Source organism: Eleutherodactylus coqui, unplaced genomic scaffold, assembly GCF_035609145.1.
Source record: "Eleutherodactylus coqui strain aEleCoq1 unplaced genomic scaffold, aEleCoq1.hap1 HAP1_SCAFFOLD_229, whole genome shotgun sequence".
NCBI classification, from domain to species: Eukaryota; Metazoa; Chordata; class Amphibia; order Anura; family Eleutherodactylidae; genus Eleutherodactylus; species Eleutherodactylus coqui.
The window spans coordinates 6115-77098 of record NW_027101702.1 but is presented as its reverse complement, the minus strand read 5'-3'; the positions used below and the strand labels follow the sequence as shown (position 1 = coordinate 77098).

General features: G+C 52.4%; 3 protein-coding genes across 5 annotated transcripts in view; 1 reads left to right on the top strand and 2 right to left on the bottom strand.

Annotated features, from left to right (window-relative positions):
- Nucleotides 1-11956: 11956 nt before the first annotated feature.
- On the bottom strand, nt 11957-49011 carry INTS13 (integrator complex subunit 13). 3 transcript variants are annotated; one of them, XM_066588409.1, is made up of 18 exons: nt 48838-49011; nt 44296-44527; nt 42432-42506; nt 33529-33731; nt 30717-30797; nt 30543-30633; nt 25153-25281; nt 24994-25017; nt 22552-22636; nt 22158-22244; nt 21850-21939; nt 21588-21766; nt 21339-21509; nt 18935-19089; nt 17419-17649; nt 17150-17283; nt 16917-17052; nt 11957-12235 (listed from the first exon to the last, which is right to left on the bottom strand). In XM_066588409.1, the coding sequence occupies exons 1-18, from the start codon at nt 48873-48875 to the stop codon at nt 12196-12198; spliced, it is 2181 nt and encodes a 726-aa protein (XP_066444506.1). In that variant the 5' UTR covers nt 48876-49011; the 3' UTR covers nt 11957-12195. The 3 variants fall into 3 exon arrangements, with proteins under 3 accessions (XP_066444506.1, XP_066444508.1, XP_066444507.1); XM_066588411.1 differs by having other exon boundaries at nt 48842-49008; XM_066588410.1 differs by lacking the exon at nt 24994-25017 and having other exon boundaries at nt 48838-49010.
- A 64-nt stretch (nt 49012-49075) lies between these two features.
- On the top strand, nt 49076-59090 carry FGFR1OP2 (FGFR1 oncogene partner 2). Its single transcript, XM_066588412.1, has 6 exons — nt 49076-49229; nt 51272-51410; nt 54768-54885; nt 55084-55226; nt 58502-58615; nt 58711-59090. The coding sequence occupies exons 2-6, from the start codon at nt 51276-51278 to the stop codon at nt 58846-58848; spliced, it is 648 nt and encodes a 215-aa protein (XP_066444509.1). The 5' UTR covers nt 49076-49229; nt 51272-51275; the 3' UTR covers nt 58849-59090.
- Nucleotides 59091-63666: 4576 nt separating this feature from the next.
- The window catches only part of TM7SF3 (transmembrane 7 superfamily member 3), an 11249-nt gene continuing 3931 nt past the window's right edge, over nt 63667-70984 (bottom strand). The window contains exons 3-11 of the mRNA XM_066588413.1: nt 70829-70949; nt 70581-70752; nt 69431-69608; nt 69265-69351; nt 69095-69175; nt 68746-68898; nt 67934-68031; nt 67130-67292; nt 63667-65634 (exon numbers count right to left, since the gene is read on the bottom strand). Of these exons, the coding sequence (XP_066444510.1) occupies nt 65381-65634; nt 67130-67292; nt 67934-68031; nt 68746-68898; nt 69095-69175; nt 69265-69351; nt 69431-69608; nt 70581-70752; nt 70829-70949 (1307 nt within the window). The 3' untranslated portion in view covers nt 63667-65380. The remainder of the gene's footprint in view (nt 65635-67129; nt 67293-67933; nt 68032-68745; nt 68899-69094; nt 69176-69264; nt 69352-69430; nt 69609-70580; nt 70753-70828; nt 70950-70984) is intronic.

Below are 70984 nucleotides of genomic sequence, written 5' to 3'. Positions count from 1 at the left end.
GATCGCCTGCCTCCTGCTCTCCTCCGACAGCCGCCGGTAGATCGCCTGCCTCCTGCTCTCCTCCGACAGCCGCCGGTAGATCGCCTGCCTCCTGCTCTCCTCCGACAGCCGCCGGTAGATCGCCTGCCTCCTGCTCTCCTCCGACAGCCGCCGGTAGATCGCCTGCCTCCTGCTCTCCTCCGACAGCCGCCGGTAGATCGCCTGCCTCCTGCTCTCCTCCGACAGCCGCCGGTAGATCGCCTGCCTCCTGCTCATCTCCGACAGCCGCCGGTAGATCGCCTGCCTCCTGCTCATCTCCGACAGCCGCCGGTAGATCGCCTACCTCCTGCTCTCCTCCGACAGCCGCCGGTAGATCGCCTGCCTCCTGCTCTCCTCCGACAGCCGCCGGTAGATCGCCTGCCTCCTGCTCTCCTCTGACAGCCGCCGGTAGATCACCTGCCTCCTGTTCTTAGTCTTGACACTGTTCACATTTATAGAGCAGACTCTCAAACTCATCTAAGTCACTGGTCTTTCTTGCTTTTCCTCCTCGGTCCGTTGCTGTCACCTGCAGAGCCCCATCTTTTGGTGGACACTGATGGTTGAGGTTCCTCTTCCTGAAGGTCGTCATCAAAGTTATGTAAAGAGATGCATTCTTTTTCCGACTTCTCTGATTCTTCTCCCAGCACTCCATACTGTCCGGAGGTTATGGCCGGCACCGGCTGATCATTGGTTCTTCTCCCAGCACTCCATACTGTCCGGAGGTTATGGCCGGCACCGGCTGATCATTGATTCTTCTCCCAGCACTCCATACTGTCCGGAGGTTATGGCCGGCACCGGCTGATCATTGGTTCTTCTCCCAGCACTCCATACTGTCCGGAGGTTATGGCCAGCACCGGCTGATCATTGGTTCTTCTCCCAGCACTCCATACTGTCCGGAGGTTATGGCCGGCACCGGCTGATCATTGATTCTTCTCCCAGCACTCCATACTGTCCGGAGGTTATGGCCGGCACCGGCTGATCATTGGTTCTTCTCCCAGCACTCCATACTGTCCAGAGGTTATGGCCGGCACCGGCTGATCATTGGTTCTTCTCCCAGCACTCCATACTGTCCGGAGGTTATGGCCAGCACCGGCTGATCATTGGTTCTTCTCCCAGCACTCCATACTGTCCGGAGGTTATGGCCGGCACCGGCTGATCATTGATTCTTCTCCCAGCACTCCATACTGTCCGGAGGTTATGGCCGGCACCGGCTGATCATTGGTTCTTCTCCCAGCACTCCATACTGTCCGGAGGTTATGGCCAGCACCGGCTGATCATTGGTTCTTCTCCCAGCACTCCATACTGTCCGGAGGTTATGGCCGGCACCGGCTGATCATTGGTTCTTCTCCCAGCACTCCATACTGTCCGGAGGTTATGGCCGGCACCGGCTGATCATTGGTTCTTCTCCCAGCACTCCATACTGCCCGGAGGTTATGGCCGGCACCGGCTGATCATTGGTTCTTCTCCCAGCACTCCATACTGCCCGGAGGTTATGGCCGGCACCGGCTGATCATTGGTTCTTCTCCCAGCACTCCATACTGTCCAGAGGTTATGGCCGGCACCGGCTGATCATTGGTTCTTCTCCCAGCACTCCATACTGTCCAGAGGTTATGGCCGGCACCGGCTGATCATTGGTTCTTCTCCCAGCACTCCATACTGTCCGGAGGTTATGGCCGGCACCGGCTGGTCATTGGTTCTTCTCCCAGCACTCCATACTGTCCGGAGGTTATGGCCAGCAGCGGCTGATCATTGGTTCTTCTCCCAGCACTCCATACTGTCCGGAGGTTATGGCCAGCACCGGCTGATCATTGGTTCTTCTCCCAGCACTCCATACTGTCCGGAGGTTATGGCCGGCACCGGCTGATCATTGGTTCTTCTCCCAGCACTCCATACTGTCCGGAGGTTATGGCCGGCACCGGCTGATCATTGGTTCTTCTCCCAGCACTCTATACTGTCCGGAGGTTATGGCCGGCACCGGCTGATCATTGGTTCTTCTCCCAGCACTCCATACTGTCTGGAGGTTATGGCCAGCACCGGATGATCCAGGGTTTTCTTTGCTGCGGTGACTTTTTTAGCAGGATCTGCAGTTTTATTCTTTCTTTTAACCGCCTGGAACCCCTCTTCATCCACAGAGGGGTGTCTGGGCCTTGCGGCTCGGTCGGAGGGTTCTGTAGCCATACATGGCTGCTGTTCAGGTGATTTAGCAACAGGCTTACTGGATATTTTCTTCTTTTCATGGGGTTTATCTTCAAATGCTGGTGCTTGTAGTACAACAGGGGATATTTCACTTCTTGCAGCAAGGATTTTTCTTTTTCCATCAGATGCCTTCTCGGTGGCTGGTACTTGTACTGTAGTGGGAGGACCATCCATCTCCCCCTCTGCTGGTACTTGTAGTGCAGTGGGAGGACCATCCATCTCTCCCTCTGCTGGTACTTGTACTGTAGTGGGAGGACCATCCATCTCTCCCTCTGCTGGTACTTGTACTGTAGTGGGAGGACCATCCATCTCTCCCTCTGCTGGTACTTGTACTGTAGTGGGAGGACCATCCATCTCTGCCTCTGCTGGTACTTGTACTGTAGTGGGAGGACCATCCATCTCTGCCTCTGCTGGTACTTGTACTATAGTGGGAGGACCATCCATCTCTGCCTCTGCTGGTACTTGTAGTGCAGCGGGTGAGTTATCAGTCTCTAAAGCAGGGTCACTGGTACTTTGCACTACATTAGTATTAGGACTGTTGGATTCTGGGGCTGTTTCTGCTCTTGCGGCGACGTCCTCTTTACCTTCCTCCATGGGCTCTATGCCGATATCATCACCTCCTTTATTATGCTCTGCATGTGGACACTCCCGGAATGTATGACCTGCTCCTAAACACAGGTTACAGATGACGGGTCCTCTACAATCGCTTTTTGAATGTCCAAACTCTCCACATAATGAACACTTGACTCGAGAGCAGTTAAAAGCGAGGTGTCTGCCCCCACACCTATGACATAGACGAGGCTGTCCAGGGTAATAGCATATTCCTCTCTCTGAGCCTAGATAGAAGGAGTGCGGTAGATGTCTGGTCACACCATTGGCTCGCTCTAATTGGATCTTTACAGTGTATCCACCATTCCAGATTCCCTCCTCATCATAGATTTTTTCTGGATAGTTCATGATCATACATTGCCTACTCAGCCAGTGCTCCAGATCTGCCAGCGCCACCACCTCAGACTGGAACAATATGGTGGCCCTCACCACCTGAGGCTTGGACAGCTGGATCACCTGGAGATACTCCCAGATTGACTGTCCCCTTGTGTCATTATATATACTCCAGAATGCATCCAAGTCATATTGCAGCTTAAAGCTGATGTCGTAGATCCTGCTGGAGGGGATATGGATCAGAGCATACACCTCAGAGGCTTTAAACTTCATAAAGTCTTTTAGGAGACTCTTCCCAATGTACAGTCTAGAGGGAATGTTCTCCTCTGGCCCTGTGTACTTAATCCTGACAGCGTTTCTCTTCTGTGGTGGAGGGGGAGCTGGTTTTGTGACATTGGAGTTGAATTGTGGACGGTCAGCAGAAGGATGAGTGCCAGACCTTTCCTCATCAGCAGGCTTACTGACTCCTGATTGATCTGCAGACACACCTGCGGTGGTATGAGACTGTCCTGCAGACACACCTGCTGTGGTATGAGACTGTCCTGCAGACACACCTGCAGTGGTATGAGACTGTCCTGCAGACACACCTGCGGTGGTATGAGACTGTCCTGCAGACACACCTGCAGTGGTATGAGACTGTCCTGCATACACACCTGCACTGGCATCACACTGTCCTGCAGACACACCTGCGGTGGTATGAGACTGTCCTGCAGACACACCTGCAGTGGTATGAGACTGTCCTGCAGACACACCTGCAGTGGTATGAGACTGTCCTGCAGACACACCTGCAGTGGTATGAGACTGTCCTGCAGACACACCTGCAGTGGTATGAGACTGTCCTGCATACACACCTGCACTGGCATCACACTGTCCTGCAGACACACCTGCGGTGGTATGAGACTGTCCTGCAGGCACACCTGCGGTGGTATGAGACTGTCCTGCATACACACCTGCACTGGCATCACACTGTCCTGCAGACACACCTGCGGTGGTATGAGACTGTCCTGCATACACACCTGCACTGGCATCACACTGTCCTGCAGACTCACCTGCTGTGGTATGAGACTGTCCTGCAGGCACACCTGCGGTGGTATGAGACTGTCCTGCAGGCACACCTGCGGTGGTATGAGACTGTCCTGCAGACACACCTGCACTGGCATCACACTGTCCTGCAGACTCACCTGCTGTGGTATGAGACTGTCCTGCAGGCACACCTGCGGTGGCATCACACTGTCCTGCAGACACACCTGCGGTGGCATCACACTGTCCTGCAGACACACCTGCGGTGGCATCACACTGTCCTGCAGACTCACCTGCGGTGGTATGAGACTGTCCTGCAGACACACCTGCACTGGCATCACACTGTCCTGCAGACACACCTGCGGTGGTATGAGACTGTCCTGCAGACACACCTGCGGTGGTATGAGACTGTCCTGCAGACACACCTGCGGTGGTATGAGACTGTCCTGCAGACACACCTGCGGTGGTATGAGACTGTCCTGCAGACACACCTGCGGTGGTATAAGACTGTCCTGCAGACACACCTGCGGTGGTATGAGACTGTCCTGCAGATTGCTGTACACACACCTCTGCGGATGGCTGAGAACCTTCACAAATCTCCACCATATCTGCTCCGGACAATGCAGTTGTCTCTTCACTCATTACACTGCACGGGGTTTCATTTACAATGTCAGTCCCTGAAGCATACACCAGATTACTACTTGCATTCATTTCATCAGCACCGCAGAGTCCTTTGCAATTAACCCCTTATTAGCTGTCACATTTTGCTCCTCAGTATTAGCAGCATTTTCAGAGTCTGATAGCTCAGCTCCCATACTCAGTGACCCTCCAGGCGCTGCACCCGCACATCTCAGAGGGGTTCCCTGCTCCACCATACTATACACAACATTATAATCAGTACCTTTTTCTCAATGACTTCTTTAATCTTCATGTTTTGCACTCTGGCCTCCCTCTTCATGTTTTGCACTCTGGCCTCCCTCTTCATGTTTTGCACTCTGGCCTCCCTCTTCATGTTTTGCACTCTGGCCTCCCTCTTCATGTTTTGCACTCTGGCCTCCCTCTTCATGTTTTGCACTCTGGCCTCCCTCTTCATGTTTTGCACTCTGGCCTCCCTCTTCATGTTTTGCACTCTGGCCTCCCTCTTTTTCTCCATTGCCCAGTTTTCTACTTTAGGTATTGCATTTGCTTCTTTGTCTAGTCGCTCCTTTAATATAGCGAGCTCACGTGTGCAATTATCCAGGCACTCACACTTCATCAGCTTTGTCTTTGCATCCGTCTCTATCTTAATCTCTTCTTTTAACTTCAAAATTTGTCTTTCCAGTTTAAATAAACTTTTCTTAGTCACTTTCATACTCAATCCAAATGCTTTACATGATTCAGTAATCTCACCAGCCACCATTTCCTGGTTACCACTTTCTTGATCTCCATGCTGCAAGCCACACTCCAGGCTCTGGGCTCTCCCAGGATCGTCAGCCCAGCTGCACTCACTTCCTCCTGGGTCAGAGGCCATGCCTCCTCCCTACTGGGAGCTCACAAGCACACGTCTATCCTCTCCTATGGACAAGAATAGAACTACTATAATACTGCCCCCTATGTAAAAGAATATAACTACTATAATACTGCCCCCTATGTACAAGAATATAACTACTATAATACTGCCCTCTATGTACAGGAATATAACTACTATAATACTGCCCCCTATGTAAAAGAATATAACTACTATAATACTGCCCCCTATGTACAAGAATATAACTACTATAATACTGCCCTCTATGTACAAGAATATAACTACTATAATACTGCCCCCTATGTACAAGAATATAACTACTATAATACTGCCCTCTATGTACAAGAATATAACTACTATAATACTGCTCCCTATGTATAAGAATATAACTACTATAATACTGCCCCCTATGTACAAGAATATAACTACTACCGTGTTTCCCCGATAGTAAGACACCCCCGATTGTAAGACGTATCGGGGGTGTCAGGGGGGTCGGCCAATGTAAGCCGTACCCCGAAAGTAAGACATACCGTAGAAAAAAAAAAATCATTACTCACCTCCCCCGGCGTTCTGTCGCGCTCCGGCAGGATGTCGCTCGCTCCTCGTCCCCGGCGCAGCATTGCTTTCTGAATGCGGGGGCTTGAAATCCCCGCCTCCAGAAAGCTAATACACACGCCGTCAGCCAGTTACAGAATGGCTGTGATTGGCTGAAGGCGCACGTGGCTTCAGCCAATCACACTATTCAATGACAGCATTGAATGGCTGTGATTGGCTGAAGGCGCACGTGGCTTCAGCCAATCACACCCATTCAATGATGTCATTGAATAGTGTGATTGGCTGAAGCCACGTGCGCCTTCAGCCAATCACAGCCATTCTGTAACTGGCTGACGGCGTGTGTATTAGCTTTCTGGAGGCAGGGATTTCAAGCCCCCGCATTCAGAAAGCAATGCTGCGCCGGGGACGAGGAGTGAGCGACATCCTGCCGGAGCGCGACAGAATGCCGGGGGAGGTGAGTAATGATTTTTTTTTATTATAAGACATACCCCGAAAGTAAGACATAGTCGGGCTTTTGGGGATAAAAAGAAAGTAAGACACTGTCTTACTTTCGGGGAAACACGGTATAATACTGCCCCTATGTACAAGAATATAACTATTATAATACTGCCCCCTATATACAAGAATATAACTACTATAATACTGCCCCCTATGTACAAGAATATAACTACTATAATACTGCCTCCTATGTACAAGAATATAACTACTATAATACTGCCCCCTATGTACAGTAAGTGTTATATCACTGACCTGAGGCACAGGTGATGATGTAACAGCAGGCTTAGTGCAGACAGAAACACGGAGACCATATATCAAGCAGGATGGAGTAAAGTCATAGCCGTCAGTGTCAGGACACTCGCGGAGGGACGACACTCCCGTTACATAAATAGATTGGCACGCCCGCAGTGCCCATTTACCAAATCCATCATCTTAAAGTTTAAGAGATTAAACCGCAGTCTGACAGTAATTAGACGGTATTATAAGGCAATAGAAGAGAATGGGGAGGGATTTCCTACAGTAAAGCACAATAATTCCAATCATCTGGCGATTATCTCTACAGCTGCTGGTGAAGCACACGAGGCCCGGAGGAGATGCCAGCTGAGGCCCTATGGACTGATTAGTGGTGTGAGGCATTGTTAAAGAGGACCTGTTCTATCAGCTGGCCTGGTGGCACAGCTCTGCATCTGTGGAGCAGCCCATCAAGTCTCATATCACCTAGTCACGGTGAGCGTGGGGACCGCCCACTTGACATATCTAAGAGGTCGTGTAGGCAAAGGGGGGCAAGTATCTAGACAACACAACCAGTGATAGGGTCAGCGTAGCACGGCGGCAGTGAAGGCGCAGCCCTGCTATGACACGTCGGGTCCGCTGTAACATAAGTTGTGCCCAGCGACGCATTATGTCCGTTTTCCAGGGTTCGTTACCCCTCTCCCCCCCAGGCATCCAGCGGTATTTCACAAACTTGCTTATTGCGTAGCGAGCTGTTGTTTTTTTAAATGATACCATTTTAGGGTACATAAGTGATCAAAACTGCCCGGTTGTATTTTTTTTTTAAGGAGTTAAAGAATGAAGCATTCTTTTTCCAATTTATTGAACGGCTCGTTACTGATTTCCCGACACCAAATCAGGCGGGTTTTTAATTATTTAGGTTTTCAAAAATTTTTTTTTTTTAAGCCATTAACCACCCTATCCTAATTCTTATTCAACTTTTTTTTATGGCATTGTAGGGTACTTGAACCTGCGATTCTATGATTGTAGTGATGATACACTGTAGTACTTACGTACTGCAATGCATTCTCTTCTCACAGATAACAGGACATAGCAGACTGTCTCCATTGTGTAGCATACGGTAGTTATGGCAACCCGTTGACACTCTGCGATTACGTGGAAATGACCCGCTAAAATCATAGAGCAATCATTGCATGTAAGGGGTTAACAGCGGGAATCGGTTGTCATACCCATCCTCGCTGTTACTGCAGGAAGCCGGCTGAAGATGGTTTGGGCGCAGTTCTATAGGATGGAAATCTAGGACCGCTCCAGAAAACGACTTTCCAGTCAACATATACATTTACATGCTGGGGTGGGAAGGGGTTAAAAGGGTTTACTGGAACTACAGTACTTATGATCCATCCGCAGTGGAGTGGTGAACTGCCTTTTAGGGTGCTTGCCAACCAGCTGATTGAGATGACAAGCGGGCGCCGCTACCACTTCAGTCCATGCGAGGCGCAGTACCATACATTGTCTGCCGGGTATTGCAGCTCATTCTCTTTAAAGGGGTTGTCCCGCGGCAGCAAGTGGGTCTATACACTTCTGTATGGCCATATTAATGCACTTTGTAATATACATTGTGCATTAATTATGAGCCATACAGAAGTTATTCACTTACCCCTCCGTTGCTGGCGTCCTCGTTCCCATGGAGCCGACTAATTTTCGCCCTCCGATGGCCAAATTAGCCGCGCTTGCGCAGTCCGGGTCTTCTGCAGTCTTCTATGGAGCCGCTCGTGCAGAATGCAGGCTCCGTGTAGCTCCGCCCCGTCACGTGCCGATTCCAGCCAATCAGGAGGCTGGAATCGGCAATGGACCGCACAGAAGAGCTGCGGTCCACGGAGGAAGAGGATTCCGGCGGCCATCTTCACCGGTAAGTATTGAAGTCACCGGAGCGCGGGGATTAAGGTAAGCGCTCCGGTAAACTTTCTTTACGTCCCTGCATCGGGGTTGTCTCGCGCCGAACGGGGGGGGGGGGGGGGGGTTGAAAACAAAAAAAAAAACCGTTTCGGCGCGGGACAACCCCTTTAATGAAACAGAGCTACTCTCAGACCATGCGATCGATGAACGTGACATGACAGGCCCGAGAGCTGCTCTCAGACCATGCGACCGGTGAACGTGACATGACAGGCCCGAGAGCTGCTCTCAGACCATGCAACCGGTGAACGTGACATGACAGGCCCGAGAGCTGCTCTCAGACCATGCGACCGGTGAACGTGACATGACAGGCCCGAGAGCGGCCCTCAGACCATGCGACATGACATGACAGGCCCGAGAGCGGCCCTCAGACCATGCGACGTGACATGACAGGCCCGAGAGCGGCCCTCAGACCATGCGACGTGACATGACAGGCCCGAGAGCGGCCCTCAGACCATGCGACGTGACATGACAGGCCCGAGAGCGGCCCTCAGACCATGCGACATGACATGACAGGCCCGAGAGCGGCCCTCAGACCATGCGACATGACAGGCCCGAGAGCGGCCCTCAGACCATGCGACGTGACATGACAGGCCCGAGAGCGGCCCTCAGACCATGCGACGTGACATGACAGGCCCGAGAGCGGCCCTCAGACCATGCGACGTGACATGACAGGCCCGAGAGCGGCCCTCAGACCATGCGACGTGACATGACAGGCCCGAGAGCGGCCCTCAGACCATGCGACGTGACATGACAGGCCCGAGAGCGGCCCTCAGACCATGCGACGTGACATGACAGGCCCGAGAGCGGCCCTCAGACCATGCGACATGACATGACAGGCCCGAGAGCGGCCCTCAGACCATGCGACATGACATGACAGGCCCGAGAGCGGCCCTCAGACCATGCGACATGACAGGCCCGAGAGCGGCCCTCAGACCATGCGACATGACAGGCCCGAGAGCGGCCCTCAGACCATGCGACATGACAGGCCCGAGAGCGGCCCTCAGACCATGCGACATGACAGGCCCGAGAGCGGCCCTCAGACCATGCGACATGACAGGCCCGAGAGCGGCCCTCAGACCATGCGACATGACAGGCCCGAGAGCGGCCCTCAGACCATGCGACATGACAGGCCCGAGAGCGGCCCTCAGACCATGCGACATGACAGGCCCGAGAGCGGCCCTCAGACCATGCGACATGACAGGCCCGAGAGCGGCCCTCAGACCATGCGACATGACAGGCCCGAGAGCGGCCCTCAGACCATGCGACATGACAGGCCCGAGAGCTGCCCTCAGACCATGCGACATGACAGGCCCGAGAGCTGCCCTCAGACCATGCGACATGACAGGCCCGAGAGCTGCCCTCAGACCATGCGACATGACAGGCCCGAGAGCTGCCCTTAGACCATGCGACATGTGAACGTGACATCACAGGCCGGAGAGCTACTCTCAGACCATGTGACCGATGAACGTGACATCACAGGCCCGAGTGCTGCTATCCGACCATGTGACCGATGAACGTGACATGACAGGCCCGAGAGCTGCCCTTAGACCATGCGACATGTGAACGTGACATCACAGGCCGGAGAGCTGCTCTCAGACCATGTGACCGTGACATCACAGGCCCGAGAGCTACTCTCAGACCATGTGACCGATGAACGTGACATCACAGGCCCGAGTGCTGCTATCCGACCATGTGACCGATGAACGTGACATCACAGGCCCGAGTGCCGCTATCAGACCATGTGACCGATGAACGTGACATCACAGGCCCGAGTGCCGCTATCAGACCATGTGACCGATGAACGTGACATCACAGGCCCGAGTGCCGCTATCAGACCATGTGACCGATGAACGTGACATCACAGGCTCGAGAGCTCCTCTCACCCAAGCGCTGTGGCCACTTTCTGAGCGGTGGAACTCGCAGATAAACTATTAGGCTGGGTTCACACAGGGCAAATTTGCCGCGGTTTTTCCGTTGCGGTTTTGCCACAGAAGAACTGCTTCTGCGGCAAAAGCGCTTCAAAGGTTAATCGGGGCTTGCGGACTTTTCTGTGGAAAAATCCGAAAGCATTTTTTTCCGCAGCGCTTTTTTACTTTTTGCCGCGTATTTTGGTGCAGATTTTGCTGCGTCTATAGAGGTCTATGGACAAAAAAAGCGCTGCGGAAAAGACTGCAGAATGGACATGCTGCATCTTTGAAAACCGCGCCGCAGTTGCATTTCTGCACTGCGGCTGTGCGGAAAAAATCCGTCCTGTGGGAACAGCTTTTTGGCAAAACTCATTTGTGCTGCATTGCACTGCAAACGCAGCGGTTTTGCCGCAGTGCGGATATGTAACGGCAATCCGCGGCAAAACCGCCCTGTGTGAACCCAGCCTTAAAGGGGTTGTCCCGCGGCAGCAAGTGGGGTTATATACTTCTGTATGGCCATATTAATGCACTTTGTAATATACATCGTGCATTAAATATATGAGCCATACAGAAGTTATTCACTTACCCCTCCGGTGTTGGCGTCCTCGTCCCCATGGCGCCGACTAAAGCTGCCTTCTCCTTCCATTAGACGCACTTGCGCTGTCTGGTCTTCTGTTCTGTTGAATGGGGTCGCTCCGGAGTGTTCGCACCGGAGAGCTGGTCTGCGCATGCGCAGAAGACCTGTGCGGCGCGAGCACCCCGGAGCCGTACAGAAGAGGGCAGACAGCGCAAGCGCGTCTAATCCAGGGAGAAGGCAGCGTCAGTCGGCGCCATGGAGACGTGACGCCAGCAACGGAGGGGTAAGTGAATAACTTCTGTATGGCTCATATTTAATGCACGATGTATATTACAAAGTGCATTAATATGGCCATACAGAAGTGTATAGACCCACTTGCTGCCGCGGGACAACCCCTTTAATGATTTTCCCCAGGATAGGTCATCAGCGGTTCATCCTCAAACACCCCTTTAAGTGTTGGATATAAGGAGCCTGAAAACATCCCTCAAGAAAAGCTAAATAAACACGGGAAAAAAAAAAAAAAAAAAAAAAAAAAAAAAAAATCAAAAATTCAAAAACAAATTTTATTATTTTTTGGAAATGTGGATTTTCCACCCAGTTTCATTCCTTGATATAAACAAGAGGCCGCTGGGTTTATGTGTGTAAAATATTGCGCAGTTTTCCAGGATCCTCAGTCAGAATTCTGGGGGAAAAGAAGAACTTCTGAAAAACAGGAGTAACTGGTAAAAATCAGTTCATAAAGTTCATAGAGTGAAGGGTCTGAAGAGCGCTGAACGTCGAGGGTCTCTTCACTGTCTGCCAGCCTTCCCGTTCTCATTGACGTCAGATCTACAGGAAATGACGAGAAACCAGCAGGTTAATCTTCACACGGTCCCTATCTGCTCCACCTCTCCCTCTTACATTGACCACTACTCCCCCAACCAGGTCAGAAGAATCAGCCAGCAATAGATGTATCTGCCAGCAGGCCAGATGTTTGCAGGACCACCTAACCAGAGAGGACGTGCCCGTAACAGTCATCAGCGGTCACACGGATCGCCATTGTTAACCCTTTAAATGACCCTGTCCATTCTGACAGCTGCATGTCAATGCCCTGACTGGTGTCCGGACCCTGCCATGATGACATTGTGAGGTACAGTTTGGGCACCCCGGGCTGCCATGACCGATAGCCTACCAAGGCATTATACGATACCGGAGTATTGAGATCCTTGTGTGTTCTTAGTTCTGTTTATCCAGAAGCATCTCTTCATTCCTTCGGCCTCCAGTGTTCAACACAAGACTGGATCGGAACGGAATGAACGGTTGTGGACAACCCTGACAAACCCACGAGAATCTCCCCAGGTATCATTAGGCTATATGAAATGATGGTCTGTTAGTGGACGGCTGCGATAGAAGCAGAGGCTGAAGACACAACGTCACCGGACCGCCCGACGGCATATACACTATGTATAAGCGACCTCGTTCCCCCGTCAGCGGACCCCCCACCACAACATCACCGGACCGCCCGACGGCATATACACTATGTATAAGCGACCTCGTTCACCCGCGGTCACCGGACCCCCCACCACAACATCACCGGACCGCCCGACGGCATATACACTATGTATAAGCGACCTCGTTCACCCGCCCCTGGACCCCCACCACAACATCACCGGACCGCCCGACGGCATATACACTATGTATAAGCGACCTCGTTCCCCCGTCAGCGGACCCCCCACCACAACGTCACCGGACCGCCCGACGGCATATACACTATGTATAAGCGACCTCGTTCCCCCGTCAGCGGACCCCCCACCACAACGTCACCAGACCGCCCGACGGCATATACACTATGTATAAGCGACCTCGTTCCCCCGTCAGCGGACCCCCACCACAACATCACCGGACCGCCCGACGGCATATACACTATGTATAAGCGACCTCGTTCACCCGCCCCTGGACCCCCACCACAACATCACCGGACCGCCCGACGGCATATACACTATGTATAAGCGACCTCGTTCACCCGCGGTCACCGGACCCCCCACCACAACGTCACCAGACCGCCCGACGGCATATACACTATGTATAAGCGACCTCGTTCCCCCGTCAGCGGACCCCCACCACAACATCACCGGACCGCCCGACGGCATATACACTATGTATAAGCGACCTCGTTCCCCCGTCAGCGGACCCCCACCACAACGTCACCGGACCGCCCGACGGCATATACACTATGTATAAGCGACCTCGTTCCCCCGTCAGCGGACCCCCACCACAACATCACCGGACCGCCCGACGGCATATACACTATGTATAAGCGACCTCGTTCCCCCGTCAGCGGACCCCCCACCACAACGTCACCAGACCGCCCGACGGCATATACACTATGTATAAGCGACCTCGTTCCCCCGTCAGCGGACCCCCACCACAACGTCACCGGACCGCCCGACGGCATATACACTATGTATAAGCGACCTCGTTCCCCCGTCAGCGGACCCCCACCACAACGTCACCGGACCGCCCGACGGCATATACACTATGTATAAGCGACCTCGTTCCCCCGTCAGCGGACCCCCCCACCACAACGTCACCAGACCGCCCGACGGCATATACACTATGTATAAGCGACCTCGTTCCCCCGTCAGCGGACCCCCCACCACAACGTCACCGGACCGCCCGACGGCATATACACTATGTATAAGCGACCTCGTTCCCCCGTCAGCGGACCCCCCACCACAACGTCACCAGACCGCCCGACGGCATATACACTATGTATAAGCGACCTCGTTCCCCCGTCAGCGGACCCCCACCACAACGTCACCGGACCGCCCGACGGCATATACACTATGTATAAGCGACCTCGTTCCCCCGTCAGCGGACCCCCCACCACAACATCACCGGACCGCCCGACGGCATATACACTATGTATAAGCGACCTCGTTCCCCCGTCAGCGGACCCCCCACCACAACGTCACCGGACCGCCCGACGGCATATACACTATGTATAAGCGACCTCGTTCCCCCGTCAGCGGACCCCCACCACAACGTCACCGGACCGCCCGACGGCATATACACTATGTATAAGCGACCTCGTTCCCCCGTCACCGGACCCCCACCACAACGTCACCAGACCGCCCGACGGCATATACACTATGTATAAGCGACCTCGTTCCCCCGTCAGCGGACCCCCCACCACAACGTCACCGGACCGCCCGACGGCATATACACTATGTATAAGCGACCTCGTTCCCCCGTCAGCGGACCCCCCACCACAACGTCACCAGACCGCCCGACGGCATATACACTATGTATAAGCGACCTCGTTCCCCCGTCAGCGGACCCCCCACCACAGCATCCCGGGGGCCACAAGTTGGTTACTTTCAGATAGAAAACCACTTGGAATATTTTGACAAAGCGGCGGCTGATTCCGTCGATCACAAACTATCCTCCCGTCTTTAGCGCATCAACTGCAGTCAGTTAACTTAACCCCTTAATGACCAAGCTTGTTTTTCCTCCCCCCTTTAAAAAACCCTTTACTTACCCATCGCCGTTGCTGTCTGAGGGTTTTTGTTGTTTGCAGGAGGAGTTGTATTTTCCAATGATACCATATAATGTACTGAAAAACTTTTTAAAAAATTCTAAAAATGGGGAAAAAAAAATGAAATTCCACCATTTTTCGGTGCGTCTTATTTGCACGGCGCACAAACTGCCACAAAACGAGCTGCTAACTGTATTCCCCGGGGCGGTGCGATCCCGACGATCCCAGACAGGTTGGTTTTTGCTGCACTACTTGCATTTCCTTTTTTCTGTTATTTATGTACGTTCCCCATGCCGCATTCTGACGGAGCGGGCGATACCAAACATCTAGATTGTTTTGTTATAAATTCTTCCTGAAAACTTTTATTACTTTAAAAAAAAAAAAAAATTAGTAAAAAAAAACAAAAAACACGTTCTTATTTTTACATTCTCTTTTAGTCCTCCTAGGGGACCACAACATGCGATGCTTTGATCGCTCCAGCAGTATGATGTGATGCTATGGCGTTACATCATACTGCGATTGGGCAGCCAGTCTATCAGGTCACCTCACAGCCATGGTTTGCCATGGGGCCTTATGGGTCCCCCAAATATCGGTCAAGGGATTTAAATGCCACTGTCAGAATTGAGAGTGGCATTTAAAGGGTTAACAGCCCCCGATCAAACACAGCTTGTTGGGACTGTTGCCCGCGGGTATCAGCTTTAGGAAACAGCTGACACCCGCAACGTGTAGAGGGAGAAAGCAGCGCGATCTCCCTCCATACACGTCCTGCCACAGCAGGACATGAAAACACTATAGGGTGGTCACTAAGGGGTTAAATACAGAAAACCTAACCTCTCAGTATTATGGGTGAAAAAAGCACCGATTTGACTATTAGAAAAAAAACTTGCATGACATTTCCAGGTTTTCCATGATCTGCATAAACCTGCGCACATTCTGGCCATCACTGCGCCCGTAATAGTCCGTCCATGTCGGCGTAAAAAGGTGATACAGCAAGAAAAAAAACACCAAAAATCAATAATAGTAATAATAATAATAGTCTGGTAGATCGCACCGACCCACGCAATGAAGCGATCATGTGATTTCTAGCCCCGCCCCCAGATGTTGTTACTCCGATGTTTTCCAGTACATTATAGCGGATATTAAATAGCACCACGAAGAAACAACTCCGAGACTCAAAAGCCAGACGGCCGACTGGAGACAGAAGAGGGGGGGGGGGGGAAAGGGCCGCACAGTTCCCAAGCCCAGGGGTCCCGGGGGGTCCGCAGCCAGCATGCGCACTCGCACTCCGGACCCAACGCAGTTCCCAAGCCCAGGACCCCCCGGGACCCCGCAGCCAGCATGCGCACTCGCACTCCGGACCCAACGCAGTTCCCAAGCCCAGGACCCCCCGGGACCCCGCAGCCAGCATGCGCACTCGCACTCCGGACCCAACGCAGTTCCCAAGCCCAGGACCCCCCGGGACCCCGCAGGCAGCATGCGCACTCGCACTCCGGACCCAACGCAGTTCCCAAGCCCAGGACCCCCCGGGACCCCGCAGCCAGCATGCGCACTCGCACTCCGGACCCAACGCAGTTCCCAAGCCCAGGACCCCCCGGGACCCCGCAGCCAGCATGCGCACACCACTCATTTGAATTCAAGTGTTGGTAGTTGCAGATTTCAGCGCTCAACAATCTCCAAAGCACCCAGAGAAATACATGGAGAAGTAGCAACACTGCCCGGGTCATGTGGGGCCCATCGGGACTCGCTGCCAACAGTCTGTGGGCACACAGCACCGCCCCTTTATATATATATATATATACATATATACATACACATACATACACACATACATACATACATACATACACACACACACCTCTATCTATCTATCCACATCCATCCATCCATCCCTCCCCACCCCCACCCCCTCCTACAAAAGGTGTGGTTTTCTGTGGTCCTTTAATGAGTCGGCGCCCACCGTTACCAGCACACCCGTCTCAGCGGCCCGCTCACCCGTTCTCCTCCTTGAGGTGCTGGTAGAGCTCCGCCTTGTTGTTGACGGAGTTCAGGCGTCCAATAAACTCTTGATGCTTCCGGGAATTTGCAGTGTTTATTCTATTACTCCACAGAGACAGCAGAGACATGGGGCCTGATGGGAGAGGACAGGAAGAGTTGTCATGTGTGTGGCAGGGCGAGTCACGTTCCACCACCCTACCCCTCTGCCACCTTGAATATTAAGGCCTGACCTTTAGACTTCTCTACCAGCGCCACATCTTCCACCGCGATGTGCGGTTTCTTATTGGGGGGCTCCGGAGAGTCGGGGGAGTCTTTGATCACCTCCGTCTCCATCAGCTCCTCCTTTTCTATCGACGATTTCATCCTAAAGCCAAGATAAGAATTAAACCTGACAATGAAGTGATGGCCGGTTTGTAGGATAGTGAAGACTAACCCGACAGATAAACGCCGTCTATTGCTCTCCGTTATCAGCCATTTCTCCAGGTTATAAAGCGCTTACCGCTCTGACTCGGACCACTTCTTATCGTGCTCGTAATCCTTCCCCCCTTTCTCAGACTTCTCCTCCTTGTCTTCCCTCTTCCTGCCGCGTTTCTTGCGCTCTTCCTCCTCGGGGGGCTTACTCCGGCAGGCCTGCAGGCACTCCATCACCCGCTGGTGCTTGTCGGAGCTGTTGATGTGCGCCCGCACCAGAGTCTCCAACTCATTCCACATGATCCGGTACTGCTCATCCCTGAGGGGAGACACCAAGAGTCACAGGGAGCCCGGCGGTCCTCTGACCCGCCAAGCCACAGCCCCGCTCCCCATGAGCGCAGTCACACGGGCCAATGCATTTTGACCTCCTTCCTTTTATTTTTTCACCCCCACCTTCTAAGCGCCGTAACGCTTCCCCTTCTCATTGGCGGTCGCACGATGGCCGGCGGTTCATGGGAAGAGCGAGTTGCTATTGCTAATTGTACATTTTAATGTAAAATATACGGTGGGAAACAAACTACGATTGCGCCATTTTTGATGGGTTCAGCCTCTTTTCCCCAGCGCAGTAATGACGTGCGCTCTGTCCGGGGGGTCCGCGCCGTCACCGCGAGACCCAATTTATAGCGTTTACTGAGATTCTATTTTTAAATTAGTAAGGTGAATTTTCTCTTAAAACAACAATGGCTTCCGGCCGCCGTATGCTGATTCCGCCGGTTGGGCTGGGTGAGCGGTGGGTTGTATTGGTACCATTTTGGGGTGCACACATCTTTCTGATAGGGAGCCAGGATTGTAATATAGACTGTAATACTTCAGTGTATTGCAGCATACAGTCATTTGTAATAATGTATCTCTGCATGGCGAGACCGCGAGCCTCCGGTTGTGCTCCGGGCTGCAGGGGGCGCCGATGGGCTGCAGGGAAGCCTCCTCCCCTCTCGGTGATTGTTTAGAAGGGCGGACAGCTTTGGCCACGGCACCTAAACCATTAACTGCCGCTAAGGTTTTTGTTCTCTCGGTCCCCCCCACTCACCCGCTGCGCCTCCTCCATCCTGACTGTACTCCATTATACCCTCCCGCCCGCTGCACTCCCCTCTCACTACCAGCTTTATCCGCTGGCCTGCCACCTCCTTGTCATTGGGAGTTCTCTCTCAAGTAGACCAATCACAGCGCAGGTGTAGACTATAGAATATGTGCGTGCGCTCTGAGCGCTTCAGACTGACGACCCGTATATGGGGGGGGGGGCCTAAGCGGGGGGTAATATGGGATGGCGTATAGCATGTGATCGATCATGTGACCTGTAGGGATGATTGTGGCTACATGAGCAGATGAGTAATAAGGTAGACTACAAAAAAGGGGTTCTCTGCCATTATGTGCCCGGAATACACTGACGGAGACCGTCTGCAACCTGTGGCCCCACCACTCCCAGAATGCCCCGGCACCACTGCTGCAGTGTAGTACAGTTGCCCAACCACATATGGGATAAGGGGCATTTCTCAACAGCCCCCGCACTGATCCCGATTGGTCGGTTACAGTGCATCTAACGATACCTCTTTGGCCCCTTCCCCCTGGTCCCGGCAGTGGATATAGGAAGGGGGTCGTTCTTCCTCTCCATGTCCACGAGATTGTAGATGGTTTTCTGGCAGTTCAGCACATCGTCCTCCGTAAGGGCCTCCTTGACAATGACGCTGGCAAGAGGCACCACCTGTGCGGGGCAGAAAGGAAGCGGCATCACCGGTGGCTCTATTATACACTCATGGTCCAGAAGAGCACCCCCTCCCCGAGAAGGGAGGATGGATGGATGGATGGACGGATAGATGGATACACACTGTCAGCAACATGCCTCCCCTAGAAGGGAGGATGGATGGATGGATGGACGGATAGATGGATACACACGGTCAGCAACATCCCTCCCCTAGAAGGGAGGATGGATGGATGGATGGACGGATAGATGGATACACACGGTCAGCAACATCCCTCCCCTAGAAGGGAGGATGGATGGATGGATGGATGGATGGACACACACTGTCAGCAACATCCCTCCCCTAGAAGGGAGGATGGATGGATGGATGGATGGATGGACACACACTGTCAGCAACATCCCTCCCCTAGAAGTCGTCAGAATGGAATAAACCTTTCTGTGATTGTAACGCCGAAGGGAGAAGTTACTATGGAGAACCGGCCCCTTGTAAGGAGACTAACACCCTGTTGTACCACCTCTAGCTTGGATACAAGATGTGATACAGGCAGGCATGGAGGCTCTAGTACCCTGTTGTACCGCCTCTAGCTTGGATACAAGATGTGATACAGGCGGGCATGGAGGCTCTAGTACCCTGTTGTACCGCCTCTAGCTTGGATACAAGATGTGATACAGGCGGGCATGGAGGCTCTAGTACCCTGTTGTACCGCCTCTAGCTTGGATACAAGATGTGATATGGGGGGGGGGGACGGACATGGAGGCTCTAGTACCCTGTTCTACCACCTCTGGCTTGGATGCAAGATGTGATATCGGCGGGCATGAAGGCTCTAGTACCCTGTTCTACCACCTCTGGCTTGGATGCAAGATGTGATATCGGCGGGCATGAAGGCTCTAGTACCCTGTTGTACCACCTCTAGCTTGGATACAAGATGTGATATGGGGGGGGGGGGGGACGGACATGGAGGCTCTAGTACCCTGTTGTACCACCTCTAGCTTGGATACAAGATGTGATACAGGCGGGCATGGAGGCTCTAGTACCCTGCTGTGCCGCCTCTAGCTTGGATACAAGATGTGATACAGGCGAGCATGGAGGCTCTAGTACCCTGTTCTACCACCTCTAGCTTGGATACAGGATGTGATATGGGGGGAGGGGCATGGAGGCTCTACTACCCTGTTGTACCACCTCTAGCCTGAATACAAGATGTGATACGGGCGGGCATGGAGGCTTTAGTACCCTGTTGTACCACCTCTAGCTTGGATACAAGATGTGATACTGGCGGGCATGGAGGCTCTAGTATTTTGTTGTAGCCAAGCTAGACGTGGTACAAGATGTGATACAGGCGGGCATGGAGGCTCTAGTACCCTGTTGTACCACCTCTAGCTTGGATACAAGATGTGATACTGGCGGGCATGGAGGCTTTAGTACCCTGTTGTACCACCTCTAGCTTGGATACAAGATGTGATACTGGCGGGCATGGAGGCTCTAGTATTTTGTTGTAGCCAAGCTAGACGTGGTACAAGATGTGATACAGGCGGGCATGGAGGCTCTAGTACCCTGTTGTACCACCTCTAGCTTGGATACAAGATGTGATACTGGCGGGCATGGAGGCTTTAGTACCCTGTTGTACCACCTCTAGCTTGGATACAAGATGTGATACTGGCGGGCATGGAGGCTCTAGTATTTTGTTGTAGCCAAGCTAGACGTGGTACAAGATGTGATACAGGCCCCCCAGACCATCAGACCAGACGAGGGCAATGTGCTGCTCCCAGGGCAGGATTGAGGCGCTCACCCGCAGGTCTCCAGACACAAACGCGTCAGCACCCAAACTAAAGCTGGATTTATTGCTGAAGACAACCTGGTTCCATTCCTAGCACTCAAGCCTGGCTGCAGCAATTCAATCCGATCCGACCCTCCAGCTTCTCCCACCCCAATAATGCGCCCCCCTCTGGTAATGAGGTGACATCTCTTCTCTGTGTCGTAGAGGCATCTAGTGGCCAACAAGCTCTACAAGCGGAAGAAGAGGTCACCACACACAAGGAGCCTCCGAGAGCCTCTTATAGGCCGGGGGGGGGGGGGGGGGAGGGGGGGGGGGGGAGGGGGACCACGTCTAGGGTGTCAGCTAATCACTACAACTCCCATCATCTACAGATCGGCCTGAGATGGAACTACATGCTGAAGTACAACTTCTTCTGGGGCCGTTTTTGACGGGGGGTGCATTTCTGTAGGCTTCTTGCTGCAGACTGCCCACACTTACGGCCTGCATGTTGAAGATGGTGGTCTGGGAGATGATCATGGGCCAGTAGCGGGTATGTCTCTCCAGCTGGCCCGTGGCCCTCTCCAGGGGAATCTCCAGCGTGCCGTCCAGTTTATAGCGAGTCTCCAGGAACGGCATGAGACGATTCTCTCTCATGAACTCCCCGAAGTCCTACAAACGGCACAAAGACCAGCATTACTCCACAACCCTCGTAACGTCACTCCGGGCAGAAGCTTCATAAAGTCCCACCGTAATCCTGTAGTCGGTGACTCTCCCTCCGCAGCCCTCGCTTATGGATGGCGGATCCTCCAGGATGGAGCGGGAGCTGCTCAGGACGTGCAGGAAGATCTCCCCTCCGTGGCTGCTCAGCATGTGACTGATCACCTTGGAGCCGGACTTCCGCGGCTGTTCCAAAAGCACGGAGCGGCCTACAAGACATGGAGTCATACAGCGTGTACCCAGTACCTCAGGGGCGGGGCGCTACTAATCTGGCGTACAACATACGTCCTACCATTTAACAGGAAGTTGGTAAGGCAGGAGGACGGTCGACTGTTCACGTCCACCGGGGAGATGCGGAAGGCTCCGGTACAATAATGCAGCTCTATAAAAGAACACCACAAATAGATTACATTTTCTTCTCCCCCCATTGGTTGGCTTTAGCCCCGCCCCAGCTTAACTGCACAAATATCACAGCCGATTGGCCAAGAGAGATCATATACAACTGGCTCCCAGATAACTTCCTGTCAGGTGTTGTTTCTTGACCAATCAGCTGAGAGCAGTCTTCCCAATCACGTGACTAATTGTATCTGCTCCACTCACCCACACTGTTAGTCCTCGGCGTGCACCATTTTAAAGTGACTGTTTCTTTAAGAGTGGCTTCTCGGCTGTTACTAACATGTCCGTCCCCTAAGAAGCAAAAGGAAGAATTTGTGAATCTTGAAGATGGAATATTCCAGGGTCGCAGGCATGAGGAGAGGATAGACATGCAGGCATGAGAGAAGAGGAGATGGGATCACAGGAGCACAGAGTATGTCAGCAGGTAAGACGGCGGAGATCTTACTGGGGTCGGGGCTGCCCATGACATGGAGAGCGGCACGGGTACGGCATTATAAGCAGCACAGAGGAGGTCAGGGTATGAGCATGTAGAGGGCAGAGATGTGTCTGGTCATGTGGAGGAGCGCCATACGCCGCAGGCATTCCCTACAGAACATACCACTTTTTGAGAATTCTACGTGCGCCTCCTTGTGGTGAAGAAGCTCCACGTCGTAGTTGGCTGAAGTGTTGGCGTGCTGTTCTTCCTTAATACATAAAAACACAGAAAAGACGAGCAGTGAAGCCGAAAGCTGGAAGTCAGGAGGTGCACTGGGGAGATGCTGCGAGGGTGGTGTGCGGAAGAAGAGCAGCGGCGCCCCACATGGTAAGACAATAACACCGCTATCAGTCACTGCTCCTATATACCGGGAGATTCTGGCTACAATACAGAGAGCACATGTGACAGGAACAAACAGGTGTGAACTCCTGGGGGTCCGACACCCAGACCCCCCACTGGTCAGCTGACAGAAGGGTGACTTCACTAATTGGTCATAAGGCACAGAATAGTGAGTGCAGCTCTGGAGTATAATACAGGATGTAACTCAGGAGCAGTACAGGATAAGTAATGTATGTACACAGTGACTCCACCAGCAGAATAGTGAGTGCAGCTCTGGGGTATAATACAGGATGTAACTCAGGGTCAGTACAGGATAAGTAATGTATGTACACAGTGACTCCACCAGCAGAATAGTGAGTGCAGCTCTGGGGTATAATACAGGATGTAACTCAGGAGCAGTACAGGATAAGTAATGTATGTACACAGTGACTCCAGCAGAATAGTGAGTGCAGCTCTGGAGTATAATACAGGATGTAACTCAGGAGCAGTACAGGATAAGTAATGTATGTACACAGTGACTCTACACCAGCAGAATAGTGAGTGCAGCTCTGCAGTATAATACAGGATGTAACTCAGGAGCAGTACAGGATAAGTAATGTATGTACACAGTGACTCCACCAGCAGAATAGGGAGTGCAGCTCTGGGGTATAATATAGGATGTAACTCAGGGTCAGTACAGGATAAGTAATGTATGTACACAGTGACCCCACCAGCAGAATAGTGAGTGCAGCTCTGGGGTATAATACAGGATGTAACTCAGGATCAGTACAGGATAAGTAATGTATGTACACAGTTACTCCACCAGCAGAATAGTGAGTGCAGCTCTGCAGTATAATACAGGATGTAACTCAGGAGCAGTACAGGATAAGTAATGTATGTACACAGTGACTCCACCAGCAGAATAGTGAGTGCAGCTCTGGGGTATAATACAGGATGTAACTCAGGAGCAGTACAGGATAAGTAATGTATGTACACAGTGACTCCACCAGCAGAATAGTGAGTGCAGCTCTGGAGTATAATACAGGATGTAACTCAGGATCAGTACAGGATAAGTAATGTATGTACACAGTGACTCCACCAGCAGAATAGTGAGTGCAGCTCTGGAGTATAATACAGGATGTAACTCAGGATCAGTACAGGATAAGTAATGTATGTACACGGTGACTCCACCAGCAGAATAGTGAGTGCAGCTCTGGAGTATAATACAGGATTTAACTCAGGGTCAGTACAGGATAAGTAATGTATGTACACAATGACTCCACCAGCAGAATAGTGAGTGCAGCTCTAGAGGATAATTAAGGATAAGTAATGTATGTACACCGTGACTGCACCTGTCAGCATCATCTCAGACTATGAATGTAGAAGCACCTACTGTATTTCAGCCAGAATTTCACATGTACACTGAAGATAAAAATTATGCTGCAAATGGTAAAAAGATTAAGAATTTTGCCCTATAATAAAATAAATATTATATTGAGTCATTCAGTTGTTAAAAATTCTCTTCCGGTCCGTAAGTTATATGTGGTGCAGAGAATGCTGTAGGAGAAGCAACTGGGGTGCTGTTACATCTCACAGAGGGGATGACCCAGCTTTCCCAACACCACCGATCGGTCTCGTTTTCTGGATCTTGTAGGATTGGTGCAGGTCCTGAGGTTGGAACCTCCATCAAACACACAATGATGGCCAACAGGAGGGAAGACAATGTAACTGCAGAACCCCTTTAACAGTAATGCAACCTGTAGGCGTGTAGGAAGAGCTGGGTGAGAGGTGGAGCAGCCATGCCGGATCTTACTCCGCTTGCTCAAAAACGTCCGAAGGGAATTTTTAACAAAGTGTTCAAAATAAAATGGACTCACTGATTGCTTTATTTTATTTTAGGGGCAAACGCTCGTCGGGCAACATGACACTGCAAAAGGGCATTATGGGTAATTTTGTTTTCATTAGTTTTCCAAGGCGGCAAAACTGAGAAGGCTCTGAGCGCAGGTTAGATCTCACCAGAGGTTACACAAGGTATAAAACAGGCAAAAAACACACGGAGAAGACACCACAGTACACAAGAGGGGAGTTGGTTCTATGCAGCTCTGACCCCCGCAGCGGGGTGGAGGGGGGTCCGCTTTGTCTTCTATGTTTTGTAATAGGAGGGAAGCCAGTTTTATCCGGCGACACATTCTAAGGGCTGATTGTTTTTTATGTACTGGAGAGAGGCGGTTTCCAAAATGTACTAACCTGATCACAGACACTGATTGTGGGCTAGTAAAAAACAGAAAAATATGATATGACGAGGAAACAAAAAGAACAAAAACTGTAACAAAAAGAAACTTTAAAAAATGAAAAAAAAAAAAAAAAGAAAGCAGCACAAGTGTCTGGAGGAGGGGAGCGCCATACCTTCATGGGGATGTTAGTTATGGTGGTGGAGGCCAGGTCGAAGTGAAGCTGTACCAGATGGTTAAGTTTAGTGGCCAGATGTCTGCCGGCACGGACGCTGTGAACCTCGCTGGTCAACACGGAGGAAAGCTGAGAAAAAAATGGCGCAGAGTAAGGAGCTGCTCCTGGATCTGACAGGGATAGCCACACTTAATGGCTATGGACACTGGTCTATCACATAAAGGGGTTGTTTGGTTACTGAAAAGTATTGTCCCCCTAGTGTCAGCGGTGCTAAAACATGAAGTGCAGTACTTACTGTCCTCAGCTGCGGTCAGAGCTGTAGCATCGCCGTCCTCCTAGGGTTTGTTGTGGAAGAGGTCACCAGCAGTCATCCGACTGCTGCAGCATCAATGCCCATTCTCCTGGCATCAGCGCCCACATCCTCACAGCACCATGATGCCATGAGGCTGCAGTGGTCAGATTGCTTCCAATGACGGCATCTCCGACAGCAAGCGGGGCTACAGAGCTGGATTACGGCAAGAAGTACTGTCTTAACACAGTTGGCACTAAATGCTGTCCACTGACCAGGCAACCCCTTTAAGCGCAAATATTTCAGGCTAACAATTATTTTTGCAAGAGGTTTGATTAACATATTTGCAAAGTTTTTCTGCAGTTTTTCCATACAGTGATAAGCAGAAGCTGCAGATGAGTTTCAATAGATGTCTGTGAGGCTGGACAGACGGCTGAGCTTCCCCCCCCCCCCGCTTCCCCCCCCCCGCCCTCTCCTGCGAGGCTCGGCTGAGCTCCCCCCCGCCCTCTCCTGCTCGGCTGAGCTTCCCCCCCCCCCCCCGCCCTCTCCTGCTCGGCTCGGCTGAGCTTCCCCCCCCCCCCCGCCCTCTCCGGCTCGGCTGAGCTTCCCCCCCCCCCCCCGCCCTCTCCTGCTCGGCTCGGCTGAGCTTCCCCCGCCCTCTCCTGCTCGGCTGAGCTTCCCCCCCCCGCCCTCTCCTGCTCGGCTCGGCTGAGCTTCCCCCGCCCTCTCCTGCTCGGCTGAGCTTCCCCCCCCCGCCCTCTCCTGCTCGGCTGAGCTTCCCCCCCCCGCCCTCTCCTGCTCGGCTGAGCTTCCCCCCCCCGCCCTCTCCTGCTCGGCTGAGCTTCCCCCCCCCGCCCTCTCCTGCTCGGCTGAGCTTCCCCCCCCCGCCCTCTCCTGCTCGGCTGAGCTTCCCCCCCCCCCGCCCTCTCCTGCTCGGCTGAGCTCCCCCCCCCCCGCCCTCTCCTGCTCGGCTGAGCTCCCCCCCCCCCGCCCTCTCCTGCTCGGCTCGGCTGAGCTCCCCCCCCGCCCTCTCCTGCTCGGCTCGGCTGAGCTCCCCCCGTCCTTTCCTGCTCGGCTGAGCTCCCCCCCCCGCCCTCTCCTGCTCGGCTGAGCTTCCCCCCCGCCCTCTCCTGCTCGGCTGAGGTTCCCCCCGCCCTCTCCTGCTCGGCTGAGGTTCCCCCCGCCCTCTCCTGCTCGGCGGAGCTTCCCCCCCCCCGCCCTCTCCTGCTCGGCTGAGCTTCCCCCCCCCGCCCTCTCCTGCTCGGCTCGGCTGAGCTCCCCCCCCGCCCTCTCCTGCTCGGCTGAGCTCCCCCCCCCGCCCTCTCCTGCTCGGCTGAGCTCCCCCCCCCGCCCTCTCCTGCTCGGCTGAGCTCCCCCCCCCCGCCCTCTCCTGCTCGGCTGAGCTCCCCCCCCCCGCCCTCTCCTGCTCGGCTGAGGTTCCCCCCCGCCCTCTCCTGCTCGGCTCGGCTGAGCTTCCCCCCCCGCCCTCTCCTGCTCGGCTGAGGTTCCCCCCGCCCTCTCCTGCTCGGCTGAGCTTCCCCCCGCCCTCTCCTGCTCGGCTGAGCTTCCCCCCGCCCTCTCCTGCTCGGCTGAGCTTCCCCCCCCCGCCCCGCCCTCTCCTGCTCGGCTGAGCTTCCCCCCCCCGCCCCGCCCTCTCCTGCTCGGCTGAGCTTCCCCCCCCCGCCCCGCCCTCTCCTGCTCGGCTGAGCTTCCCCCCCCCCCGCCCTCTCCTGCTCGGCTGAGCTTCCCCCCCCCCCCCCCCGCCCTCTCCTGCTCGGCTGAGCTTCCCCCCCCCCCCCCGCCCTCTCCTGCTCGGCTGAGCTTCCCCCCCCCGCCCTCTCCTGCTCGGCTGAGCTTCCCCCCCGCCCTCTCCTGCTCGGCTGAGCTTCCCCCCCGCCCTCTCCTGCTCGGCTGAGCTTCCCCCCCGCCCTCTCCTGCTCGGCTGAGCTTCCCCCCCGCCCTCTCCTGCGAGGCTCGACTGACGGCTGAGCTTCCCCCCCGCCCTCTCCTGCGAGGCTCGACTGACGGCTGAGCTTCCCCCCCGCCCTCTCCTGCGAGGCTCGACTGACGGCTGAGCTTCCCCCCCGCCCTCTCCTGCGAGGCTCGACTGACGGCTGAGCTTCCCCCCCGCCCTCTCCTGCGAGGCTCGACTGACGGCTGAGCTTCCCCCCCGCCCTCTCCTGCGAGGCTCGACTGACGGCTGAGCTTCCCCCCCGCCCTCTCCTGCGAGGCTCGACTGACGGCTGAGCTTCCCCCCCGCCCTCTCCTGCGAGGCTCGACTGACGGCTGAGCTTCCCCCCCGCCCTCTCCTGCGAGGCTCGACTGACGGCTGAGCTTCCCCCCCGCCCTCTCCTGCGAGGCTCGACTGACGGCTGAGCTTCCCCCCCGCCCTCTCCTGCGAGGCTCGACTGACGGCTGAGCTTCCCCCCGCCCTCTCCTGCGAGGCTGGACTGACGGCTGAGCTTCCCCCCGCCCTCTCCTGCGAGGCTGGACTGACGGCTGAGCTTCCCCCCGCCCTCTCCTGCGAGGCTGGACTGACGGCTGAGCTTCCCCCCGCCCTCTCCTGCGAGGCTGGACTGACGGCTGAGCTTCCCCCCGCCCTCTCCTGCGAGGCTGGACTGACGGCTGAGCTTCCCCCCGCCCTCTCCTGTGCGGCTGGACTGACGGCTGAGCTTCCCTCTGCTCTCTCCTGTGAGGCTGGACTGATGGCTGAGCTTCCCTCTGCCCTCTCCTTTCCTGTGAGGCTGGACTGATGGCTGAGCTTCCCTCTGCCCTCTCCTTTCCTGTGAGGCTGGACTGATGGCTGAGCTTCCCTCTGCCCTCTCCTTTCCTGTGAGGCTGGACTGATGGCTGAGCTTCCCTCTGCCCTCTCCTTTCCTGTGAGGCTGGACTGACGGCTGAGCTTCCCTCTGCCCTCTCCTTTCCTGTGAGGCTGGACTGATGGCTGAGCTTCCCTCTGCCCTCTCCTGTGAGGCTGGACTGATGGCTGAGCTTCCCTCTGCCCTCTCCTTTCCTGTGAGGCTGGACTGATGGCTGAGCTTCCCTCTGCCCTCTCCTTTCCTGTGAGGCTGGACTGATGGCTGAGCTTCCCTCTGCCCTCTCCTTTCCTGTTAGGCTGGACTGATGGCTGAGCTTCCCTCTGCCCTCTCCTTTCCTGTGAGGCTGGACTGATGGCTGAGCTTCCCTCTGCCCTCTCCTTTCCTGTGAGGCTGGACTGATGGCTGAGCTTCCCTCTGCCCTCTCCTTTCCTGTGAGGCTGGACTGATGGCTGAGCTTCCCTCTGCCCTCTCCTTTCCTGTGAGGCTGGACTGATGGCTGAGCTTCCCTCTGCCCTCTCCTTTCCTGTGAGGCTGGACTGATGGCTGAGCTTCCCTCTGCCCTCTCCTTTCCTGTGAGGCTGGACTGATGGCTGAGCTTCCCTCTGCCCTCTCCTTTCCTGTGAGGCTGGACTGACGGCTGAGCTTCCCTCTGCCCTCTCCTTTCCTGTGAGGCTGGACTGACGGCTGAGCTTCCCTCTGCCCTCTCCTTTCCTGTGAGGCTGGACTGATGGCTGAGCTTCCCTCTGCCCTCTCCTGTGAGGCTGGACTGATGGCTGAGCTTCCCTCTGCCCTCTCCTTTCCTGTGAGGCTGGACTGATGGCTGAGCTTCCCTCTGCCCTCTTCCTTTCCTGTGAGGCTGGACTGATGGCTGAGCTTCCCTCTGCCCTCTCCTTTCCTGTGAGGCTGGACTGATGGCTGAGCTTCCCTCTGCCCTCTCCTTCCTGTGAGGCTGGACTGATGGCTGAGCTTCCCTCTGCCCTCTCCTTTCCTGTGAGGCTGGACTGACGGCTGAGCTTCCCTCTGCCCTCTCCTTTCCTGTGAGGCTGGACTGATGGCTGAGCTTCCCTCTGCCCTCTCCTGTGAGGCTGGACTGATGGCTGAGCTTCCCTCTGCCCTCTCCTTTCCTGTGAGGCTGGACTGATGGCTGAGCTTCCCTCTGCCCTCTCCTTTCCTGCACTTTATGGTTGTAAATTGGCTATTAAAGTGCAGGAAGGGAGGGAGAAACGCTGAAACCTAAAAGGGCCATTTACACGGGATGATTACCGCTTACAATTTATTTAACAGACTGAGCGATAATCGTCCCGCTAAATGCAAGTAAACCGTTTCCTTTTCAATCACTTCTCGTTATCGCCGGCCTCTAGCAGCATAAAAACCATCGCTGGATCGCGGGCTTGTTGCTGCCTGTAAACGCTCCCCACTGAGCAAGAATCCTGCGATCCAGGGGTGAACTTGGCCTGTTCTAACCCTTTGCACAGGCGCTAACGACCTCAGTGGTGACATCAGCGCTCCTGTAGTTGTAGACAACTGTTGGCCCGGATTAATGGAACAGGTGGGTCCTTCTAGACCTGACGATCATCGGGCACCTGAGCGCTGACAGTCGTCCTAGTGATAATCGCTAGTGTGCCTTCACACTAGAGTGATAATTGTTCAGCGAAGGAGGCGGAGCGACCCGAAGATCTCTAGCGGCCCGCCTCCATTCACCGTAAACAGGCAGTCGTTCATAGATGGACTGTTCGCACAGGCAGATCCTCATTGGCCTGCCAAGAATTACCGGTGAATTTATTATCGTTCAGTCGCTGGAGCGCTCACACCTAAACTTACAAGAAAAAAAGAAAACCCCTTCAGACTTTCAGTACATTAAACCGTACTGAGAAATATAACTGGTCCGGCAAAAAACACGGCAGCCGATGGAGAAGAGTCACTGGGGGATCAAAGGACCCGACAACCAACAGGGCCACCACTACACTGCCGCACTACAGGGCCACCACTACACTGCCGCACTACAGGGCCACCACTACACTGCCGCACTACAGGGCCACCACTACACTGCCGCACTACAGGGCCACCACTACACTGCCGCATGGGTTGCTATCCAGTTCCTTAAGGCCCTGAATGACAAATCTGTCTGATGATGCAGGCAATTAGCGCCCAACAGTCAATGGCGGCCATACTGGTCATCGCTCGGCTTTACCAAAACCGATGAGCGTTTTAGCAGGAGGCCGACTGGCGGACGTGTTTGTCCATGCGGGGCCTTTAGTTTATTAGCAATAACCGCCACTTACTTCCTTCTTGGGGCGATCGGACACCAGGCTGTCGTCACCTACGGGGTACGTGTGGATCAGCACCAACTCACATTTCTGGATCTGCATGAGACTTAAGCAGATGGAGATCATTAGATAATTACCGCCAGCGGGTCAGGACAGGAAGGGTTACGGGGGGCATCATGGGGGGCTTACTGGTCCGATCCGGCCGCCAGCTTGTTGTGCTCGTGTATCGTCTCACTGACGCAATCCTCCAGCATCTGGACGTGACTGTCGCTGGAAAGACAGAGAACCACAGAGACATGGTGACCACGTGGACCCCCAGAGGACACGGACCCCCACACCCTATGCCTTCCTTCTAATGATGGCCAGAAACCCTAACGTTTCTATTGTGTTCAGCTATAGCCATTCTGTGTCATTTCTTTTCTTGGTTCTCTTTTACGGCAGAAATAAAGTTACTTTTATCAACACCAAATTTATACTAGTTTTTTATGTGTTACTGTTTCTCTACAATTAAAAAAAATAAAATATATATATTAAAAAATGTGAAAAACTCCGGTGAAAACACACATTTCCATCCCCTCCCCATTACGTGATTGCCTGTCACACTGTGTATTCCACTCGCTTCCCTGCAGTGCAGTCTCCTGTCTGATGCCCATCAGGCACCATCTTTAGGGCCCCTTTCCACTGGCGAGGAAAGCACGTGTTTTTCGTGTGATGCGAGAGTGAGAAGGCACCACTATGAGACCAATCAATAGCACTCGTTTCATTCCCATTTGCTAGGTTTTTACTCCATTCTTTTTGTGATATCAGCCATCGCTTGTATTGGGGCCAGCGGCAGCCGCACCGGGCCGGGCCCATTAAAGGCAATGGGAGATGATCGCAATCCCCTGCTGCTGCTGCGACAGGAGATTCCTTCATCCCTACGGGGAGTCCCCTCATCACTTGTCCGTGAGAATTTTCAGGAGGGGCTTGAAATATAAACCCTACCCCGAATATAATATATCACCTTAGAGGCGCTGTCATCTCCGGCGCTCAGCCAATCAGAGGCAGTGCTTCAGGAGGTGGGGATTTTTCAATCTGCGGGCAGAAGAAATACTGAGGAAGAGTGCTGGGGATCTGCAAGAAGACGCATTGGAGAGGATAGCGCGTCTAAGGGGATATTTAATTGTATTTTTTTTATGCAGGTAGGGATTATTTTCGGGATAGAGCTTATATTTTAAGTCCCCCCCCCCCCCCCTGAAAATACTCACCGCGGGAAGCCATGACAGTGTTCAGTGATGAGAGGACTCCCAGCGGGGATGAAGGAATCCCCTGCTGCAGCTGTCACAACAGTGGCAGAGGATTGCAATGCCATCCCATTGGCATCCGCTGCTTGCATCGCCGCCGGCCCCATTCAGAGCACTTGGATTCCCCGCCGTGGTGTTCTCACATGAAGACCCCTTCATCCAGGGGTCTTAAAAGGTTTGCTCTTGCCAGTGGAAAGAGTGAGATTTTTTACATCAGCCCAGCATTAGCTGGGGCAATAGGTGTCTGTGTGTGTGTGTGTGTGTGTGTGTGTGTGTGTGTGTGTGTGTGTGTGTGTGGGGGGGGGGTCTTGCCATTTGTGTTTAATTATCATTGCCTTCTATAGGCTTCTAAACAAGCTACAGCCCTTAAGTAAGCAGTCATGAGGATGAGCTGTAATCTCCTCTATTATGCCTGTGTGATCGTCAGTCTGTGTTCCCCTGTATGCAGTTTCTGTGATAGGGATCATGTAACACTAACTGAACCCGGATCAGAACTCAGACGACATGACCATCTGCGGAGGAAGAGGCCGGGGGCTTCAGAGAGTAAGGAATAGCTAACCGCGGAGACACTGGATGAGTCCTGTATACGGGGAGACTGCTGCAGAGCGCATACAGCATCCCTGGAGTGGCCCTTTAAAAGAAGAGCCCTCCTCATCCCCAGATCCATAAGACTGTTGATTCTCCGCCAGCAGAATTAGTTGTAGTTTCTTTTGACACCATTTTTTGTGACTTTTTGATCCGGCAATTTTTTTTTGTTTTGAGGGCAATAAGATAACGAAAACACAAATGTCTGTTTGTATCACGGCGGCGCAGAAAAAGTATTACAGGGTTTGCATCGCCGCCGTACACGAGCGATAGGAGCTCTAGTGTTCCCCCGAGGAGCTGGAGGCCGGGTGTTTGGGGGCCGGCCGGTGTGTCTGCACCATCTTAGGTTCCGTAAAGCCTTCCGGTGACTTTGTATTGGTGGGGGGGGAGACAAAGAAAAACAAATGTATACAATTTAGGATAAAGGAGGTCTGTAGGGAAGAAGTGTTTTTTTTTTATTCAGGTCTCTTATTGAGGTTTGAACACGATGGTGTTTGACGCGGTGATCATTACTCGCTGGTACACTACACCGCACTACTTATGTAGTGCAATACGCAGTTCTTTTGACCGACAACTATGAAGGCCGGCATGCCTGGCAGATCCAGAAAGTTTCATCAGTTCTCTGCCATGGAAATCCATCGGCACCCCATAATTGCAGCACCCCCCGGTACCCGGTTACCTGCCGTGATCGCTGATGATCTTGGCATGTAAGGGGTTGAGCGGTCCACTATTAGCGCTGGGCATATCTGGAGCTGGCTCTTCTGGCATGGCATGCCTTAGATTAAGCAGCTGTATAAACAGGGGGGCCTAGCCTAAAGCCCCTTAGTGATGGTCATAAAACTATGTAGCACTGGTCACTAAGGGGTTAAACAAAGGGTAGCGGGACAGTAATGCGCATAGAGAAAGATATGGATCTGCCCAAAAGGGCAAACGAACAGAGCCGCCTGACCCCTCAAAGGGCTGAGTGACACAGGTCTGAGCGTCCACAAGGCAAGAACCACATACCTGCATCACCCCCAAGGGACACCAGTCTAGTCCACCTGAGCGGAGACCCCAAGTGTCATCACGGCTCTGGAGCGCCCCCATCCACCTCCCCAAGATATAGAAGTGATGCGCCTAGTATGGCGGTGTACCTCTTGGCATTGGTCAGGCAGATGATCCTCCCTCTGTTTGCCACGCGTTCCGCGTTCTCCATTAGGGTGGTCCGCGCCTCGTGCTGATAATCCGTAATTTTACACAAAGCTTCAACAGCTGCCACCAGTCCATGCAGAATGCTGCAACACTCGGGGTCTGCGCGGGGGTTCGGGGGTCCGATAGTGGCCAAGGCCGCCATTAACTGAAAAAGCAGAGGAAGCAGAGTTGGGAGCGTCATAAGAGATAATTCTATGTGGCTGACATCAGCTGTAAGGGGGTCTTGGCATGGAGTTAACCCCTTCATGACCGCTCTATTGTGTGCCATAAGGACCAAGTCATTTTCATGGTTGTAGTGCGAGAGCCAAAAAGCTCTGGGGACTTGTATATATTACCGCCGCCCTCCGTATAATGTGCTGGAGGACTTGTATATATTACCGCTGCCCTCCGTATAATGTGCCGGAGGACTTGTATATATTACCGCCCTCTGTATAATGTGCTGGAGGACTTGTGTATATTACCGCCCTCCGTATAATGTGCTGGAGGACTTGTGTATATTACCGCCCTCCGTATAATGTGCTGGAGGACTTGTATATATTACCGCCGCCCTCCGTATAATGTGCTGGAGGACTTGTATATATTACCGCCGCCCTCCGTATAATGTGCTGGAGGACTTGTATATATTACCGCCGCCCTCCGTATAATGTGCTGGAGGACTTGTATATATTACCGCTGCCCTCCGTATAATGTGCCGGAGGACTTGTATATATTACCGCCCTCTGTATAATGTGCTGGAGGACTTGTATATATTACCGCCCTCTGTATAATGTGCTGGAGGACTTGTATATATTACCGCCGCCCTCCGTATAATGTGCTGGAGGACTTGTATATATTACCGCCGCCCTCCGTATAATGTGCTGGAGGACTTGTATATATTACCGCCGCCCTCCGTATAATGTGCTGGAGGACTTGTATATATTACCGCCGCCCTCCGTATAATGTGCTGGAGGACTTGTATATATTACCGCCGCCCTCCGTATAATGTGCTGGAGGACTTGTATATATTACCGCCGCCCTCCGTATAATGTGCTGGAGGACTTGTATATATTACCGCCGCCCTCCGTATAATGTGCTGGAGGACTTGTATATATTACCGCCGCCCTCCGTATAATGTGCTGGAGGACTTGTATATATTACCGCCGCCCTCCGTATAATGTGCTGGAGGACTTGTATATATTACCGCCGCCCTCCGTATAATGTGCTGGAGGACTTGTATATATTACCGCCGCCCTCCGTATAATGTGCTGGAGGACTTGTATATATAATAATAATAATAATAATAATCTTTATTTGTATAGCGCCAACTTATTCCGCAGCGCTTTACCGCCACCCTCCGTATAATGTGCTGGAGGACTTGTATATATTACCGCCGCCCTCCGTATAATGTGCTGGAGGACTTGTATATATTACCGCCGCCCTCCGTATAATGTGCTGGAGGACTTGTATATATTACCGCCGCCCTCCGTATAATGTGCTGGAGGACTTGTATATATTACCGCCGCCCTCCGTATAATGTGCTGGAGGACTTGTATATAATACCGCCGCCCTCCGTATAATGTGCTGGAGGACTTGTATATATTACCGCCGCCCTCCGTATAATGTGCTGGAGGACTTGTATATATTACCGCCCTCCGTATAATGTGCTGGAGGACTTGTATATATTACCACCCTCCGTATAATGTGCTGGAGGACTTGTATATATTACCGCCGCCCTCCGTATAATGTGCTGGAGGACTTGTATATATTACCGCCCTCCGTATAATGTGCTGGAGGACTTGTATATATTACCGCCGCCCTCCGTATAATGTGCTGGAGGACTTGTATATATTACCGCCGCCCTCCGTATAATGTGCTGGAGGACTTGTATATATTACCGCCGCCCTCCGTATAATGTGCTGGAGGACTTGTATATATTACCGCCCTCCGTATAATGTGCTGGAGGACTTGTATATATTACCACCCTCCGTATAATGTGCTGGAGGACTTGTATATATTACCGCCGCCCTCCGTATAATGTGCTGGAGGACTTGTATATATAACCGCCCTCCGTATAATGTGCTGGAGGACTTGTATATTACCGCCCTCCGTATAATGTGCTGGAGGACTTGTATATATTACCGCCGCCCTCCGTATAATGTGCTGGAGGACTTGTATATATTACCGCCCTCCGTATAATGTGCCGGAGGACTTGTAAGTTCACTGTCTTTGGTCTTTATCCCTGCGCCGCTCCCCATTAGGTAACGCCCCGCCCCCCCCGGTAGTTCTCTCTGATCGGCACGATTCCTGTGATATTAAGTTTACATATTTTTTGTTTTAACATTTTTTTAAATTACTTTTAACAAAAAATAAACTTTGACGCATCCTCCTGACCCCCCGGCCCCCCACAGCGCTGGTATTTTTTGCAGTTTGGGGACTTTTGCTTGAGTTGATCCCAGTCCCCGGGTGTTAGTCATTTCTCGGGCGGACCGTGTGACACTCGTATTCGCGCTGCGGCCCTCATGAACGCTGTTGTCTGATTATCTGCTGCTTTTAAAAAGACGAGAATTACTTCCCCTGAGTCCATCCTGACGGCACAGATGGAGGTCGCCCGCCTGTGCTCCTTGGGGACAGGAAGAGTTCTTTCAAGGCCGCCTCCCACCGCCTGACTCCAGTGACGTCCAATCAGCACAACCGATACGAGGCCCAACAGTCTTATTAGCACTGAAAGCCATCAATTCATGTAGATGCATTATAAACCGTACGGGGGAGGGGGGGGTAGTGCGTGCCGTCAGGATGGACTCATGGGAAAGGAATTAGCGCTAAGAAGTAATTCTAGTCTTCCATCATGTCCATCCTGACGGCACACATGGAGGTATACCAGATCATCAAGCTTTTAGGAGGGAGGGAGGGGGGGGGGGGGGGGGGGGGGGGGGGCAACTCTTCCGCCCAGAGGCCAGCGCCCCATAGAGATCCACGCCGTACTGCTCAGACCATGTGTGCAGGTTACATCACGCTGCAGCTTTACAAATGTTCTGTAGAGCTTCACTACGTTCAGCCCATGACGTCCGACCTGCGACAGGCCGGGCCCGCCCTGCCCCGACCCCGCTGACGTCCGACCTGCGACAGGGCCGGGCCCGCCCCGCTGACGTCCGACCTGCGACACAGGCCGTGGCCCAGCCCCGCTGACGTCCGACCTGCGACAGGCCGGGCCCGCCACCGCTGACGTCCAAGCTCTGCCAGCGCCGTTCTTTGTCATTTTAAAACTTGACAGAAGGAAGGCAGAATTATTCCGTTTCATGTGGAACGTCGATACCGAATTAGGAAAATTGCTGGGCTTAAGGGGAAAAAAATTCTGTATTTCGAATTGATCTTTGATGTAAGAGGTGTATCTGGGGTTACCGGATCCACGGGTCATATAGGTCTAGTGTTAGGGACCATCCTCTAGATCCAACCTCCCCACAAAACTGCAATCAGGGTTCGAGAGCCTCTCCGATGAATCGCCGATAAGGACCATCTACTTCTCTGCCCAGGAGAAGATGCTTTTGGTAGACAATCAATGGTTGCTGGTGCCGAATAAGACACAATGGCCAACAAGATGTAGAAGTGTTCCAATGACTTATAGGAGGAAAGCAGTAACCCTTCGAGGAATCAAGGAATAGTCCGGGAACTTTTGGGTGTCTGGGTTCAGGCTGAAGATAAATAATTTACAGCTCATCTAATATATTCTTGGTACGCCGGGCGGATGGGAATAATGTAGTGCGCGTCTGAGTTCAACATGCAAACGCCGCTGCCCTCCTTAACCCGAGGAATCGAGACCGAATAGACTTCACTCCAGACAATGTACTGCTTAAGGGACTCTGACTAAAGTATGGTGAAGATAGCGGCCCAAGCAAAGATGAAGAATAACCATTACAGGAAAAAAGGGGCAAAAATACAGATTCCCGGAGACACGGTCGGTCGGGGCGAGAGGCCATTACACCAGCCATCGTTTATAGGGTCATCTATCGGTGTTGGATCCCGGAGATGCGGTCGGTCGGGGCCGAGAGGCCATTACACCAGCCATCGTTTATAGGTTCATCTATCTGTGTTGGATCCCGGAGATGCGGTCGGTCGGGGCGAGAGGCCATTACACCAGCCATCGTTTATAGGGTCATCTATCTGTGTTGGATCCCAGAGATGCGGTCGGTCGGGCCGAGAGGCCATTACACTAGCCATCGTTTATAGGGTCATCTATCTGTGTTGGATCCCGGAGATGCAGTCGGTCGGGGCCGAGAGGCCATTACACCAGCCATCGTTTATAGGGTCATCTGTCTGTGTTGGATCCCGGAGATGCGGTCGGTCGGGGCCGAGAGGCCATTACACCAGCCATCGTTTATAGGTTCATCTATCTGTGTTGGATCCCGGAGATGCGGTCGGTCGGGGCCGAGAGGCCATTACACCAGCCATCGTTTATAGGGTCATCTATCTGTGTTGGATCCCGGAGATGCAGTCGGTCGGGGCCGAGAGGTCATTACACCAGCCATCGTTTATAGGGTCATCTATCGGTGTTGGATCCCGGAGATGCAGTCGGTCGGGGCCGAGAGGCCATTACACCAGCCATCGTTTATAGGGTCATCTATCTGTGTTGGATCCCGGAGATGCGGTCGGTCGGGGCCGAGAGGCCATTACACCAGCCATCGTTTATAGGGTCATCTATCTGTGTTGGATCCCGGAGATGCGGTCGGTCGGGGCGAGAGGCCATTACACCAGCCATCGTTTATAGGGTCATCTATCTGTGTTGGATCCCGGAGATGCGGTCGGTCGGGCCGAGAGGCCATTACACCAGCCATCGTTTATAGGGTCATCTATCTGTGTTGGATCCCGGAGATGCGGTCGGTCGGGCCGAGAGGCCATTACACCAGCCATCGTTTATAGGGTCATCTGTCTGTGTTGGATCCCGGAGATGCGGTCGGTCGGGGGAGAGGCCATTACACCAGCCATCGTTTATAGGGTCATCTGTCTGTGTTGGATCCCGGAGATGCAGTCGGTCGGGGCAGAGGGGCCATTACACCAGCCATCGTTTATAGGGTCATCTGTCTGTGTTGGATCCCGGAGATACGGTCGGTCGGGGCCGAGAGGCCATTACACCAGCCATCGTTTATAGGGTCATCTATCTGTGTTGGATCCCGGAGATGCAGTCGGTCGGGGCAGAGGGGCCATTACACCAGCCATCGTTTATAGGGTCATCTGTCTGTGTTGGATCCCGGAGATGCGGTCGGTCGGGGCCGAGAGGCCATTACACCAGCCATCGTTTATAGGTTCATCTATCTGTGTTGGATCCCGGAGATGCGGTCGGTCGGGCCGAGAGGCCATTACACCAGCCATCGTTTATAGGGTCATCTATCTGTGTTGGATCCCGGAGATGCGGTCGGTCAGGGCCGAGAGGCCATTACACCAGCCATCGTTTATAGGGTCATCTGTCTGTGTTGGATCCCGGGGATGCGGTCAGTCGGGGCCGAGAGGCCATTACACCAGCCATCGTTTATAGGGTCATCTATCTGTGTTGGATCCCGGAGATGCGGTCGGTCAGGGCCGAGAGGCCATTACACCAGCCATCGTTTATAGGGTCATCTATCTGTGTTGGATCCCGGAGATGCGGTCGGTCGGGGCCGAGAGGCCATTACACCAGCCATCGTTTATAGGGTCATCTATCTGTGTTGGATCCCGGAGATGCGGTCGGTCGGGGCGAGAGGCCATTACACCAGCCATCGTTTATAGGGTCATCTATCTGTGTTGGATCCCGGAGATGCGGTCGGTCGGGCCGAGAGGCCATTACACCAGCCATCGTTTATAGGGTCATCTATCTGTGTTGGATCCCGGAGATGCAGTCGGTCGGGGCCGAGAGGCCATTACACCAGGCATCGTTTATAGGGTCATCTATCGGTGTTGGATCCCGGAGATGCGGTCGGTCGGGCCGAGAGGCCATTACACCAGCCATCGTTTATAGGGTCATCTATCTGTGTTGGATCCCGGAGATGCGGTCGGTCGGGGCCGAGAGGCCATTACACCAGCCATCGTTTATAGGGTCATCTATCTGTGTTGGATCCCGGAGATGCGGTCGGTCGGGGCCGAGAGGCCATTACACCAGCCATCGTTTATAGGGTCATCTGTCTGTGTTGGATCCCGGAGATGCGGTCGGTCGGGCCGAGAGGCCATTACACCAGCCATCGTTTATAGGGTCATCTATCTGTGTTGGATCCCGGAGATGCGGTCGGTCGGGGCCGAGAGGCCATTACACCAGCCATCGTTTATAGGGTCATCTATCTGTGTTGGATCCCGGAGATGCGGTCGGTCGGGGCCGAGAGGCCATTACACCAGCCATCGTTTATAGGGTCATCTATCTGTGTTGGATCCCGGAGATGCGGTCGGTCGGGGCGAGAGGCCATTACACCAGCCATCGTTTATAGGGTCATCTGTCTTCCCCAAAGAAGAAAACCATTTCCTTGATAAGTGCGGCTCTGCTGCGGCACCTCCTAGCTTCAGATGGTCTCCTGGCCATGAGGGCCACCAAGGTGGCTACTATAGTGGTTTCTAGAAGCCTACATGCAGTCTTCCTACGGTTTTTAGGAAGCTTCCCGCCTTTTACAAAGCTGCTCCTTTCCCCTTTAGCTGCTGAGTTTTCGGTTTGCCCTTGTACCCGCGCCTCCAGGATCACCAATATCACTTCTACTGGCTGAATCTTTATAGAATGTTTTCCCCCTTAGTGTAGAACGTGAGGAACTGTCGCCCCGGGTGCTCATAAATACGGGCCCTTAGTTGGTGGTCTAGAAGGACCCGGCTGGGGTTAGAGGCTAGTTCTCTGACCGTCTGGCGGAGATTACTTTAGCTCCGCCCTGATCAGCCGTCCCGCAGCCTTGACTATGGAGCTTCAGCCTACAACATACAGGCGATTGCCTTTATATCGATCATACCAGGCTCAGTTTGTAGATTCCCCTGCCACCTCCATGCTGTCCATAGCGTTAGGAGGAGATGCAGAGCTTGAATCCGGTAGGAAACATTCTCAGGGATTCAAATCCCCTACTTTGAATTTGGGGCGCTGCCACTAGAGGGCATCCATCATCACGCACGGTGCAGCGCTGCATCCCCTCGGAGCCAGCCGCTAGTCACCGGGACCTAGGCGCAGGATACAGAAGCATTTGCCGCAGTTCCCCTATCTTCATGGGGACGCCGCCGCAGCGTACGTCTGACGTCTTGGCATACGATGCGGCGCCGTGCCATCACTGGGAGCCGGCCGCCAGGACCTAAGCGCATGATGCATTTGTACCTGCTGCAGGTCCCGCGGCCTCCTGACCGCTCTCACCTTTTGTGCAGACACTGCCGGTCCACGCGTCTGACCTCATCACATACGAAGCAGTGCCGCTTTATCACAGGAAGCCGCCGCTGCTCCTGAGTAGGTTGGTACCTGAACTCCTGGTGTGAGAAAGAAAGTCTTTGTCCAAGCTCCAGCACTGAGAACTCTGTGCCCGTGGCGTGCATCATCGCGCACGACGAGGCGCCGTACCTCACAGGAAGCCAGCCGCTGCACTGCCGCTAGAAGCCGGGACTGATGCGGAGTGCAGCTGCACCTGCCGCGGGTCCCCCTACCGCTGATCCGGATCCTTGGTGCCGAATCCTGGATGGTGCCACAGCCCTTGACCGCTCAGACCTGGCCGGTTACCCGCGCCCCGGTGAGTAAACAGTCCGGTCACAGACTGCTCCTAGCTTCCATCCTCGGCACGGAGGACTCTGCTCTGTGTCCGTTTGGGACAGGAAGAACACTGGAGTCAGGCGGTGGGAGCGGGCCTTTTAAAGAACTCTTCCTGTCCCAAGGAACACAGGTGGGCGACCTCCACGTGTGCCGTCAGGATGTGCCGTCAGGATGGACGTGATGGAGAAAAGCTTTGTATTTTACGCAGTTAAAAATGGGATTTTCTGCTGAAAAATGTGTATTTTGTGTTTCACTGGATTTTTTAACAATGTAATTGACCTTTTTCAGACTTTTCTTTAATCCCTGAATCGTTCGATCACTAGAATAACACACTGCATTACTTATGTAGTGCATTCTACTATGACTATCACAGCAGCCAGACTCTGTGGGAGGCGGAGCCTAGTAGACCGAGTGACATGGCGGAATTGAAGGACTTTGTCAGGACCTCCGGCTGCCATGAGCACCCCTTGGTACCTTGCGACTGCACTATGAGGTGGCCCCTCCCCCTGTCATCTGCTAACATGCTGCAGCTGCTATTTATTGTGGCATGTAAGGGGTTAAACTGCCAGGATCTGAGGCTTCTCTGTTCCTGGCTGTTAGAGCAGGAGCCCCGCTGTCAGTAATCAGCCAAGCCATCACCTTAAAGAGATGTATGCAGGTTTAAAGCCCGTTAGTGAGGTTATTAAAAGAGCACATTGTGGTCAGGAAGGAGTTAAAAGTAGTGATCATGAAGGTTTCTGCACTCCCATGGAGGAGCAGCCAGAAATGGCTGATAACAGGAAGCAATGGCACAGTATTATAGGGAGCTGCTACAATCTACAAACGGCCGGTAAAGCACTGAATATTACACTATTGTACCCAACGTTATGAAGTTTCTAAATCTCTGATTGCAGTCAGTGAATGGAAACTTGTATTTTTTGCATCAAGAAGCTGGAAACCCGTCCTGCTGCCCCCAACGCACGACTCCTGCCAGGAGGTGCCAGCGCTACAGCTGCGGGCTCGCTACGGTTCAGTCAGACATGATTAGCGCAGGTTTTCTGCTTCTGGGTGTCAGGAACATCGATACCCACTTATAGCAAGCAGAGATCTTAAAATGGTGGCAGCCCAATCATATTGTAACCCTGCCATCAGAGCGCTCACCTCCTGCAGGTTCTGGTCCTCTTGGCTCCACGAGTTCAGTATGCGGGAGCAGGAGTCGCTGACGATGAAGTTCACCTGTGAAGGACAGACGGGACATTTCTGGTTACGTATTTCCAGCACAGCGAGCGCACAGGCGCCTGCATTCCATTCACTTCTGTAGGCAAGTCCAAGCGCTCACCTGTCTCCGCTGCAGTGAATGGAGCGGAGGTGCGCTCTCTGCTGCCCCCGCTCTGGGCCCGCTGGGGGTCCCGGAGGTCGGAGCGACTGATCATCATGAGCCTCGTGTGGCGCAGAGTGTAAGTTCTTGCCTACCAGCTGAAGGTTGCAAGTTCGATCCCCGCATAATTCAGGCGGCCGGCTCAAGGGTGACTCAGCCTTCCATCCTTCCGAGGTCGGTAAAATGAGCCCCCAGCTTGTCACCTTTATGTTCCACCGCTCCGGACCCCCCGATCAGCACAGACTGTGCTGACAACACTGCAGCCGCCTGGTTGGTATTGCAGGCATTGAATTCAATGGGAGCTGCGCCTGCACTACCAACCTGTGCCGCTGCCCTACAGACAATACAGTCTGCTCCCTACGCACCGCTAATCAGCAGGAATCCCACCCATCACCCATCCATTGGACGCCCAAAGTCGTAGACAATCCCTTTAAACTTTGGCCCTGGTCACAGGGTTCCTTGGCGACAGTCAGAGGAGCGAGTCCACAGCGATCCCACCATCCGGGGAGGCGCGGCAGCAGATTTAGAGCGTGTTTTTGCGTCCGTACTACAGATGCGTCCTTCGGTCCGACCGCGGGTCTCCAGACGAACTCTGAGCAGCTTAGGAATTTTCGATGCCTGAAGTTTATGTCCGCATTGTGGGCACAACAATGCAGTCAGAGCCCGCCGTGCGCCACCCGCCAGAGGCCTCCTGGGCGTATTATGGGGGTAGTTTTCATTAGCACAATACGGAGAGCTTAAACCCGCTGATGTGAACTGCGGCACTCACACGTGTAGGAAAAACGTACCACGGATCAAAATCAACGGGATCGGGTACATGCGCGGAGGCATCAGTGGGACCTTCTTCAGGTTTGGTTGGCTGGTTTTTTGCGCATGTGAGAAATGCTACGAACACGAACGGTTAAAAAAAAAGTGACTTTGCAGTTCTGCTCCAGGAAAGCTCTGAAGGTTTAAGCGTCATTCCCACGAACGCGTTCACGCTCCGCATTACGCATCTGGTACAAACAGCCGAGAGCGCGCTCAGCCGCGTGATAAATAAAGCATCGTTAATAAACCAACCGCGGCAGGCCAAATCCATGGGACAGACCTACGCATGCGTAAAGACGCAAATACCAAATGTGCCGTGAAAACGGGCAGTTTTGGTCTGTAAAATGCTGCATATTTCACGGACTGGAACCGCGCCCAACCCGCGTGAACGAGCACCAAGGCTGCCTGCAGAACTGAAAAAAGGTGGCACAATTATTGCGCCATTCAAGAGAAAAACGCTGAATTATGAGCCCCCGCTACTCAATGGCGTCATTCACATCTGCGAGGTTTTCAGCCGCACCATCCTCCTGCATTTCACCGCCGCGCACCAACGGTTTTAACATTAGAAACTCCTATTAGCTTTCGCATGAGAACATTGCGGGCGGCAGCGACACGACGGATCGCAAGAAGAATCGCCAACGCAAAAAACACGTCAACACAATTGTAATTTGGATGTGATTTTGAGCGATGCGAAGGCGCCCGGAGGCTTGGACAGCGCTAATAATACTGACGGCCGTTAGGGGGTTAACCTGGTATAACCCTGCAGCATAATGCCAGGAGGGCAGCTCCAAGCCCCGGGCCCCAACGCTTCATGTATGGCCACCCCTCCCCCATCCTTACCAGTTTCTTGAAGGGGAATATGTCGTACATGATCCTGCAGTACTCCATCGACGCCTCCACCGTGCAGGTCCACAGCGACTTGGAGATGGGCGCCAGCGGGATGATCCCTTGGGTGCGGTTCTTGGTCAGCATGTCGAACTCCACGTGTTGCCTGCAGGACTCCGCCATGTACGGGCAGCGGTCCACCACGAACACCGTCTTGTGAGACTCCGAGAACATCTTCATCTTGTCCCTGGAAGAGAAGAAATGGTTACCAACGCAACGCTCCCCTCAACGGACGCGCAGATCTAGTAGGGAGCGCGCCTGTGAGCTGGCGCCGTGCTCCCGGGCCAACCGTGCCACACCGCAAGCTTCTGCCAACCACAAACCACACTGGTGGAGCGGAATTGGTCCCTAAGGGCGCGTTCAGATATCGCACTTGGGAAACTGCGACTATGCTTAACCCCTTAAGGACCAGACACTGTGTGGCGGTTTTACTGCCCCATTTTGTTTCCTTCAGCCACCATTATTTTTGGGTTTTTCCGTGACGTATGGGGCGATATTTACTAACTTTTTTTCCAATTTTATTGGGGGTGAAAAGCTAAAAAAAAAAAAAGATTAACATTTATACCGTATATTCCGGCGTACAAGACGACCCCCCAACTGTCACCTTATACGCCGGGAATACAGCGGAGCAAAAAAAAAAAAAAAAAATCATTGCTCACCTCCCCCGGCGGTCTGCGGCGCTGCTGCAGGATGTCGCTCCCTCCTGGTCCCCGGCAGAGCATTGCTTTCTGAATGCAGGGCTTGAAATCCCCGCCTCCAGAAAGCCAATACTGTGATTGACTAACACTCGTGCGCCTTCAGCCAATCACAGCCATTCAATGATTGGCTGACGGCGTGTGTTAGCTAATCACAGTATTAGCTTTCTGGAGGCGGGGATTTCAAGCCCCGCATTCAGAAAGCAATGCTCTGCCGGGGACCAGGAGGGAGCGAAAGCCTGCAGCAGCGCCGCAGAACGCCGGGGGAGGTGAGCAATGATTTTTTTTTTTTTGACACTTTCTTTTTTTTGTATTCCCGGCGTATAAGACGACCCCCGACTTCAGAGCAGATTTTTGGGGGTTCAAAAGTCGTCTTATACGCCGGTATATACGGTAGTTAGTTTTGTTTTTTTTTATTTAGTACATTTATACTAAAATGAAGTGCGGCGGCGGCGGGATCCGCTCGGACGCTGTGGCCTATAACGTGTGGTTTGGGCTTACAGCGATGTTTTTGTATGGATGGTTTCCTCTCTATGTCCCCCATGACGTCATGTGAGACCTCTGGGGCACACTGTAGCCGGGGCATCCATTAGTCACTGGCAGAGCTGGCCCGGGTCTAGTATGACCCTGCAGCTCTGCTGTAGCGGTCACATGACTCCCGCCTCCTGCAGTGGAAGGTACATTTCCACTTTCTAGTACACAGTGCTCTTTGAGCGCTGTATACTCGGGGAAGGAAAAGGCAGAAAGGGTTAAAAACCCCTCCTGCCTTCTCCTTCAGGTTATCAGCTGTCACCAACAGGAGGCTTAAAGGCCCGTTGTAATTTTACTATCGGCGCCGTATATTTATCATGCCTGGTCCTTAATGGGTTAAAAAAAAAACACGACAGGCATTGCATTTACATACTCGTGAAGGCTCCTACAGAGAGTCTAAGACTGACTTGCAGGAATGCTGCCATCCAGTAGGTGGCGCTGCAGAGGCATTGTTCCATCTCCGTTATCTGCATATTACCCAGAGGAGCCTGCATGGACCCAGCTTCTAGGTGTCTCCCTAAGGAGAAAAGATGGCGTTCCTGATATCCGCGGGATTTTCACTTGACAAGAAAAAAAAAACAAAAAAAACGCAAGTTCTTCCAATAGTTTGATGGTAAGTCGCGCCGCGCTCGCATGCGCATCGCTTGGGGTGCGAATACGATGTGATTTTTTTTTTAAAGAGCTCAAAGGAAATAATGGACGACTCCTTACAAGGAACCGCCCAGAAATGGCGCATGCAGCGAATTTTTTATCTTGCAGCGTTGCGGTGAGAGAAAAACCGCTCAAGTAACACGTTAAGTACAACGGGTTAACCGCGTGCGAGATCCGCCCACATCGCTATACAGCGGACCGCGTGCATGAAACTCGCCTGCGTGAATATACCCTTAGAATCCGACCCGCTAGTGTGAGCCCGGCCTACTTGTGGATGGTCGCAAGGGAAGGACTGCGGAAGCCAATTGCGTATGGCCGTGTATGCGGGCGGTTTTCCGCGCGAATGTACATTTAAGGACAGCATATTAGACAGAACGACCGCGAGCTGGGAATGACATCAGAAAGTAGCGCCCCCCCCCCCGGAAACGCCCTTCTAGCGCCCAGGCGACATTCTCTTGTGCCGTCGTGGTGAGATGTTCCGAGAGCCTTCAGGATAGGATGCGGCGCTCTCCGCTCGGATGCGGCGCTGCTCCCCAGACTCCGGCCGCATGGTCTGCCCACCAATCTCCGCTTTCCTTATTCCATCTGGTCTCCTAGCAACTTGCGCATGAATCTGCGTCCGTATGCGCTGCGGATCGATCGCATCTGTAGAGACCAATGGCGCTCATGCACACAGAGCCCACGGCAAGACAGAGCATGCTTGGTTTCTTCTTCCGCTTACGGAATCCGCAATTCCTACCCGCAAGTGTGAGCAAATCGGCAAAAGTGCAGATGGCGAATTGCAGAATCCGCAGCGCAAATTTGTTCATGCGAGATCCGCCTTAAGTTGAGCATTTTCCTGAGGCATTTTGGCAGCCATATTCGGGCCGAGGGCCCCGGGGCCCCGAGATACTAGTCCACATCATCCGATTTACTTTTAGACTGCGGCACTCGGGCGTAAAAATGCCCGTATGAAAGAGAAGCCGCGGTCACGTTTCTGCACTGCGGTCCACGATGGGCCTTGAACGGCGCTGCTAATGAGAGCTCCTTGTGGCCACTTGGTTTTGTCCTCCGTCCGCCGGCCCCCGCGGCTGCTCAGGGGGCTGTTAAGATGTCGCGCTTTAAAGTGCTTACAGAAGGTATTCAACAGCGATTAATGCGCCTCCTCACTGCAGCGGCGGTACAAGCGCCGAAAGAGAACAGACAGCGCTCAAAAATTGTGCTGTGTTCAAACACTCCTGAGAAGCCCCAGTGAAATCAATGGGCAATGCTGCAAAGAACGGTCTGCGGGGGAGCCGCCCGCCCTACAGGCGGCCCGCGGGGGAGCCGCCCGCCCTACAGGCGGCCCGCGGGGGAGCTGCCCGCCCTACAGGCGGCCTTTGAAGAGGTTTTCCTGCGTCTGAGGTCAGATGACTGTGGTAGTAACGATCCTCAGGGCGCAGTACGCTGCTGAAGGCTCAGCTAGCAGGGAGCGCTGAGGCGCCGGCAGGGTTTGCTATGGCGGCTGCGCAGGATAACAGCGAATAAGAGAAATGGTATGCATGCGGATCAAGGACAACGGCCGGCCGCGGCGCTGGGGGAACACCGGACTCTGTTCAAGTACACAACTGATTAGGGATGAGGCTCCCTGGCAGATTATCATGGACCGCGGTGTAAAACCACCGTCACGGGATCCCTTTAAGTATGCCCTCCACCCAGCACTACAGCCCCGATCAGCTGGCACACGGGGCGATCAGCGGGCAGAATCATTCCGGTTCCCGGCCCCACACACGCAGCCACTGGATACATGTGTCGTTCAGTGTACGCAGCAGTTGTCCGAGCGGCTGCTCACAGTGAATGGAGGTGGTGGGGAGCAATCCTTCTGTAGAACCGCCACGGGGCGAGCCCACGGACGGATTATCGCGGTCAGACACCCGCCGCAATGTCCGTCCACAGACCTGTAAAACGATCCTCCCCGGCGGGGGCACGAGCGGGCATCAGCTGCGGGCATCGGCTGCAGGCATCGGCTCGTGGGGGAGAATCACAGCAGGTTGTAACTTGTGCAAAAAAATAAAAACCGCGCGGCCGGCCTCCATTACAGCCAACAGCAGCCGACCGTCCCGCGATACTCCGCTGTGGGCACTGAGGACGCACCGCGGGGATCTGTGTCACATGCTGCACGCCGGCCGACACCATCATGGCGGATCCAGAGAGGGACCGGAGATATCGAAGATCTGATTCAGACTGCTGCCCGGACGGCCTGACAATCGCGCCGCGCGCACCGGCCGTTCACGAGCCGTCTGGCAGCTTCGCCAGATTGCAGCGCTACATAACTTCCACACCGTGGGCAGCCGGCGCGGTAATGGCCGCCGTCATGGTGGTGTTCCCACAGCTGCAACGTGAACGAGGCCAATGGTGTCCCCGAAGCACAGCATACGGGGCACGTGAGGGGCGCAGGCGCTTCAGGGGGCGGCGCGTGACGGGCGCAGGCGCTTCAGGGGGCGGCGCCTGACGGGCGCAGGCGCTTCAGGGGGCGGCGCGTGAGGGGCGCAGGCGCTTCAGGGGGCGGCGCGTGTCTCTGCACCCCTCGTCCTCAGCAGTCACACGGGATGCAATCTAACAATACCAGCCGGTAACAATGTATAGCAGAGGCTTCCATCACCTACTCCGAGCACCCCGGACCGAGAACAGCGGGGTCATACGGCAGCACAGGGCCCACACTGCCGGCTCTCCCTGCCCTTCATGTCTCCTCCGCGCTCTCACAGGCAGGGCCCGGCTGCTTCCTCCGCCATTGATGGCGCCTTCGCCGATTCTTCCTTTTTGGTCCTATCTGCTCACCGTACATGATCCTACGTCACTTTATACCGCGCGCCGCGCAGGCGCACTCTAGAGCAGCAGTGGACTTCCGCTCTTTTGACAGCGACGCGGGCTGATGACGTCACAGGCGAGGACGGTGATGGCGGCTCTGTAGTCCTGTGACAGTTTATATGAAGCCGGATGTGAGCGGCGGAGACGGAGGGACGGTGACCGGGGCGGCGGAGAGCTGTATGCCAGGTAACACCGGAAGATCCGGCTGGTGGGGCCTCTGACAACCCCTAAAACCTACACCTGACACCCCGATATTCTCACTAATAAATATTCACCCCCCACACACACCATCCAGCGCCTGCCCCACTACTGACCCCCCCCCCCCCGGGCTGGCACAATGTACCACCTGTATACCTGCCCCCCCCCCCCCCCCCCCCCTCCTCTTCATCACCAGGAACTGGCACAGTGTTCTACCTGTATACCGGACCCCCTCATGGACTGGCACAGTGTACTACCTGTATACCGGACCCCCCCCCGGGGTGGCACAGTGTACTACCTGTATACCGGACCCCCTCATGGACTGGCACAGTGTACTACCTGTATACCGGACCCCTCACGGGTTGGCACAGTGTACTACCTGTATACCTGACCCCCCACGGGTTGGCACAGTGTACTACTACTACCTGTATACCGGACCCCCCCCACGGGCTGGCACAGTATACTACCTGTATACCTGACCCCCCCCACGGGCTGGCACAGTATACTACCTGTATACCTGACCCCCCCACGGGCTGGCACAGTATACTACCTGTATACCTGACCCCCCACGGGCTGGCACAGTATACTACCTGTATACCTGACCCCCCACGGGCTGGCACAGTATACTACCTGTATACCTGACCCCCCCACGGGCTGGCACAGTATACTACCTGTATACCTGACCCCCCCACGGGCTGGCACAGTATACTACCTGTATACCTGACCCCCCCACGGGCTGGCACAGTATACTACCTGTATACCTGACCCCCCCACGGGCTGGCACAGTATACTACCTGTATACCTGACCCCCCCACGGGCTGGCACAGTATACTACCTGTATACCTGACCCCCCCACGGGCTGGCACAGTATACTACCTGTATACCTGACCCCCCCACGGGCTGGCACAGTATACTACCTGTATACCTGACCCCCCCACGGGCTGGCACAGTATACTACCTGTATACCTGACCCCCCCACGGGCTGGCACAGTATACTACCTGTATACCTGACCCCCCCACGGGCTGGCACAGTATACTACCTGTATACCTGACCCCCCCACGGGCTGGCACAGTATACTACCTGTATACCTGACCCCCCACGGGCTGGCACAGTGGACTACCTGTATACCGGACCCCTCACGGGTTGGCACAGTGTACTACCTGTATACCGGACCCCTCACGGGTTGGCACAGTGTACTACCTGTATACCGGACCCCTCACGGGTTGGCACAGTGTTCTACCTGTATAACTGACCACCACGGGCTGGCACAGTATACTACCTGTATACCTGACACCCATGGACTGGCACAGTGTTCTACCTGTATACCTGACCCTTCCACGGGGCTGACACAGTATACTACCTGTATACCTGATTCCCCCCCCCCCCCATCACCAGGGACTGGCACAGCGCGCTACATGTATACCTAACCCCCCACCCCCTGGCTGGCACAGTGTGCCACCTGTATACCTGACTCCCATGGACTGGCACAGTATACTACCTGTATACCTGACCCCTTACCTCCCGGGCTGGCACAGTGCACTACCTGTTTACCTGACCCCCTCCATCCCACGGGCGGGTACAGAATTCTACTTGTATACCTGACTGTCCCACCCCTGGGCTGGCACAGTGTACTACCTGTATACCTGACCCCCATGGACTGGCACAGTGTACTACTACTACCACCTATATACACCGGACCCCCCACGGGCTGGCACAGTGTACTACCTGTATACTGGACCCCCCACCCCCTGGGGTGGCACGGTGTACTACCTGTATACCTGAACCCCCCCACCCCCGGGCTGGCACAGTGTACTACCTGTATACCTGAACCCCCTACAGGCTGGCACAGTGTACTACCTGTATACCTGACCCCCCCACCCCCGGGCTGGCACAGTGTACTACCTGTATACCTGACCCCCCACCCCCGGGCTGGCACAGTGTACTACCTATATACCTGAACCCCCTACAGGCTGGCACAGTGTACTACCTGTATACCTGACCCCATTTGTCTTTTGCCCTCCTCTTGCAGGAATATGAGTTGCACCATAGAGAAAGTTTTGTCTGATGCAAAATTATTGGTGGAGAGACTGCGGGAACATGACGGGGCCGCCGAGTCGCTCATCGAGCAGACCACCGTGCTCAACAAGCGGGTGGAAGCCATGAAGCAGGTCTGGTGATCATTTCCGGTTTGTCCACAGAGGACGGGGCGGTGGAGGAAAAGCCCCTAAATGGCTCTAAATGCTCTTATTAATGCTGTAGAATGTGCAGTGATGATCCATAAAGGGACGACGGCCTGCAGAGGTCTAACCTGCTGTGCCCACCAAATACCCTGCAGAGGTCTAACCTGCTGTGCCCACCAAATACCCTGCAGAGGTCTAACCTGCTGTGCCCACCAAATACCCTGCAGAGGTCTAACCTGCTGTGCCCACCAAATACCCTGCAGAGGTCTAACCTGCTGTGCCCACCAAATACCCTGCAGTGTGGATAACACTGAAGAATCACTGCCTCTTCAGGCACCTTCTGCTCGTCTACCGGCTTGTAGTCGCGTCACTTCTGTAATATACACACAAATGCCGCACAGTGTACTACCTGTATACCTGACCCCCCCCCCACAGGCTGGCACAGTGTACTACCTGTATACCTGACCCCCCTACAGGCTGGCACAGTTGTTGTTACTGTAAATCACATTGGAAGCAGCTGCCACTAGAGGTCTTCCTCCCAGCCTCACTGCAATCCACTGTCTGTTGTTAGGTACACAGCTTCATTAGAAAACAAGGGCACAGATGTTTTCCCTAGCACCAGGGGAGGGGCTATCTTCACAGGCTGCAGGCTGGCAGATCTGCAGACACTGTGAAAATGATCTCCACAATCCTTGCCTCTCCTGCTGTTGCAGCACGTGGGTGTATGTCTGTTTGTGCGCACACATTACACACACGGTATAACGGATTTACTAATTTGGCCAGAATGTGTCTAAATGCCTGCTTGTCATTGGAAAGCATTTGGGCGGGCATTTAGATACTGCCTTCCTGCTGATTGGACCAGAGACGGTGCAATGCAGCGTGGGAAGGGCAAGGAAGTCAGGACAGTCACTCACAATAGCAATCAAGGGCCATGGCAGACCCAGACACCAGTGTAAGCCCTTCTGTGAACCCTTTACATGCCATGATGTACATGGATTGTGGCATGTAAGAGGCTAACAGCGGGGATCCGTGTTCTCATCGATCCCTGCTGTTGGAGCAGGAGGCCAGCTGTCAGTCACGGCCAGCTCCCGCTACAGGATGGTACAGGCTCAGCAGTGAGTACGTTTACATCCTATTGCATTAACTACCATCCTGCCAGGACAGAAGCTTACATCCTCTGGCGTTAAGAGGTTGAGGACCTTGTACAGAACCTGTCAGGCCTAAATGTTTGTTTACAGATCATTCGGTCATGTTAAAGGGCTGATGATCAGCCAATGATGGAGCCGGCCCCTCGGCCGCGTGAAGGGGCCGGCGATGGGGAGCGGGCCCCTCGGCCGCGTGAAGGGGCCGGCGATGGAGCGGACGCTGGTTTGTTGCTTGATGACAAAGTACTTGCTGGTCGGCCGCGTATCTCTCTGTGTGAACAGGCAGATCTACAGCCGACCAATAATCTTTATGTGGGACTGAGCGATCATAGTAAGTATCTCCATACAAGCATCTGCCGTGTCTGAATGTCAGGGAATGACCGCTGAGCCACATTGTTACAATTGGTGACACCTACATCTTTCAGATTTAAAGGCCCTTCCGCTGCTGTTTTCCCAGCGGCTGCTGCAGCTGCTCGTGCTCCGCTGTATACCGCTGTGTTAGGGGGCAAAGATAGACTTCATCACTTGTTTTACTAAATGCACTTTTCCGTGTTGGTCCTACAACACGACATGTTGGGTACCGTCACTCTGACGCACAGGACATTTACTGCGAATACAAAAATATAGCGGAGTTCTAAGATGTAAAGCCTACCTGAGTGTTCTACACCCCCCCCCCCCCCCCCCTGGTTCTCTCACTCAGGTGGTCTCTTCAGGTGCTCTTCTCCATTTTCCTGTTGCTCAGCTGTTTGTAATCCACTTTCAGGGATGTATCGTCTAGCAAACCTTGCATCCTCCAGTAGTTCACTGTCCTAACTTCCTTGCCCTGTGTTTCCATGCTAGTCCAATCAGCAGGGAGGCAGTATCTGAATGCCCGCCCCTCTGCTTTCCAGGATGATGAGATATTTAGACATTCTGGCCAGTGGGGGTGGGGAGGGTTCTCCTTCAATGCAAACAAAGGCTGGATGATTTAGTGAATCCTGCACTGAGCAGGGGGTCGGATCCGATGACCCCGGAGGTCCCTTCCAACTACACCATTCTATGATAGACCCACCATATGTGTATATAATGTGTGCAAACAAATGTAGACACACATAAGATGTAGGAGTGGCAGAGATTGTGGAGATCATAGTGTCTGCAGATCTGTAAGCCTGCAGCCCATCAGTATAGCTGAGCTGCCCTCTAAATGTGACGATAGCTCGCCCCTCTGTTTCTATGTGAACATCCCTGTGTCTTTGTTACTACAGAAGTTCTGTGCCTAATGACAGCGAGTGGATTGCAGAAAAGCGGGAAGGGAGACACCTAGTGGCAGTCACTACAAACGTGATTAAAGGTGCATTTACACAGCAAGATAATCGCTCAAACTGCAGTTTGAGTGACAGTTTTGAGCAATCACTTTTCATAAAGTCTTAAGTAGCTAATTAGCTACCTAAGAGCTTACTGGTATGTAAATGAAGGTTCCCGCTGTATGCAGAAGAAAGCGGGAGCGCTGTAATCAGCAAACAGCTGCTTTGTTCTCAGAGCGCTCAGCTGGTATCTCACTGAGAACAGGATCGCTAACGGCTGCTTTGTTCTCAGAGTTATTGCTGAGAGTTTCGTGCGGGATACCAGCTGAAAGAATGCTGCCAGCTGGTCTGCTGAGAACTCGCCCCGCGGCGCTGGTGAGGCTCACCCCCAATTTTTTTTTCTTAGCTTGCTAGAAATCGCCGATGAACAAACCATGCAGGCTGGCCGCCCGTTTGAACACGATTATCACTCAAAAAATGGCTTTTGAGCGCCGATGGTCTAAATGGGCCATTACACTCGAAATCAACTAAACTCTTAATGCAAGTATATTCCAGAGAGGAGCGCACGAGCCGGGACTTGTCTGAAGCGTTACGGCCCCTTTGGTGTAAAGCTCTTCCCATGCAGCGCTGCTGCCTCCCTGGTTTATGGTCTCTGTGCAGAAAGCTGCATGGGAACAAACCGAGCGATCGATGAGGATCAACATGTGAGACGGAGGCCTGACTGGTCTCCTGCCACAAGGTCGCCATCCCCGTCAGCATTTTCAGCTGCATAGACAAGCAGCATCTTCAGAAGACCCAGGAGGTCTGCGTAAACCACAGGAGCTTGCAATCCATTGTCTCTTTTACATACAATGGGAAGCCAGTTAACACTTTAGGGTGATTTTGAGGTGTGAGTAAAGTGTGTGTTGTGGTTGCAGTACCAGGACGAGATCCAGGAGCTGAATGAGGTAGCGAGACATCGGCCGCGGTCCACACTGGTGCTGGGGATCCAGCAGGAGAACAGGCAGATCCGGGAGCTCCAGCAGGAGAACAAAGGTCAGTAAGGCCCAACATGGTCTGCTTACATGGCGCCGCATGCTCTACATGGAATTGTATCCAGCTTGGAAGGTTTGGATGTTACTGGGGAAGGTGATGAGATCTTCCTCCAAAGTCTATAAATACCCAAAAATCAAAAACCTGCGTGCCGACATCTGTATGCAGCGTAACTTCTCGCTTTCTGTCTCCTCCTCATAGAGTTGCGCACTTCGTTAGAAGAGCATCAATCAGCATTGGAGCTGATAATGAGCAAGTACAGAGAGCAGATGTTTCGCTTACTCATGGCGAGCAAGAAAGACGACCCGGGGATCATCATCAAACTGAAGGATCAGCATTCCAAGGTGATGGCACATTACTAAATATTGTCACCTGTGAGATGCATCCCAACTGACAGTGGCTACTGTAATACTGCCCCCTATGTGCAAGAATATAACTACTATAATACTGCCCCCTGTGTGCAAGAATATAACTACTATAATACTGCCTCCTATGTACAAGAATATAACTACTATAATACTGCCCCCTATGTACAAGAATATAACTACTATAATACTGCCCCTATGTACAAGAATATAACTACTATAATACTGCCCCCTATGTGCAAAAATATAACTACTATAATACTGCCCCCTATGTACAAGAATATAACTACTATAATACTGCCCCTATGTACAAGAATATAACTACTATAATACTGCCCCCTATATACAAGAATGTAACTACTATAATATTGCCCCTATGTACAAGAATATAACTACTATAATACTGCCCCTATGTACAAGAATATAACTACTATAATACTGCCCCCTATATACAAGAATGTAACTACTATAATACTGCTCCTATGTACAAGAATATAACTACTATAATATTGCCCCTATGTACAAGAATATAACTACTATAATACTGCCCCCTATGTGCAAAAATATAACTACTATAATACTGCCCCCTATGTACAAGAATATAACTACTATAATACTGCCCCTATGTACAAGAATATAACTACTATAATACTGCCCCCTATATACAAGAATGTAACTACTATAATATTGCCCCTATGTACAAGAATATAACTACTATAATACTGCCCCCTATGTACAAGAATATAACTACTATAATACTGCCCCCTATGTACAAGAATATAACTACTATAATACTGCCCCCTATGTACAAGAATATAACTACTATAATACTGCTCCCTATGTACAAGAATATAACTACTATAATACTGCCCCCTATGTACAAGAATATAACTACTATAATACTGCCTCCTATGTACAAGAATATAACTACTATAATACTGCCTCCTATGTACAAGAATATAACTACTATAATACTGCCCCCTATGTACAAGAATATAACTACTATAATACTGCCCCTATGTACAAGAATATAACTACTATAATACTGCGCCCTATGTACAAGAATATAACTACTATAATACTGCCCCCTATGTACAAGAATATAACTACTATAATACTGCCCCCTATGTACAAGAATATAACTACTATAATACTGCCCTCTATGTACAAGAATATAACTACTATAATACTGTCCCCTATGTACAAGAATATAACTACTATAATACTGCCCCCTATGTACAAGAATATAACTACTGTAATACTGCCCCCTATGTACAAGAATATAACTACTATAATACTGCCCCTATGTACAAGAATATAACTACTATAATACTGCCCCCTATGTACAAGAATATAACTACTATAATACTGCCCCCCTATGTACAAGAATATAACTACTATAATACTGTCCCCTATGTACAAGAATATAACTACTATAATACTGTCCCCTATGTACAAGAATATAACTACTATAATACTGCCCCGTATGTACAAGAATATAACTACTATAATACTGCCCCGTATGTACAAGAATATAACTACTATAATACTGCCCCGTATGTACAAGAATATAACTACTATAATACTGCCCCCTATGTACAAGAATATAACTACTATAATACTGCCCCCTATGTACAAGAATATAACTACTATAATACTGCCCCCTATGTACAAGAATATAACTACTATAATACTGCCCCCTATGTACAAGAATATAACTACTATAATACTGCTCCCTATGTACAAGAATATAACTACTATAATACTGCCCCTATGTACAAGAATATAACTACTATAATACTGCCCCCTATATACAAGAATGTAACTACTATAATACTGCCCCCTATGTACAAGAATATAACTACTATAATACTGCCTCCTATATACAAGAATATAACTACTATAATACTGTCCCCCCTATGTACAAGAATATAACTACTATAATGCTGCCCCCTATGTACAAGAATATAACTACTATAATACTGCCCCCTATATACAAGAATATAACTACTATAATACTGCCCCCTATATACAAGAATATAACTACTATAATACTGTCCCCCCTATGTACAAGAATATAACTACTATAATGCTGCCCCCTATGTACAAGAATATAACTACTATAATACTGCCCCCTATGTACAAGAATATAACTACTATAATACTACCTCCTATGTACAAGAATATAACTACTATAATACTGCCCCCTATGTACAAGAATATAACTACTATAATACTGTCCCCCCTATGTACAAGAATATAACTACTATAATGCTGCCCCCTATGTACAAGAATATAACTACTATAATACTGCCCCCTATGTACAAGAATATAACTACTATAATACTACCTCCTATGTACAAGAATATAACTACTATAATACTGCTCCTATGTACAAGAATATAACTACTATAATACTGTCCCCTATGTACAAGAATATAACTACTATAATACTACCTCCTATGTACAAGAATATAACTACTATAATACTGCTCCTATGTACAAGAATATAACTACTATAATACTACCTCCTATGTACAAGAATATAACTACTATAATACTGCTCCTATGTACAAGAATATAACTACTATAATACTGTCTCCTATGTACAAGAATATAACTACTATAATGCTGCCCCCTATGTACAAGAATATAACTACTATAATACTGCCCCCTATGTACAAGAATATAACTACTATAATACTACCTCCTATGTACAAGAATATAACTACTATAATACTGCTCCTATGTACAAGAATATAACTACTATAATACTGCCCCCTATGTACAAGAATATAACTACTATAATACTGCCCCCTATGTACAAGAATATAACTACTATAATACTGCTCCTATGTACAAGAATATAACTACTATAATACTGCTCCTATGTACAAGAATATAACTACTATAATACTGCCCCTATGTACAAGAATATAACTACTATAATACTGCTCCCTATGTACAAGAATATAACTACTATAATACTGCCTCCTATGTACAAGAATATAACTACTATAATACTGCTCCTATGTACAAGAATATAACTACTATAATACTGTCCTCTATGTACAAGAATATAACTACTATAATACCGCCCCCTATATACAAGAATATAACTACTATAATACTGCCCCCCCTCCACCTCCCTGTGGAGGAGGATATAACTACTTTATTCCCCCGCCTCCCCCTCCCCGCCGTGGATGAGGATAGAACTGCTATAATAGCGCCATCTTGTGTTGGGTTGTCCTCAGGAGTTACAGAATCACATGGATAAGATCTCGGAGATGACGGCGGTGATGAAACGCGCTATTGAGATTGACGAACAGTTCGGTAACCACGATTGTGACCGGATCCTGAAGCTGGAGGTGAGCCGCGGTTGTGGGCGGGGCTCCTCCGTTCCTCCATGGTGTATGTCTCTTTATCAGCGACGTCTCATTTATTTGTCTCTTTTTCTCGGCAGCAAGAGAACCGCGGATTACGGGAAGTCCTGCAGATCACGCGGGAGGCGTTCCTCAGCCTCCGGAAGGAGGATGCGCAGGAGAACCCATCGCTCTCCATCTTGGTCCACAGCAGCGATCACAGCTTAAGAGAAAGCTGAGCGTCCGCAAGAGACCAACTCACAGAAACTGGAGTCTGAGTGGCTTCTGCTGCCCCCTGCTGGTGGACTGGAGAACTGCTGTCCCATCTAGGGTGGATAGAACAAGTCTGCGCCCCCTGATGTATTAGTCCTGTCTGCCTCCTCCCCCGTCAGCCGCTATCTGTACAATTAGACTGGAAACAAACTGATCTTTTAGGGTGAAAAGATGGAAAGTAATAAATGTTACTAATGAGTTTGCATAAGTCTTCACCCCCTCTTCTATTGGGGGGCGGGGTTATGTTCAGCAGTGGCCAATCATATTTGTGCTCCCGGTAGTAGTCTGCACTCCGCTGCCATTACTGATGGTGATGCTGCGTCCCCATATAAAGTTCGGTTCCTCTGGGATTTCCTTGACACTTTCTTAGTCGGTCGGTAAAGATCTTCAGCTGATTGTTGGGGGCAAAAGAAGACGCCAGCCTCGTCTAACACAGAACGCCCGAGCCGGCCGTGCTCTGCCCAGACCTCCATCCTGTCTGCCAGAAGTCTGTGGGGGACTTCATAAAGCCTACACCACCATCACCAGAAGACCCCCCGACCGCAGTGCGGATGGTGGGCAGCATTATGTGGGCGCTGCCCTGCTGCTGGAATCAGGGCTTTGGTCATGAATTATGGTCGGCACCGAACCTTCAGGCCGCGGCGAACGAGCCCAAGAGGAGGAGATATTTCACCGTTCAGCATGATAATCCACAGCAGTTTGTGAATGGCCCAGACCTGAATGTCATGGGAGATCAGTGGGTGACCTGAAGAGGGCGCTGCACACCACATGCCCTCACAGTCTGAGAGGTGTGGAGCTTCTACCAGGAAGAGCAGGCAAAGATCGCCAAGCCAAGGTGTGCCAGGCTGACGGACACCGACCCAAAGAGACTGAATGCTGCTAGTGGTGCCGCCATCAACACGACATTAGTTATTTGTATTTACACAACCGCGCTTTTGGTTTTCTTCCACACTAAAGATTTTGGTTTGTTTTCCAATGAAATTGGGCAGCTAACGGAGTGGGGGAGGGGGTGGCGGGGGCTGACTGAGGGGAGGGGGTGGCAGGGGCGCTGAGGGTGGAAGCAGAGCCCAGATGACTTCTCTAATGACAGAAGGCTGGCATTTAACGGGCGTGTAGCCTTCTGTCCACTGCTAAGCCGGAAGATGGCGCCATTTATTTCCAGGCTGTTGTATAGGAAACTGATATTGAACTTTAACCCCCGCATGAGCTTTGGTTTTTTCCTTTAAGGCAAAACCTCTTTCTGTCTCACAGGGCGGGTTTTCTAAAAACCATATATTTTTTAATGATGTGGGTGACGCGACTCAGGAACCGAGCTGCACATTCCTTGGCGGACTTATTGCTCCTCGCTGATCCACCATTACTACGGGTAGTTTCTGGGCAGCTGGGTGATCATCAGTATGGTAGCCACCACGGCTTTCACAGGTGTGCTCACACAGCTTTCCCAGAGATCTTGCTCGTGGCGCCATAAGGGCCCAGTCACATGTGCAGATTCGTATCCATGGCAAACCTCTCTGCTTCAATGGAAAGGGAGAAATCTGTTGTGGATCTGCATTAATATGCGCTCTGCGCGGTGTGAACGCGCCTTACAGTAGATCCACTCCCCGGAGTCAGTGCAGCTCACACTGGCACTGCCACCCCACTTGCCTGCAGCCCTGAATGGCTAAACTGACCAGTTCTGCAATTTTACAGCCTGTGCTCCTGGTTAACGGCTAATTGGGGCTCCTGCACGGATGGATGAGGGTGTGGATGGCAGGTAATACTCAGCCCTAATAGCCCAGTGACCAGCAATGAGCTAAAAAAAAAAAACCTGCTGCATGTGCAACGTTGATGCCTATTATGGGCTACGAGGGGTTAAAATACGCATGATAGATGCAGTTTTAACTGTGCTGCATATAACACGCGTACGAGTGATGCGGGGAGGGTGATTGGTGGCCATCTTGAATGGTGCTTAACTTTCCGTCAAACAGATCTAATATTTTCTTGGACAGCAGTGTGGCCGGCGGGTCTGACTAAGGATGCAGCGCCGTAAGTGCGACAAATGTATAAACACGAACAAGTCTCTCCATATCTATAATCAGCACCTCTGTGTATATGGATATAACCTACTAATGAATGCGTCCGCGCTGCAGGCTCCGCCTCTTAGGGCGCGTTAGCACGGACATGATTGTGCAGCGGACGGGACGCATGTGGTTTCCGGACTTCGCCATTGATTTCATTGGGTTCATTCACAGTCGGGTGTTTTTGCGCTTCAGTAGCGGTACATTTACACGTCCGTACGTGCAGGTCGCCTCTGCAGCGGTAGCGGACATTTTGCGCGGTTCTGCTTCTGGCAGTTTAAACACGCAGCGTATTTGTGCACCAAACCGCATGAAATCCCATTGCCTTGCTGCCTGTTTGCGCACAGTTGATGTAAATGGGGCAGACGGTGTAATTACAGCGAGATGGAACGCGCTATTCACTGCGTCCGAAGCGGCTCCTTGTGAAATGCGCATACGCCCGTGTGAAGAGGCCGTTGGCCCACCGGCTCACGCAGCAGCGCTGCCACTAACTTCTGACCTGCAACTGAAAGGGGGGAAATGTGCTGCAGACCAGTGACAGAGTTCGCACCAGAGTCCCGTCCGTGAGCGCGGTGCTAAGCGGGTATTCGCACACGGGTTCCGTCCTGTTGTGATACGGATGGCCCCTGCCTGTGAGAGGAGCACAGTAACGGCCGTCTGTTTCTACAGTCAAAGATGGAACATTCGATTTTCTATGGAAGCCTAAAAAAAAACCGCCCGTGCGCCGTCGCCTTTACCGCTTTAATCGTGCGATTTATTAACCAGCGAGTGCGCCAATGCATTTATAACATTCACAGAAAAACTGCGACGAGAGTATGGGCCCCTGGTGCTCGCCCCCACTAGCCCACGGGAAGGCAGCTGGAGCCCGGATTTACGTGGACGCGGGTTGCTTTGTAATGTGTGCGAAAAATCACGTTTTAATAGTAAACATTTGCGTCGCCTGTGATTTTATTCAGTTCCATAGGAAGTAATAAGCAATGGGGAACGGGCTGCGCCGCGGCTACCTGGGACCCGGAGAAAGACAGGCTTAGGGGAAAAAAGTTACAAAAAGTGTCTCCTGTGCTGGAGGACCTGCCCCCTCACATAGCCATGAATGTAAATGGATGCTGTGTAATACTTCCCTTTTCCTGTAAGGGCGCTGTAGGGAAATTGAATATTTATTGCTGTTTCCTCACTGATCCGTGACGCTACGGGGACCCCCCAGCCTTGTAAGGAATGGGTGTATGTGTAATTATATATATGAATGACTGACTGGACACTAATTCTCCAACTTCTTGATGTCGTAGAAACATTAAATTTGGAACGGGCATTGATTGTGTCATAAATAGGAAAAGCTAATGGGTCCCAACTCGATTATTCAATTCTAAGCGCCAAAGAATTAGCGTTCACATTTTACGTACGGAATCTAATTCTCTCACTTCCTGATGTCATGTTATATAAAGGAAACGTTGCATGGTTACCTCCACGTGGTGTTTCCTGGGTAACGCAGAGAACTATGCAAAATGGTGAACATATGTTTTCCCGGTATCTCTAAAGTAAGCACGACTTCATAAGATTTTCCGTGTGAACACCAGAACCAAATTAACTCGGGCGAAGCCGGGTATATCAGCTAGTCTATGTCTATAACTCGGGCAAAGGCGGGTATATCAGCTAGTCTATGTGTATATATTGTGATTCGGGCTCCATGGAGTCATTGTTCCTGCTGTGTATCAGTTTGGGCTGTGGCTGCCGCCATTACTGTACAGAGATTCACTGTGAGCTTACAGAATATTAGTTATATGCATGCCGGCCGCCATCTTGCTTCTGAATGACCTTGTTAACATTAGTATGTTTGTAGCGATGCAACATAATCCCCCTTGACTAACGCTTAAGCTTCTGCCCGCCTCACCCCCAAAAAGGGGAGACAAAAACTGTGGCCCGCCAGGAAAACCGCCATAGAAAGTAACAAAATGCAGGCAGCATGCTGGGCGGTAAGGGGTTAAGAAAGCTGGTGTTTCCCAGCCTGTGACTGTTCCTCCGCGCCCGCTGCGCCCGCGCCGGTCTCTTCGGACCCCCTGACTGTAAGGCCTTGTCACACACAAATATCGCTCAAAATTCATTCTAACGAGCAAAAGAGAGAAAGTGAATATCAAACATGGCGACCGCGCTCGCTCTGCGCAAATGCCTCAAGCTCAGCGCCTCTCAGAGGGGGAACGCTGAGCGCGAAGCCCACCAGCAGGACTTTCAGTTTGAGAGCGCTACACGAGCGGCGATGACCTTAGCGGTGACGTCAGCCCATGTAATAGGAGTCGGGTCCGTCTGCGCGCCGCTGGTTTGATCAGCTGTTTGAAGCCACAACCCGAGGTCTGCGACTTCTCCAGCCGCCGGTGATGTCACAGTCACATGGCCTTCAAGTGAACGGGACCAAGCCGCTACAAAACGTACAGCGCCGGCTCTTCAAGCAGCTGATCGGCCGGGATCCCAAGCCGCGGACTCCAACTGATCCGAAATTGGTGACTACTGAAGTCTTGGAAAACCCCCTTTAAATGGAATTCCCCGGTCCAACACATCGCTCTTTGTGCACGACCGTTCAGCCAATCACCGGCTTCAGCGATCATGTGACATTCATGGCAGTGTCACATGCACAATAAAGAGGGACCGGCGCTCCTCTGCTGGATCGGGTGGACAGGAGTATGGCTTATGCTTCTATTTTATTAACCCCCCCGGAAAAAGGAAAAGTCACAAAAGTCAAATCCGTTAAATCCTTTATTAACAAAACAAAAATACAAAATTATTTGCAGCGTGACACTTTACTGCGTGTAGTAAATACGGCTCTCAGTAGGTGAGTGTTAAAAAACTCAGAACGTGGAAAACACAGAACAGAAGTGGTTATGGGGGGGGGGGGGGGCCCTGAGAGAAGTGGCATAAAGCAGAGGGAGGGGCAGCGACGCCATGTTAGAAGAATCCCAAAGGGAGGGCGATGAAACGCCGAGCGGAGATACGTCTGCGGGCGCTGCTCCGGGTCCGTGGCTCTACAGCATCCTGCGCCGTGAGGTTCCACTATCCTAGGTGCTGCAACCAACCCACAATCCCTTGCTCCTGCCGAGCTGCACTTTAGCGGTTTTGCTTTGCAGATTGCGCTGTGGCACGGGCTGCTACCGCAGGTTGAGTCCTATTGAAATGAATGTGACTCAGCCTGCAGTACCAACTCTGCCCACTGTACAAGGTACAGAGCCATCCACTTCCTGCAGCTACAGATGCAACTAGCTCCAGGCATTTATAGATATTGCCCCAACTTATTAGATTTTCCCTGGTCCCCAAAATCTGGTGCGGCTCACATAAATCCCGTCTACATCAGCACTAAATTCTATTCTGCTTCAGAAGGGGCCGTCGCCCAGGTCTTGAATGGCAAACCTGCCGTGTTTTGCCGCAAATCTGGCTATGTAGTGCTGTATAACTAGGTGGCATAAAGTCTTAAAAGGGGTTGTCCCACTTTTAGCTGTTTTTGCTGCAGGAAGAAGACAGCTCCATACATTGTGCAGTGGCCAAAGTTGGTACTGCAGACCGAGTCCCATTTACTTCAATAGGACTCAACCAGCTGCACAATGTATGGAGCCGTCCGCTTCCTGCAGCAAAACGACTTGACATGAGACCACCCCTTTAAGAAAGCTGGGTCACAGTCACATGCAGTTACAGTCCGCACCCAGCTTACCTGTATACAAATATAACCGAGACCCAGCTGTATCTCATTACCCTGACTGAAGGCCAAGGACTGGGTGACTGAGCAGCTCCTAAAATCTTGCAGGGCCCCTTTAAAACCTTGTATAAGGATATATATATATAATCCGCCATAGTGTTTCCAAGTCTCTATTTCGCGATAGACTCCGCTCTAGTATAGGGATACATGGACAGCAGTGGAGGAATGTCCCGAGGTGAAACTGCGACCATTCGAGCGAGCGCTGCCTATGACACCATCTAAAGGGGCGCCCCAGCCCCAGTCCGGTTAATAAAGCAGAGACCAGCCAGCTGACACACACTGGTTGCTACGGCCATTAGTCCATAGCAACTGGCTTATATTGGATGGATTACTCAGGCCTTTATGGTACAGCTTACTGGCATTGAGCCGACAAGCTTTTTCATCACTTCCTGCAGTATTAATCAGATTTCGGTGGGGAAGCTCGTTGGGTTGGAGTCATTTCAAGCAGCTAAAGGCTTCCGGCTGAACGTAGATCAGGCAGTAGTCAGCGGGAAGCTGCCCCTGCTTGCCAGTGGTTTCCTTCTGACTCCTCCCCTGCAGCAGAAGCCGCCACAACATAATACTGAATTGCGCCTTTTGTGCAGTCCCAGGTAAACAAGTTTCTAGTACGTCAGAGCAGCCCTGTGGTGGCAGCGATGCGTTTCAACAAAGTTCCATTCCTCAGACCTGCAGCTGTGATGAGTCCGGGCTACAGGGTTTCCTCGGCTATAGCAGCAGGGGCGTCCTCTCCCCTAGGGGCTGCTCCTTATAGAAGCAATCTCTTATCCGAGCCAGAAGGCGGTCCTTCAGGGGGGGCGTGTGGTAAATGGGGTCCAGAATGTTCGTGATGCGCCGTTCGCGGTTGCGTTTCCATATCACGTAGGGGGTTGGTGGGAAGGCCGGTCTATCCCCCTCCCTACAGACCTGGGTGGTCACACCGGTGACCAGGAGGATCACCCAGACTGTGAGGATGATGAAGTCTGTGGAGAAGAAAGAAGTAGTCAGTCCGGAGGGGGTGGGGAAGACGGGACATCATTCAATGTCGTTGAATGGCTGTGATTGGCTAACGCAGCACCAGCTTTCATTGGCTGACACCGCCTGAGTTAGCCAATCACAGCATTAGCTTTCTGGAGGCGGGGATTTCAAGCCCCGCATCAAGAAAGCAATGCTCTGTCAGCGAGGAGCAGGGAGCGATAGCCTGCAGCAGAATGCCGTGGGAGGGGAGTAGTTTTTTTTCCTACACCGTATTCCTGGCGTATAAGGTGACAGTTGGGGGGTCGTCTTATACGCCGGAATATACGGTATATATATATATATATATGATTATTTGCCTTTTTATTCTGCATGGCAAACTCTAAAAAAAGAAAAGGGGAAAACAAAGACAGTCCGTGTGCCCCAAAAGAACTACAGCCCATCATGCTAAGAACACGGAGCGCGGTCCGTGAGAGAAGAAAGCTCGGACTGACCGGAGACCGACCGACCGGAGACCGACCGGAGGGAGGGAGGGAGACCGACCGACCGGAGGGAGACCGACCGACCGACCGACCGGAGGGAGGGAGACCGACCGACCGGAGACCGACCGACCGATATACACACATATAAAAATTTAGATTTATAAAAAAAGATCTTTAATGTGCAAAAGTAGAAAAACCCTTAAAAAATAAATAATTCTGGTTTTATAATCGAACGACCCGCGGAAACTGCACAGTGAGCGCTATGGAGGGGAAAGCAAACATTTTTTTCACCCTTCCTTCCAAAAAAATAAAAAAGACTAAGTTCTCCATTAGCTGTAGCCCAGTATGGGCGGAGCGCGGCCATCAGGCGGAGCGCGGCCCTCAGGCGGAGCGCGGCCCTCAGGCGGAGCGCGGCCCTCAGGCGGAGCGCGGCCCTCAGGCGGAGCGCGGCCCTCAGGCGGAGCGCGGCCCTCAGGCGGAGCGCGGCCCTCAGGCGACTTCACAGTGGAAAAAAAGGTTATGGTTTTTGAGAAGGGAAGATGAACATCCCAAAAGTCGCTGCATCCTCGGCCGACAGCGTTTTGGCGCAGCCCATCATTGAGGAGGTGCGCTACACGGACGGATGCAGAATAGACTCCGCCACGATGGAGCTCATGTCTGCGAGGCCCCGCTGATCTCCGTGGGCGCTCAGAACGCTGCAGTAAAAGCACCCTGTGACAAAGGCTTCAGGCCGCGCTCACACGGGGGTCTGTCCGCGTCTGACGCTGGCCGCTGTCAATCACCATCCATGGGGCCTCCCAGACCTGCGGCAGAGCGGGCCTTCTTCAAGCGCCGTCTGCTCTATTTTCCTGCGTTTCCGTGTTTTAATGCTTTGCCCACTGAAGTGAACGGGGTGCGTGGTTAGCGGTGGAATATGGTTGCCGCGCTTCGGACTACTCTTTCAGTTCTGGCTCGGCTGTGTGAGTGGGGCCCAAGGGGTTAAGGACGGGATCGCCTCGGCTGAACGTTCGGCTTCTCTTACCGTTTTCCTGGAATGGAACGCTGCTGTAGGCGGTGCTGAAGCTCCTGTTTAGCGCCCTCTTGAGGACATTTAAAGTGATGTAGCTGAGGCTGGTGTACAGGTAACAGTCGATGGCCAAGACCACCATGTAGGATCCCACCGCGCTGCAGCTCAGGATGTTCAGCTAGCAAGAGGGGAAGAAGCGCGTTAGTCCTGCTGGGAATCCCCGCCGGGGCGCAGCCCTTCATCTATCGCTCTGAAGCAGTGGGGGAAGGGGACCCCGACATCCCAGCCATATGATAAGGCAGCGTTCGCATCTGTTGGACCCTGGGGTGCAGATGCAGCATACCATACCAGACAGCGGAGCACGCTGCGCTATTGTGTGCAGGAGAGATGGCGGCAGCGGGGCGGACATTGCAGTGGGCGGCGTCCGGCTCTGCTGGATCCTCTGTTCCTGGTTTTTCCTTTACATGGCGGAGCTGAACATCGCCCGATGCCAGCTTACCACTCCCGCCACCCGCCGTATACGCAGAGTACGCAGCCGTTCACAAGAGAAGCCATTTTCTTTCTGGATACGTTTTTATTCTCCTTGAATGATATGAAGACGCCGTCATGTGACTTACGCAACACGTCATGCAGAAAATACGTTGTGCAACTTAAATCTGTGTCTTGTGAACTTCGTACCCATAAAATGTATAAAGGGGAAATATTGCGCAACACGCAGAGGTGGTCACATGACTGCGGCCGTGAATCACCACGCCGTTTTACTGCTCCCAGTTATGTCATTGAGTGAAGCCACACCCCTTTTCTGTACAAGATACTCACGATCTTTGGGAAGGGGAGGAGACACGCGGGCACCATCAAGGCGATACAGGTGAAGGTCAACCAGAAGAGGCTGTCGTTCCGGAAGGTGGCGTAATCCCCTGCAGGACGGACACACAGGTGACTCGGAGGAGAAGTGAGGCAAGCCTCCATTACTCTGTAGCATTGCTGTGTGGTGAATGTGAAGGTAGGGGGGGCTGTGGGCTGATTGACAGCTGCTCCCGCACAGCCTTAAAGGGCCCCATCATATCGGAGTTTAGTCATCCGAACCAGCTGATAGGGGCGAAGCGACTCTCTGATGTGCGTGAGGGCGGCTCAACCTTTCCCCAACAGACAGAGGTTAAGCAACATTTTGGGAATTTGGGGTCAAAGTTGAAATACGCCCCCCCCCCCCCCATCTAGACTAATGGGCGTGAACAGATTTATAACACCTTTACAAAAAAAAATAAAATCTAGGACAAAATCGCGCATCCAGGAAAATTTTGGGTGCCATGATGGAAGACGGACAGACCGCATAATAGTCAGTGCGATCCGCTGGGCGCAGTTCTGGTATTTTCGTTTGCTCTGAGGACTCAGACAGTGAAATAGAAGCACAGAAGAGAAAGGGGCCCCGATACCAAATCAGTATTGGCTTCATTCATCTCTGATCCTGCTCTGAGGGGGACAGACTAACATGACTGCAGGGTCAGACTGCACGGGTTTGTAGTCTGTTACCATGGCGACACAGAATCTTGTTCTTGGAGAGCATTCAAATGTAAAAGCAAGATAAAAGGATTGGATTCGGTTCCAGGTAACCCGGGGTGACCATTTCTTACCTATTGGGGTGAAGAAGACAATGGACGCCACGAGGAATCCGAGCACCAGCCCCACCAGCAGTATGCAGAAGTAAATGCAGCCGAATCTCCACCAGTAACCAACCAGCATCAGACCACCAACAACACCGGTCAGTGCAGTCAGCATCAGACGAGCTGCGGGAGACAAGCGGAGGGGTGAAGGCTCTGCGGGTGGGAGGGTCCACTAGCTACCAAGGGGAGGAGCCTGTGTGAGACTAGGTGATTGAAATAGCGGTCTCAAGCGCACCAATATGGCTGACAATAGAAACCACCAGGCAGCTACTTCTACATGTGACTGAGCCATTTACCATATCATCGGCGCTCGGCTTACCATCGTGGTTGAGAGGCGTGACATTCGTCAGGAGAACAAACATGAAAAATCCGAAGATTATAAACCCCATGGAGAAGAAATCTGAACAGAAAGGAGGACAGAAGGGCATCACAAGAGGCAAGAACTGACAACGGCACACGAGGGGTGTAACAAGAGCTCGGAGGACTCACCAATCTTAAGATACCGGTGCCCGAAGAAGCAGATGAAGAGGCCGAAGACTGCGCAGAACGTGAAGAACACTTTGGTGGAGGTTTTACCTACGAAGAGAAGGTTATAACGCACGCTTGTATTCTGACCTCTCAGCTTACCTCCCTTCAGACTCTGCTGTGTGCTCACCTAGGTTAGCGCAGTTGTCCGCTGCGGCGCTGAAGTTGCAGGCGTAAGTATGGACCGGCACGTAGGCCGCAGACGTGTTCAGGAGGGGATCGCGGACAACCACGTTGTAAATGACTCCTTGTCCGGGGACAGAAGAGAAGGACATGGTGGTTCTGTCGCTGGAGGTCAGAGTGGCCAGCTGGGGAATAACAGCGACACCATTAGGGACAGACAGCGAGACCCCCAACCACTGTTACTGGGGGGTTCTGTCCAACTGTAACCGTCTGCCCTCATTTCTATGATCACAGAACTACATTGAGTGTAACCCACTGGACCAACAAGTATAGTGGCAATAATCTCCTTCTCTGCCCTAGACCACCAAGGACCATAAACCCCCGTCTCTGCCCTAGAAGGGATAGTAGCATTAAGCTTCTCTGCCCTAGACCCCCAAAGATAGTAAACGCCTTCTAAGTGGGTGCTTACTAGGCCACTACTATTCCTGGTGCCCTAGGCCACCAAGGTTAGTGGCAGTAACCCCCTTTGTCTGCCCTAGACCACCAGGAACCATAACACCCTTCTCTGCCCTAGACTACCAAGGATAGTGGCAGTAACAGCCTTGCCTTCTCTGCTCTAGACCAACAGGAATAGTGGCAGTAACCCCCCTTTCTCTGCTCTAGGCCACCAGGGACCATAACCCTAGACCATCAGAGACACTGGCAGTAACCCTATTCTCTACCCTAGACCACCAGAAATAGTGGCAGAAATCCCCTTCTCTACCCTAAAAATCACCAGAGATTCTTATGTTAATGTTTGCTGCACCCTAGACCACCAGGGATGTGACCAAATACCCTGCAGCCATTTATAGTCAATTATTTGCCACTTTATAGCAATATTTGCTACCATTTTGGTTCACCTAGGCGCCCAGCTTCAAAGGGAACATATGACACCCCAATTGCAGTAGCATAACATAGGAGACAAAGTCCATCCAGTTCAGCCTGTTTCCACCCCGCCTTGTTGATCCAGAGGAAGGAAAATAAACCCAATGAGGCAGAAGCCAAATGAAGCCTGCCACAAAATAAATACTGAATATAAAGGTTCCTCCCACGACGTAACCCTCCATCTGTGCCCTCCCACGCCACCCAACCCATTGCTGCTGGGAGACATTCCTTACCTTCACCCCGTTGGCAGAGATCTGCGGGACCAGCGACATCTTCTGCAGGTGCGCCAACAACACCGACTCATTGAGATTGTTCTCCGGCAAGAAATACTGGAAGACATCGTACTGAAGACGCCACCTGGACTCCTGGCCCGTCTGGACATCGCAGGCCGGAGGAGTCGCGTTTCTACAGGGAAGAGTCACATATGTCACCCTGACTGTAGTACCCCCCCACGCTCCCTAGAGGCGGATAGTATCTATACCTGGCATGCCCCAAATTGGCAGGGGCGAACGTGATGATCGTTTCATAGAGATTGTATTGGAGGTAAACATTCGGGTCAACGTCCAAGCTGAACTCTAGGTTACAGGCTCCGGGGATCGGGTCTAGGGACAGGAGAGGTCACAGTTCACACCCGCTA

Excerpts from the sequence above, each read along its gene's own strand:
- INTS13 (XM_066588409.1), bottom strand. The coding sequence starts at position 48,875 with ATGACCCCGCTGTTCTCGGTCCGGGGTGCTCGGAGTAG. Across the intron at positions 21,940-22,157 it reads GCCGAGGACTAACAGTGTGG|AGCTGCATTATTGTACCGGA; the intron begins GTGAGTGGAGCA and ends GTTCTTTTATAG. Across the intron at positions 19,090-21,338 it reads CCATCTTCAACATGCAGGCC|GTGGTGCCTCTTGCCAGCGT; the intron begins GTAAGTGTGGGC and ends TGCCCCGCACAG.
- FGFR1OP2 (XM_066588412.1), top strand. The coding sequence starts at position 51,276 with ATGAGTTGCACCATAGAGAAAGTTTTGTCTGATGCAAAATTATTGGTG. Across the intron at positions 51,411-54,767 it reads GGGTGGAAGCCATGAAGCAG|TACCAGGACGAGATCCAGGA; the intron begins GTCTGGTGATCA and ends TTGTGGTTGCAG. Across the intron at positions 54,886-55,083 it reads GCTCCAGCAGGAGAACAAAG|AGTTGCGCACTTCGTTAGAA; the intron begins GTCAGTAAGGCC and ends TCCTCCTCATAG.